The 60,948-nt window shown below is 42.9% G+C and overlaps 1 protein-coding gene across 1 annotated transcript; it reads left to right on the top strand.

Moving 5' to 3' along the window:
* Positions 1-22,723: 22,723 nt before the first annotated feature.
* ADAMTS1 (ADAM metallopeptidase with thrombospondin type 1 motif 1) lies at positions 22,724-38,854 on the top strand. Its single transcript, XM_066620549.1, has 9 exons — positions 22,724-23,542; positions 28,718-29,064; positions 29,835-29,967; positions 31,294-31,461; positions 33,182-33,468; positions 33,680-33,866; positions 33,960-34,135; positions 35,835-36,010; positions 36,542-38,854. Exons 1-9 carry the CDS (start codon positions 22,957-22,959, stop codon positions 37,275-37,277), a joined length of 2,796 nt encoding a protein of 931 aa, XP_066476646.1. The 5' UTR covers positions 22,724-22,956; the 3' UTR covers positions 37,278-38,854.
* The last annotated feature ends 22,094 nt before the right edge of the window (positions 38,855-60,948 follow it).

The raw sequence follows: 60,948 nt of genomic DNA, 5'->3' as shown, positions 1-60,948 counted from the left end.
TTTCTGCTGCCTCTAGTGGCCACTTCCAGTACATAGGTCTTGCTTCAGACATTAATTAGTAATTTTCAAAAGGGAGACGCTAACTTCAGCTGCAGCTCCCTGGCTGCCTTGAAAATGAAGGGGTTTGCTGTTAAGATTGGACTCCTTAATACATGTGAGGTCCAGTCTCACTACATGTGTATCAAGTGGATCAATCTGTATGACATGCAATCATAGGAATCCAACATGTTTCTGCTTCGGTGGTGAAATAATTGTCCTGCTAAAATAATGCCAAAGGTAAGTTTGGCACATTTTTATGTATCTCATTATTGATTTTTTTTCTCAGCTTAGACCAAGCAACCCACACTGAAGCCATCTGCAGTCTCAACCATTTCCCATGGGAACTGCCACTGCCAAAGCTAAACATGGCTACTATGAGCAAGCAGGCAGTCCTATTTTTGTAATACATGGTACCCCAATGTACAGCTGACCAGAGGCCTGTCAGCTTGCATTAAAATGGATAGGCTGTATGTCTACCTCTATCAACTGGATTTTAATAGGACTGCAATCATAGCCCACAAACTTACTCAGGCCACAGAGCAAGCCAATTAATTGCAATGGCCTTTGCATTTTGTATTTGAGAGGAGTATGTCCTAGAATGTAAAAAGGCAGTCTAGTGCACAAAAATGTGATGGGCCACCTGAGGTTCCTGGCAAGCCTGATGGAATCAGGCACGAACTATAGGATTTCTCCCATGCATGCATATCTCCAGTGCTACCACTGTATAGGTGTTTCTATTTCTTTCTCATAAGAGCTGAAGGTGACCTGGAAATAAGCTCCCCCCAGACAAAACAGTATTCGTGCCAGCAGGCCTTAAAGAAAACAAAGGAGGCCCAAGGGTGGAGAAGACTGTTAGGTCAGGGACTCTGAAAGATTACCATTGAACAAAGGTTGCAAAAGCAAGATAACCTCAGGCCAACTGGTCTATGGAGTGAGATTCTCATAACCAAATCAAATTCTATGATCTATGAACTGTACCACATAGTTTAGAGTAATATTGAAATAGCCTTGCTGGCTTAAGGTTAACTTCAAAAGGTGCAAATGGGAACTAAGTAGCACAAACTATATTAGCAATTCTGAAGTATTTTAGTAAAGAACAGAGGGCCAAATCTTATCCAGTTTTCCAGTGCCAGTGCAGCCATGCCTGTGGAACGTGTGCTGCATCCTTTGGTGGGGGCACAGTCACAGAGCCCTCCTCAAGGTAAGGGAACATTTGTTCTCTTACTTCCAAGCTGCATAGCAACTGTACTGGTGCTAGAAAGTTTTCTAGGATTGGGCCCTTAGAAGCCAGTTCTTCATTTAAAGTCTTGTCCTCCTCTATCTCCTTTAGCCAATCTGCAAAACCTCTTTGGAACCAGGTAGATGGAACAACAAAGTATTTGTGGATTTGGACACAACACCTGAAATCATGTAACAAGTTGTTTTGAAATGGCACCAGAGCTGGAAGCTACCACTATTGTACAAATGCAGGAACTGGTTTAGTAGAAGATGTAGTGAAGTAAAGCAACTGGCTTATTGGGAGCACAACCAGGCACTAAAGAAAAATATGAGTGAAGTATAGGAAAAATATAAGTATAAACTAACTCGTATAAGAAAAATTCAGTTACTTTGAAGAATTTCACAAAGATCATTTTGCTTAACAGTACTCCACAAAACCTTTCCAAAGTCTCTTACGTTAGCAATGCCAAGCCAAAAAGAAAAGCCTCCAAGATGACCAAGAGTCAGCCTTCTCAAATGAATAAAAAGCTAGCAGGGCTGATAACGGAAATTAGTATACAAAATATCAATATATAGACATCAAGGCATCAAGAAGCAAAAGTGTTTTTATTAGCTTTTCCTTCCATTAACAATTTTGTTTTGTTTTTTAAGCCTGCAATTCTATATGCACTTACCCAGGAGTAAATCCCAATGACATTTACTTCTGAGCAGACATGTCTACTTTTGCACAATACTGGGCTGTTCAGTTGGACAATACAATTGTTTTGGCATTTGGAAATAACTTTTAATTCTTGCTTTTTACCTGAATATTGTACTTAAAAGATGTATACCTTGTACTTAAAGGATGTATATTAGACAGCTAAAACACATTCAGGGGTAGGTCCTCAAATTCTGTAGATCAACCTTATTCCATAAGTGTAACTCAGAAATAAATTATCTTATATATTTCACTGGATTCACAGCCCAGTTCTAACCAACTTTTCAGCACCAATGCAGCCACAATGCAGCCCTGAGGTAAAGGAACAAACAGCTTACCTTGTGGAGGCCTCCCTGACTGACCCCCCCACAGCCACAGGGTTTAACACATACCCCATTGGCACTGTTGCATTGGCGCTGGAAAGTTAGTTAGGATTGGGCTTCAGTGGAACAATACAGACATTAAAGCAGGTGTGCGGATAACTCAAAGCAGTTTAAGCTGACATGGAAATCCTGGAAAACAACGCCCCTGGAATGCCATATTTTTTGCTAACTAATATTTTTTCAGGAATTGCATAGTTGTATTTTCCTATTTCTTATATTCTAATTCAAAGCTAAGAGGCAACTCATCAAACTCAAATGCAAAGAAGCTACGTATTTATTGTTAAATCTGTTCTTGGAAGTTTACATTATCTGTTGGGACATGGATTTTTATTTTTATTTTTGTCTATGAACTGAAGACATTGATACACAATTGAGGGCCCAATCCTATCCAACTTTCCAATGCTGATGCAGATGCAAGGCAGACCCAAGGTAAAGGAACAAGCATTCCCTTACCTTGAGGATGCTTCCGTGACTGCCCTCCCCACCTCAGGATGCAGCACAGGCCCCACTGGCATGGCTGCATCAGTGCTGGAAAGGGGCTCTGAATAATTAAGTATAATGTAATCTATATAAAAATACAAACTAAGTACTTATATAAATGGATGTGCAGGTGGGTCTTTATGGTTCTTAGATATGAAATGCACATTTCTTATTTCCATTACATCACTGAATTCAGAATAACTGGACATCACTACATACTGTATAAGAACAATTTACAGCATTATAATTTGAGAAATTCATGTCACTCAACAATTCATTTGGTCAGCTTTGATACAAAGTAAACACATAGTAGTGCTTCACAGTGAATCCCATAAATCACACAGTGGCATTGTCTCAAGTATTATGTCAGTGCTTTGGGGGGGAGGGGAGTATAATAATATATAGTTTGTTACAGAGAAATAAACATCAAGAAGCATGAAAACACACATAAGGTAAGGAGGCTGAGATATTCTAGGGCAGGGGTGCTCAATAGGTGGATCGCGATCTACCGGTAGATCGCGAGGCAAAATGAGTAGATCGCGGAGTGCCGACCCCCCCCTTCAGGTGCCTCTGGGAGGAAATGCCGGGAGTAAGGCCCATTGTACTCAATGGGGCTTACTCCCAGGTAAGTGTGGCTAGGATTGCAGCCTCACAGCCTAATCCTAGGCAAGTCTACTCAGGAGTAAGTCCTGTTATACTCAGTGGGGCTCAAGGTACACAACATACATTGTACACATAAATGTTATATGTTATGATGGCGCGAACATTGTAAAAAAAACTCTGGTAGATCTCCGGGCCTTGCTGGGTTTCAAAGTAGCTCTCGAGCCAAAAAAGTGTGAGCAACCCTGTTCTAGGGCTTTCTTAAGAAGTTACAGAAGACTTAGCAAGCAAAGGCATCTGAAAAGCACTGTTGGTTAAGTCCCACTGAACTGCCAGGATTTGATACTCTGAAGTGTGGCATGCACATCAGTGTTTTGAAGTGCTCCTTTTAGAAGCAGGAAGGTCTCTGTGTCTAGTTATGGCACAAAGTCAGGCTTGCACTCCTACTTGTACCCCAGAGTCATACTCTCCTACTTTGGATGTCTTCTGGAACACATGCAGAGAAGGTTAGCCAGCACTGTGCAAAGGTACCACCAGCTCTTTTCGTTCTTTCTTTTTTATAAATCTCTGATGGAAAAGCCTTCACAACTGCTCTGAGCAGTGTTTTCCCTGGCCCACTATTCTGAAGTTAGAAAATGCTTACCTGGTAGCCAATCAAAGCCTACTTCGTTGCATTCATCAATACTAAGTGCTATCCCACCTCTCCCTAATAATTTTCCATATGCTAATCGTGCAAGTTACTTTAACCAGCCAATATATATTCTCCATGCCCTTTGCCCTCTTTTATTTCATTCTGGAGCCTTTTGGTTTTCTCTTTATACTTTGGACAAGGTAGTGACCAAAACTGGACGCTACTCCAGCCCAAAACCAACACTGATAGGCTGATTGGTGCTATAACTTTCCATGCCTTTCAAACAACTCTGCAGATCATGCCATCCAAATGGAATCTTCCATTTCCTGGAAGACTGTATGAAACACTTATATCAAGTAATTGTGTGGCAAATGAATTCTACATTGCCTTGCACTATGTTTTATACATTTATTAGAAATGTAAGTACACCTTAGGAAACGAAAGTGTGCGTCACTAACATTTGTTTTTCTTTAGAAAAATGCCTTACCATAAAGAACTAACACTGAGATCACTGCAGTGTCAGCCACTGTACAAGATTTGTACTGTGCCATGAAACTTATAAAGGCCGATACCTGGATCTGTAAAACCATGAAGATGTATGTTTAAGTGGCCAGTTGTAATCTTAACTGATTTTGTGGATTCGGTTAAAGTAATAAACTGTGTCATAGGCCTGAATAGTTCCTATAAATTGTGTCTGTCACATTTTTTTCAAGTTGTAAATTGATCTGGATTTCTATGTCGTATGCAATGGTCACAGAGCTTCTATTTACAGGTGCACGTCCCCGTGCTGCTCTAGGTTGCAGGGAGCCCTAGACCCCCATGAGAAGTTAGGTCTCTGTGCCTCTCCAGCTGACTGGTAGATGGCACCTCCTCCTACCCTACCTGGGTCGTTCCTCCTACCTGGGAGGGTGGGGGAAGGAGCCAAAAAAATTTTCTTCATTTGCTTATGGGGAGTGTGGGAATAGTCATTGCTCACTATGCACTGGCCAAGAAACTCACAAGCTTTTCTTTCTTCTACTGCCCTTTGCCCCAACGAATCAGAGCATGCCCTAGGGGTTTCCATTGTAGGAGACAGTCCCATTTGTAGATGGGGTTATACTGTTAGACAAAGCAGCCAATTGCACCACTAACAGTACTGGGGGCATTCATTCTGCATGGCTGAGTAAGGTTTCTGCCAAATCCTGATATCCATCCAATGCTCAACTTCTAATGCCATCCAAATACATGTCATACAAATAGTTGTTTCTTACTTACATAAGACCAGGAGGAAAATCTACATAAATTGTACCCTTATAAAAATGGTCATAGGTGTAATTTGTGTAATAGTAGCTCCCCGCTTGTTCTCCAAAATTTCAGAATATTCCAGGGATTTTCACCAAATTTCACACTGAAAGATTTATAAATCTAATGAAAAATAAATCTGGAAGACACCCCAGATTTATGGAGGAAAAGACCATCACAGGTTACAAGTCATGCAGACCATATGCAACCTTTGGGTTTTAGAAGTACCTATCTCTGAATGCCAGGTACATATATCCTGTTGCCATACCCTTGTATTTTGCATGCTTCCACAGATAGCTGGTGGACCACTGTGAGATACAGGAAGCTGGACTAAATAGGCCCTTTTCCTGATTCAGCAGGGCTCTTATGTTCGTATGATCCTGTAGCACAAACTCTATTTTACTGCCCAATCCTATCCATCAGCACCGATGCAACCACACCTTTCTGAGGGCACAATTGAACAGTCTGCAGGACATTGGTAAAAACATTTCATATTTATCTCCTGGTAAGCTGCCTGATCACCAGTTCTTGGACATATAACATCTATTTTGGTGGCTATATTTGAGTGGAAAGGGACAGGGAGGTACCCCATTGCTACTAGATCCAAACACTCCTCCCCCTCTCCACCTAGAAATATCCTTGTACCTCCTACTGTCCCCATCTCTCCATTTCCCACCCCTCACTGCCACTTTATCTGCCCTGGCAGATGGTGGCCTTGCTGCTGTTCTGTGTGCAGGGCCACCAATGATTGTGCAGGCAGCCTCACTGCACTTGGTGGCAAAGCTGATGAGCATAACAACATTGCACAATGTGCACAAGGGTCCTAGCACTTCCACTAGCAGGGCACATGTTCTGCCATAGGATTGGATTGAGCTCTAATCCTATAAACTGTAAGTCATAGAGGCTCGCACCAGAAGAGTTTTAGTAGCATGGTGACACAGGGCCCACCAGACCGTGATCCCCTTTCAACAGAAAGCTTTGGAGGGGCATTGACTCTTTGACTGGCCCAGTGAATGCAGCTATATGTAAACATTTCACTGTACTTTAATATTTTGCCCAGAAATAATAGGGTTACATCCATGCAATGTGGGCCGAGTGGAATTCTTTCCCAATTCCCAGTTCTATTTATGTGGCAAGCTAAGAACTACCACCCATCCAGTTGCTTTCCAGCCAACATTTCATTTGAAGTCTGTGTTATCCTTTTTAGTTACCGCCCTGCTAATGGCACAATTATTATGAGGAAAAAGGAGAGAGGAGCAGCTGCCCAGAGTCCTATTTCAATCACCACATATTATCTATACCTGTGGATGCAGACTCCTTTGGTAGGAATCTAAAGTATGAAAAGATTTTGAGAGAAAATATCAAGAGGACAAACAGTTAAATTCCAATACAGAGAGATATAAACTTGGCCCTCACACTTCAATAGAAGAAGGGGAAATTGTGGGTGTTTTCTTTGCAAGTCTCAGTATCTTGAAATCATCGGTTAGATATTGGTGTGAGGTTTTCTTTCTTTTGAAATCCTAAAGACTTCAGGGATTATTTATGTAAATATTTCCCCAAAATATAATTAAACATTGTACGCAAAACAAAACCCCAAGTGGATTTACTTTAAAAAGGAGAAGAGAGAGAGAAACTGCCCAGGGAGAGGCAAATTTAGAATAAAGAACCAGCAGGGGAGAAACAAGGTCTGTAATCTTCCTCAGCTACCATTTCTGCATGTCAAATCACACACAGAGTCAAGGCACACTTGAGCAGGAGACACACAACCTAATCCTGAGCTGCTCAGAGTGTGGGGCTGCAGCAGCACCGAAAACCACTGCTGCTGCATCCAGCGTGCTCCAGGCAGCCGCCTCCTCCTCCTTGGGAGACGGGGACTTTCGTCCCCTTCCCCTGCGTACACCAAGTAGCCCCGCAGTGGGGATACTCAATTCTAAGATGACCCAAAGGTTGGCATAGAATGAAGAGCCTCCATGTCAGACAGCCTCCATCCTGCCCCACTTCCTCCCTCCAGCAGGCCTTCACCCCACCCTCTCCCTGCCCTCCCTCCACCTGGGTACAGGTCAGCCCTCCAGATGCAGTCGGGGATCCGCGCTGGGTTGAACCTGTGAGTTGAACCAGCTGTGGATAATTAGGGCTGACCTGTACTTGCAATAATGAGCTAAACAAATGAATGGTCTGACTCCATTTACTGCAACTTCCTGTGCTTGTCAAGGCATCAATGTGTTCATAAAAGACTGAGGGCCCAATCCTATCCAACTTTCCAGCACCAGTGCAGCCACAATGCAGCCCTGAGGTAAGGGAACAAATGTTCCCATACCTTGAGGAGGCCTCTGTGACTGCCTCCCCACCACAGGATACAGTGCAAGCCCCACTGGCACAGCTGCACCAGCACTGGAAAACTGGATAGGATTGTACCCTGAACCTTTGCAAGTAGTTAATTCACTCACAGTAGTTTTGTTCAGGCAGTTACACACATCCCGATTCTGCTCACAAACATTCAAGCAGGGATTCCATGTTTTGAGCCCTACTGGCTGATTGCTTGCAGCATCTCTACTCTGTTTGGGAGGACACTTGTGCTTTTTGAATCCTCTGGAGGCAAAAGCAGCTGGGGGGGGGGCCAGGATTTTGAGCTTAGAAGCCACAGGGCCCAATCCTATCCAATTTCCCAGGGCCGGTGCAGCTGTACCAATGGGGTGTGAACTGCATCCTGTGGTGGAGGGACAGTCCCAGAGGCCTCCTCAAGGCATGGGAACATTTGGTCTCTTACCTTGGGGCTGCATTGAGGCTACACTGGCACTGGAAAGTTGAATAGGATTGGGCCCACAGTCAGATAAGTGCTCCCCCCACTTCTTCACATCAAATTTTCTTCTTTGCAGGTAGCTAATTAAGGCAGAGAGAAATCTAAATCAGATTAACAGAAACAGACTTCATACAGGAAAAACAAAGCAAGTTTAAAAGGAACCAGAAGTTAAAAAATGGGAAAGCATGTGGGTCCTAAATGAGATGGAGGTTTGAGTGTGGGGGAGGATAGAGCTCTTTATGTATTATTCCTAAATATAGATACTGGTGTCATGGCGGATCTTAATAGTCTGGTGTACATCCTGTCTGCAGACCCATGCTTATTTTCTGAATCAAGGGTACAGCATTCCGTTTTGCCTTTGCCTTGAGCCATTACAATAATAACTAGTTTCCCTGATCAGCACCTCTAAAATATTCCTCTTCAGAAAGCACAGACTTGTTTTATAGCATCATATTTACAAATGCTAAGTATTTCCCTTACTTAGGGCAATCATGTTTCCTTCCAGTAAGTCCTATCAATACCCTTTCAGAATTCACAACTATAAACAAAACTCAGGCCAACTAGAAAATTGTTAGTAAATCCCAATAAAATGTAGAGATTCCCCTCTTTAACTGTACTTTCTGGCAACATAAGAACATAAGAACAGCCCCACTGGATCAGGCCATAGGCCCATCTAGTCCAGCTTCCTGTATCTCACAGCGGCCCACCAAATGCCCCAGGGAGCACACCAGATAACAAGAGACCTCATCCTGGTGCCCTCCCCTACATCTGGCATTCTGACTTAACCCATTCCTAAAATCAGGAGGTTGCGCATACACATCATGGCTTGTACCCCATAATGGATTTTTCCTCCAGAAACTCGTCCAATCCCCTTTTAAAGGCGTCTAGGCTAGACGCCAGCACCACATCCTGTGGCAAGGAGTTCCACAGACCGACCACGCGCTGAGTAAAGAAATATTTTCTTTTGTCTGTCCTAACCCGCCCAACACTCAATTTTAGTGGATGTCCCCTGGTTCTGGTATTATGTGAGAGTGTAAAGAGCATCTCCCTATCCACTCTGTCCATCCCCTGCATAATTTTGTATGTCTCAATCATGTCCCCCCTCAAGCGTCTCTTTTCTAGGCTGAAGAGGCCCAAACGCCGTAGCCTTTCCTCATAAGGAAGGTGCCCCAGCCCCGTAATCATCTTAGTCGCTCTCTTTTGCACCTTTTCCATTTCCACTATGTCTTTTTTGAGATGCGGCGACCAGAACTGGACACAATACTCCAGGTGTGGCCTTACCATCGATTTGTACAACGGCATTATAATACTAGCCATTTTGTTCTCAATACCCTTCCTAATGATCCCAAGCATAGAATTGGCCTACTATAGGGAGATTAGATACTTAATAAGAAGAATGTCTTCACTTATACTAAGACTTAGCTTTACAAGCTGGTGTCCTTGGTCTTCTTTTATCCTGAATCTGCCTATAAGGGTATAGAAGAAAAACACTGTTACTGGAAAGATTTAAGGACCACTTGAATAAAACTGGGATGACCATGTCTGGTAAATATCAAGAGCTGTATCCAAACCCATGCATGAGGACAAAAGCTACTACAATGGAATTACACTATAGTATCTTGAGAAGTTGCTCCTGGGGATCAGAGGCTCTCCCGAATGGAGCAAGATGTTGTATGAGGGGGAAATTCCTGGATATGAGGCAGTGGAACCTTCCATGAGTGTATTAAGCACATGAACAACAATCCTTTGCCCCAACATATATGTATACAACACAGTGACAAGTGCATCAATTTGCCCAGGTGTCATTTTATTTTAAGTCTTGGAAGCAACTTCCCCCAATCCAAATATCAGATATCCTGAACAGTGGTGGTCCTGGCCACTGTGCTGCTCTGGGGTGAGCCTGGAAGTGCCACCACCCCACCCCCCACCGGTCAAGTGACCTCAGAGATCTTCTGAGGGCCAGAGCCTCCAGAAGGCCTTAAAACATCACTTCTGTTTTTACAGTGAAAACCAGAAGTGACATTTGAAGGCCTTCTGAGGGTTTGAGGAGGCTGCGCATGGCCTCTCCAGCCCTCAGAATACCTCCAGACGGGGAAGCAATGGGCACAGGAGACTCAGGACAGCATGGTGGGGGGGGGACAGCACTGCCCTCTGAGCCATGCTGCCCAGGACCACTTGCACCTGCTGACTCCCCACCCCCCAGTACACCAGTGATCCAGAAGTAAGGTTACCATCTCCCTCACAATAGCAAGGGCAATCTAAAGATCATTTCTGGCAACTGTTACCACAGGGGTCACCACTTACCTGCCTTCATTAGTTTAAAAAACATGCATGCATGCATACATATATAAAAAGTTGAACCTTGTTGCTTGGATTTGTCACTGAGCAAAAACATTTGAAAGATTTGCAATTTCTTTGCCGCTACACCTTCTTTGTGAGCAGGACCTTAATTTAGCAAAAACAATTTTGCAGGCACAGAACTGTGCCACATCCTGTCTTTCTTACTACTTTTATTAGAGCCTTAAAGCTTAGCAGAGCTTTAATGTACACTTGACCCTAACAGTTGCTGCAAACAGCTTTGTGGATCCAAGTCAGCTGCCTGCCACCCATTTCCAGAGCATCTTCAAATCTACCAATAAGGGCAATCTGTCTATTAACAGCTACTATGATACAGATGTGTCTTCTTCCTTAAACCACTTGGATTGTATTCTTAGCCATGCCATTTGTCTGAGGATTAACGTTTCACAATATCACCATTCTCATTCTTTAATGCAGACCTCACTTTCTGCAGGCATACTTAATGCTTTGACTATATATGGGATATGTTCATGTGATTGTATCTAAAGTTGCAATTCTGTTTTAAAGCATTTTTAATTTTGATTGATTGACTTTACCTGTTTTCTGAAAACAGTATTTTCCCCCCAAGAAACTAATACATACATTGCAGAGATCAAGACTGCAATTCTATATGCACTTACCCATATTGTGATAGCATTCAATATGCTTGGAAGAGGGTTTTTGTTTGAGATTAAAACTACAAAAACAAAAAAAAATATGATTAAAAATGGAATCACTTTTAGTTCATATTCAGGGTGACCAGATAAAATGGAGGATAGAGTGCCTATACCTTTATCCATTGTATAGAAGAGGGAATTTTAACAGGTGCAGTTCAACAGGGAAGGGTTTAAAAAGTTGCACCTTCCAAAATTCCCTCTTCTATACAATGGTTAAAGCAGGGGACTCCAAATGTTTTGGCCAGAGGGCCTCACCAAATATCTGGCACAGTGTTGAGGGCCAGAAAAAAAAAATTTAAATACATTAGGTTTTCTCCAAGCACTAATACACACCACAGAAATAAAGCACACACTCAAATGAACCCCCATTCCATCGCCCTGGCCCTCAGAACATACATGACCAGAGCACAGCTCTGGTTATGTACAGTTGAGTGGACCAGAGGCTCTCAGTGGACCAGAGGCTGGCTACGGGCTGGATAGAAGCCCACCATGGGCCACATCTGGCCCCTGGGCCGGGGTTTGATGACCCATGGGTTAAAGGTATAGGCATTCTGTCCTCCATTGTATCTGGTCACCCTGTTCATATTTCCAGTCTGCTGGTGGGAAAGTTACACCACAAACTTTAACCCACATTGTTCTCAACTCATTTAAAGGACGGGGTCTTTCTATTAGTGTTACTTTCTTTGTCCAGTTCTGAACACTTTCCAGCAATATAACTATAAGATACAGTCTGGATGTTTGATGAGATCTGGGCTGAAATTGTAGTTGTATATAATGTCATCAAGTATGTTATTAGCATCATTATTTTTTATTCCCAAATATTTCAATTTAGAATAATGAATTCTACAAAGTTTTGGGATGGATTTATTCTGCATGTCCCCTGAGGAATACTTTCCAAAACTGAGGAAAAATCAGAGGAAAAAGAAACACAATACTGGGATAGACACAGCTGTTTTATGTAATGTCAGTAAAACTCCATCGGCATAAAGTTGTATTTTATACTCTCCTTCTCTAAATCTAATTCCTTGTCATTCTGCTCTCATTTTACAAGTCAGTGGTTTTAACACCAAATTAAATAATAATGGTGAAAAGGGATACACCTGTCACATTCCTTCTGTAAATGAATAGCTTTGGATGGTTTACCATTAACAAGAAGCCTAGACAGTTAGTTTTTTATACAATATGTCAAACTAATGTGTGGAACAGGAAGTATAACTGAAAGAGAAAACGCAATGGGCAGTATTGCCCATTGACAAAGTTCAAGGTCTTGTCTACATTGAGCATACAGGGCATTACTGCTTTTATATGAAAGCAATACAATTATCAACCAATAATCTCACCTGATCTTACTGAACTGATGTGACCACTGTTACACATGCCATAGGCTGCAATCCTATATAACCCTTTCCTTGGAGTAAACCCCAGTAAACACAATGGACCTTACTTTTGAGTAGACATAAACAGTATAGGATTGTGCTGTTAGATACATCCAGATTCAACTACTGTAGCACTCTGTATGGGGCCTGCTTTGAAGAGAAACTTCAACTGAGGCAAAATATTGTAGCTTGAGTTATGCTGGGAGTTATCTTTCCAATCATATAATATCAACATGGTACCAGCTCCATAAGCTCCCAAAGAAAAGCATTGACTTCAGTTTTTAAAGCCCTAAAGCATATTTTAAAGCTCTAAAGCAGGAGTGCCCAAACCCTGGCCCGGGGGCCACTTATAGCCCTCAGGGAATCCCAATCTGGCCCTCAGGGACCCCCCCCCCAGTCTCCAACACAACAGCTCTCAGGGTTTGACCTCTCATGTGAGCTGTGTGATGAGGGCTCCCTCCACTGCTTGCTGTTTCACGTCTGATGCAGCACCGGCAGTGAAGGAAAGGCTTTGTGCAAGGCCTTTTATAGGTCTTATGCTATTGCAAGACCTTCTTTCATTCAATCTCTAATACATATATGTAAATTTGAAATGTAAATTAATTCTTTTTTTTTTTTCTTGTTGCCTGACACAGTGTCAGAGATGACATGGTCCTTCTCCCAAAAAGTTTGGACACCCCTGCTCTAAGGCAAAACACTGCGCACCAGGAAAGGTTTCCCTGGCACAAACAGTGCTTACTATTCCATTTGAAGGGGGCCAGACTGTGAAAAGAGGAGCCCCAAGGATTTATGGGGGGCCTGGTAACTGAAATAAAATATCCAAGCAGCATTTTATGTTTGTGCCACACACTTGAAGCTGCTGAACATTCCATTCCATATGAAATTTCCCTCCCTTCAACCTACCCAAACTAATGCTGCTGCAATCACACCCTTTACAGCTCAAAAAATACAGACAGGTGGGTGTAATGGTTCATATATGTGTGTGGGGTGAATGGAAGGAGTCAGAAAGCTGGTAGTCAAGTACTGTGGGACATAGGGGTGGGTTGCACGCTCACCCTCTCTTTCAGGGGTCTGTCATGTTTTGTCACACTCTGGGACACCATAGTTTCTTTCATACATGATAAAGAGCATGGAGAAAAACTAGTTGATGTTAACGTGGACATATATTATCTTGCAGATATCTTTCAAAAACTTACGGCCCAATCCTATCCAACTTTCCAGCTCTGTTGCAGACATACCAATGGAGCAAATGCTGCATCCTGTGATGGTGAGGCAGTAACAAAGGCCTCTTCAAAATAAAGTAACATGTTCCCTTACCTGTGGGCTGCATTGTGGCTGCATCAGTACTGGAAATTTGGTTAGGATTGGGCTCTTAGGACACAATCCTAACCAGGTCTACTCAGAAGTAAGTCCTATTTTGTTCAGTGGGGCTTACTCTCAGGAAAGTGTGGTTAGGATTGTAGCCTAAATTTGTTAAACAAGTCCTAAAGGGCAAAAACAGTAACCTCGTAGCTAGTAAGGAAGCCACTGTTTCTTTCCTTAAGAAACTCCAAGTCTATTGGCACAATATATGTTGGGAATTTTTACAATTTCCAAACCTAAAGATGATCACAGAGGCAGTGAAGGACCATAACCTCCCCATTTATGTGAAACATCTCAAGTTGATACACAAGGATATGCAAGAAAGATTTAATGACCTGTTAAACCTTGGTATTCTGGATTGGATTTTGAATCCATTTGAAGTACAACCCACCCAAGTTGAGGCTGAAATTCAAGAGAGTTTGATTGATCTTCAGAGCGAATTAACTGCACATTGTCAGTTCAATCAGTTTCAAACAAGATGTTTGGATCAAGAGTAATTGGTCAAATAAATTTCCAACCATGTGGGGGGGAAGCCCAAGTTTTTTTTATTGGCTTTCTCTCAACATATTTGGTTGATTTAGCAAGGTAGTTTCCTTGACAAAGTCCAGAAACAAAACTGATACTGCAGCAGTAGGACCCCTCAGACTGTCATTGTCTAATTTTGAGCCTGATATCATGCAACTTGCAGAAAGCACCAAGCTCAAGGATTGCATTAGGCCTAATTGGATGCTTAATTTCATACTCTTTTTTAAAGTTTTGTCCAGTATGTCAGAATGTTTTAAGTTCTTCTTGGTGTTCAGTAATAATGATTTTATACTTATCTGTTCTTATTGTATCTTTGTTTGATGTGGGGGGGGGGAGCTGGAATGTGGAAAGAGGTCTGGGGGAGGGCGTAGTCTGAAAAAAAAAGGTTGAGAATGGCTGCTCTAAAGGATTCAGAATCTTCTTAACTTGAGAAACACTTCATCTCATCCAGCCAACAAACACATATACGGAGATTTTCAGCTGAGGTACTGTTCTGGGGTACCCCTATCATCCAAGGCACTGCAGGTAAGATATGATACAGTGGTTGAATGGAATTTACTAGCCCCATGAAATGTAGCTGGCTCTTCCCTTTCTTCCCTTCAAGCCCTAATTTGAGGTATTATTTACACATAGTACCTAGATGATTCTTGAAAACTATGTCTCTCAGTACTTTGCTTTAGTAACTATTACTATAACTGTTTAGTAACTATTGATTACATCATCACCAGCTACTTCCGGTGGTATTTCTAAAAGGTGGATTGAGCGAAGTGGCACAGTGCAGTACTATTGTGGAGAAACGCTGCTGTAGATGGTTATGTCTTATTAGTCAATGTTTTTGACTTATGCTTTTAATAGTTACCCATCTTGGGTGCCCCCATTTTGGAAACAGAAAGGTATGATGAACATTTTAATACAAAAACAAATTAATAAGATCTCTTGATAAATCTTATTTGGTCTTGGTGTTCACTCTTAAGCTAGTGAAGAGTAGTTCTACTGTTACTCTTGCAAGTTAATACGAAAGGGGCAGCCCACTCCTATTCTGCTCACCCACCCCGCAGTATAGTGATACTGAAACAGCTGCTGCTGTATCCTGTGGGGCAGGAGAAGCAGCTGGTGGTCTCTTCGGGGTAAGGGAACATCAATTCCCTTACCCTATCTAGCATCTCCAAAGTCCCTATGGGTCTACTCAGATCTGCACCAGCGAAGCCCATGTAAAGCTTTCAGGCACAGGGGGAGTGTAGGGTTTCAGGTAGTGGCCCCATCAGCCCTGGCAACAGCCCCCCTTCTTCTCTTACCCAGATATGTGCACTACCATACTCTTCCTCTTCCTTCTTGTTACAAACAACTTTCAGTGAGAGAGCGAGAGAGAGTGCATAGCCCTGCAGCTGCAAATACTTTTCTCCTATTATGAACATTCTGAAAGCTATGTATTAAATACATGTTATTTTCTATAACTGATCCTCTCCAACTCCCCATAAGAGTAAGATTAAGTGTAGATTAAGTAAGAGTAAAATTAATCTTAATTAAGAGTAAGATTAAGATTAAGGTCCTGGCAGTTGAAAGTTTGGTGACTTCTGGTCTAATGCAACACTTAGTTTGAATGTTGAATGACTTTTATTTCTGAAGCACTAAACCCCATTTATCATTCAACAATTACTGCTCCTACCAACTCACATTTTTAGATCCTTGGTTAGCCCAAAATGTCAACATGATCACATCTGCAACCATGGCAAATCTATTCAACACCGTTTAATATTTCTTCCCCAAGACAAGCACTTTCTTGATATAAGTGAGCCATCTGGTGGTTTATCCTACTAATTTTTATTCTTGGTCGCTTCAGTGTTCTGCCATTAGCTTTTTTCAAAAACAGCAATTGCACTTGGAGCATGTTCAAACACAAGCTTCCAACTGTTTATGTATTTGATGAAGTGAGACCCCTATAATAACTACCACTCTAACCATCACTTTATGTACACTGTGTGCTTCATTGTGTTCTGATCAACAGAGCTAGCTAGCTTTGGGAACAAATTTCTAGAACTAGCATGCACTAAGATTACATGGAAAACATGCAGCACTCTGAACCAGCCTCTTTTATACTCTTTTCACCAGACCATCCTAGGAAGTGGTTTATTGACTATGGCTACACGACTAAGAGCACAATCCTACCCTGCGCTGGAACAGGCAAGCCAAGAGACTTGCGCTGTATCCAGTGTGGGATAGGAGCCCAAAGTGGCTCAGCCAGAGGTAAGGGGAAACCTGAGGTGGCGCAAGTCAGAGGAGAATGGAGTGGCTTGAAGCCACTCCGAACTACCCAGGAGCAGGGGTGGGGATCCAGCATAACTGCCAGCCCTGCCTCCTGCTCCCTGCCTGCCCCCGGGGCCGCCCACCACCCGCCCTCCCCCGCACCAGAATGCTTCCCTCCTACCTCCTCCTTGCCCATCCCAGAGCCTTGCATCGGCCCAGCTGAGCTGACACAAGACTCAGTGTCTCCATCAGCGCAGAGGCTTGTGTCAGCTTCCACAGGCCAGCACACCTCTGCATGCTGGCTTTGCCGGCTCCTGAGAAGACGTAAATGTGCATTACAGCACATTTGCAACCTTCCTGGGCCAGCGCAAGGGACTTGCGCCAACCAAGGGCACTTCTGGATTGCGCCCTAATTTACACAACTATTCCTTAAAAAAACTGCCATACTGTGGCATGGCCTCAATTCCACCCACTAGTATCTTTTTGGTAATATGATTTACACAACTATTCCTTAAAAAAAACTGCCATACTGTGGCATGGCCTCAATTCCACCCACTAGTATCTTTTTGGTAATATGATTAATGTGATGGTAGCTTTTGTCACAAAGAGAGTCTGGTCCAACAAGAAGCTGACGAAACGTACCAAGATCCAGGTCTACAGAGCTTGCGTCCTGAGTACACTTCTGTACTGCAGCGAGTCATGGACTCTTCGCTCACAACAGGAGAGGAAACTGAATGCTTTCCACATGCGCTGCCTCCAACGCATTCTCAGCATCACCTGGCAGGACAAAGTTCCGAACAACAGAGTCCTGGAATGTGCTGGAATCCCTAGCATGTATGCACTAATAAATAATAATAATAATAATAAAACTTTATTTTTATCCCGCCCTTCTCCCTAACGGGACCCAGGGCGGCTAATAACATATTAAAAAACAGATTTTAAAAACATTAATACAAGCAGATAAAAACATTTAAAAACACACTACAGAGGCCATAAAAACAGTAGTCAGATTAAAAGAGTAAAAGAGCAGATCACCGAGGAATCAAGCCTGTAAAACTAAAAGATGTATAAAAAAGTTAAGAAGGCCAGAAATCAGAAGGCTTGTTTAAACAACAGTGTTTTCAGGCCTCGCCGAAAACTCTCAAGAGAGGGAGCCATTCTCAAGTCAAGGGGAAGGGAGTTCCATAATGTTGGTGCCACTACCGAGAAGGCCCTATTTCTTGCAGCCGCCCCCCGGACCTCCTTGGGTGGTGGCACTTGCAAAAAGGCCTTCTCTGATGACCTGAGAGGACGAGCCAGATTGTAAGGGAGTAGGCGGTCTCTAAGATATCCTGGCCCAGAGCAGTATAGGGCTTTAAAGGTCAAAACCAGCACCTTGAATTGGGCCCGGAAACGAATGGGCAGCCAGTGCAGCCCCCGGAGAAGCGGGCTGACAAGAGTCAAACCGTCTGGCTCCGGTGACCACACGGGCCGCCGCATTCTGTACTAATTGTAGTTTCCGAACCGTCTTCAGGGGCAGCCCCACATAGAGCGCGTTACAGTAATCTAGCCTCGATGTCACCGTGGCATGGATCACCGTGGCCAGGTCTGCACGATCCAAGTACGGTCGCAGCTGGCGCACCAGCCGAAGCTGAGCAAAGGCCCCCGTAGCCACAGCCGCCACCTGGGAATCCAGGAGCAGCTGCGAGTCCAGGAGGACCCCCAAGCTGCGAACCTGCTCCTTTAGAGGGAGTGCAACCCCATTCAGAGCAAGTCGATAATCCAGCACCTGCATCGAGGATTTCCGAACCAGGAGAGCCTCTGTCTTATCCGGATTTAATTTCAGCTTGTTAGCCCCCATCCAGATCCTCACTGCTTCCAGACAGCACTCCAGGCCCTCAACCGCCACCCTGGAGTGAACCGCCACTACTGAAACAGAGACGCCTGTGTTGGCTCGGTCATGTTGTGAGAATGGATGATGGCCGGATCCCAAAGGATCTCCTCTATGGAGAACTCGTGCAAGGAAAGCGCCCTACAGGTAGACCACAGCTGCGATACAAGGACATCTGCAAGAGGGATCTGAAGGCCTTAGGAGTGGACCTCAACAAGTGGGAAACCCTGGCCTCTGAGCGGCCCGCTTGGAGGCAAGCTGTGCAGCATGGCCTTTCCCAGTTTGAAGAGACACTTGGCCAACAGTCTGAGACTAAGAGGCAAAGAAGGAAGGCCCATAGCCAGGGAGACAGACCAGGGACAGACTGCACTTGCTCCCAGTGTGGAAGGGATTGTTACTCCCGAATTGGCCTTTTCAGCCACACTAGACGCTGTTCCAGAACCACCTTTCAGAGCGCGATACCATAGTCTTTCGAGACTGAAGGTTGCCAACAAGAAGCTTTTGTTGCTCAAAGATCATATAAGTTTTGAAAAGAAAAAGTTAGCATGCAGGAACTCTTCCACCTTAGTGTGGCTGAGTGAACTCAGCTCTGGGAAACACAGAGGAAAGTTCAGTGGGTTATAATGATATTGAACTCCATACATGTATTTAGCACCTAGGTAGGTGTAAACCTACAGCCTTCTTTTATTATGGCCGCTTACTGTATTCAACAGGCCAAGTACAAGACTTAAAGTTTGTTAGTTTGATGTTTACTTAACTTATCAGAGTGTAAAAAGCTCATTTTGATATACATGTATTCTCTCTAAGCCTTAATTATTTTTGACCAATTCAAAATACCTAAAATTGTACCAAGCAGAAAAGGAATGTCACTGAATTGGGTCTACTTTATGGAAGTGATTCCATATATACTGTACAAACATCATAATGTTAAACAAATTGTTCTAATAAAAATCCAAGTACACTAAATAAAGTGCTTCCAACAAAACTTACTGTAAGTTCTGCATCTATTACAACAACAGAATTTAAAAAGTACAGTAATTGTTATTTTTAATAGCAGGGTGCCACCTGGTGGAGAAACTGTTAAGATTTTTGAGTCAAGCTATTTTTTAAGGTGGTCTGTAACTTTCAGCTACTGTACAGTTCAGCTACTGTAGAAAGAGTACTGAATTCACACAGCATAGTGTGTCAATTCTTAGCATGAGGAAATGACCTAATGAAATACAAAATAAATTACACTTAACCAGAAGAGGGATGAATTTACTTTTTTTGTATTTTGATGAGCTTAGGCATTACTAAAACAACTGAAACATTATTGTGGTCATTGCTCTTATAAAGACAAAATAAATCTACAGTTTTAAAACCATAATGTTGTCTTTAATTAAGAAAAAAATGAGGAAGTACATTAAATACATATGGTGGCTAGATGTTAAACATCTTTCTGGAAAGCATATTTACAACCACCACCCAAGGCTGAAATTCTATGGCTCTCTACTTGAGAGTAAACTCCACTAACTCAATGAGACAGCTGAACAGTCATGCAGAGGACTGCACTGTATGTCAGCCCTCTATGCTCAGTTGGAAGTAAATTTCACTGAATTTAGTAGAACTTACTTCCAAGTAGGTGAGTGTGCTGCACAAATCATTTTAAGTTATGATACAAATGATTAACAGAGAATATATGTGCCAAGTCAGAACCACAGTTTTATTAAGAAGTTTTCTTAACATAGAAACTTCCAGCACTAGCTAGCACTCTTTGAATGAACCTGCCATTTCATTTTTGCCAACTTCCTATACAGTATTGGGGATTTCCAGGGAAGGGGAAAAAACTCATAACTTTCCTTAGAACCACCCTCTGCATTTCCATGACTGGTGCTTTGGGAAGTACTCTACATTTCTACACTGATTAATTTTTAAAAAGTATATGAAACAATTGTACTTCCAGTTTCCAGTAAAACTGCTCTCTTTGGTGCATGGAAAATGAGTGGCCAACTAGACCATGCTGAAAATGGTTACACTGGGCCTTTAAAAGTTACCAAATAGTAAGTATTATTCTGGGCAAACAAAATATAGCAGATGAATACAAGCTTATCAGATATAATTTTTTTGACAGTTAAGATTTCATACTATGAAACATGCATTTGCCTTGAACTTGCACAACTCTACTGGAAACAACACCGTAATACACAGGTCCAAATGCAAAAATAGGTCAAAGTGCAAAACTAAAAGAGCAGGGCATTTTGCAGCAGATTAGCATGGCCTTTGGACATATGGAGCACATCACTGTGCCTATATAGTAACGCTAACATTGTACAAAGGCCACATGAAAAGAGAGGAGTTTAACCTCATGTGTGAGTGATGCAATCGAGAACTTTGGATTCAGAAGCAGCCCACCAGTAACCACAGCAGTTCTGCTTATCCTAGAAATGTATGTTTGTTCTTTGCCTTGGATCTGTAAAAGAGGCCTATCTTAATTGGGTTGGGTATAGGGGGGAGGCAGGAAGCTTGCAGAACATTCAGTCAAAATAGTGAACAATCACAAATATGTTGTATATAAAGAATTAAGTAGATTAGCTGTGCTGAGAAAGTTGGAATGGGATTTAAAGAGTTTATCGGCTGCACCTACACAGAGTGCCTGTTTAAGTTATTTAAAAGGAATATAGCCTCCCAAAACTACAGGTTGCAGTGATCATGCTAACTGTGAAAGAACAGTATGCTATAGATAAGTTCACTGCCAAAAACTGATCACATTCTTTAGGATCTGTTTGGGGACAGGCTGTTCCATTACACTGCAGTGTAATCAGAAACCTTTTCAACATCCTATTGGTTCTCCTATTCCAAAGGCCTCCTGATTTGCCTGCCAGACAAGCAATAAGGAAAAATAAACATCTGGGGTCCAAACAAACCAAGCAGCACTGTCCATTTTAAAGGAAGGGAAAAAAGATGAATAGATTCAGATTCAGTATGGTCTATCATGCCTAGTTCTCCCAGCCCCTTTCCCACACAAGTCAATGGATGGAAAGTGTTAAAATGTGCAATAAAAAGCTAAATGTGTAAAATGTTCATAGCCACTAGACCTTTCTCATCTTCATTTGCAGCACAGATGCTTTTCCCGAAATCAGAAAAGAAATACTGATTTCTCAGTGTTAAAAGAAAGTTCACCTGTTCGAAATCGAAATTAATGCACGTCAGGAACTTTGAAACACTGTTGCTCTGCTCTAGGAGTCAGTCCAGGGTCTTATAGCAGGTGTGGGGGAGAGACCCCCACACCCCCCAGGTGTGTTTCTATTTAGCCTACTAGGAGCCCAATCCTATGCATTTCTACTCAGAAGTAATCCCCATTATAGTCAATGGGGCTTACTCTCCAGTAAGTGTGGATTGGCTTGCAGCCTAAGAGCCCAATCCTATACATGTCTACTCAGAAGTAAGCCCCATTATAGTCAATGCAGCATACTCTCCGGTAAGTGTGGATAGGATTGTAGCCTGCTGTCCGCTGTGTAAAGTGACTTGACACACAGCCCATTCCTATCCACACTTTCCTGGGAGTAAGCCCCATTGACTATAACGGGGCTTACTTCTGAGTAGACATAGCTAGGCTGGGGCTCTGACAGCCCAATGCGCTGCATGTCTACTCAGCAGTAAGTCCCACTGTAGTCAATGGCGCTTACTCCCAGGAAAGTGTGGCTAGGATTGGGCTGACAGTCTCGGCAGCCCAAACTGTTTGGAAGACGGAGAGATGTGGGAAGAGGACCTGGCAGGGCCGGGGAGCATGGAAGGGAGCCAACCCGGAGCGCTGCTGCTGCCCTCCGCGTTCTCCTCCGCCTTGGAACACGGAGCAGCCCGCGGCGGGCGCCTCCTACGTGGAAAACCTGAGCCGCTGGCAGAGGGACGGGGCGGGGGACGCGGCTGGTGTGCTTTTCTTGGCCGGGGCTGGGCGTGCGCGCGCAGAGCAGGTATCCCCCTCTCCCCCGGAGCCGGGCTCCCCTCCCCCCGCCGGAGAGCGTGGCGCCCGGCCAGGCTGGAGGCAGGCATCCAGCAAGCAGCAGCGGAGACGCCACGGGTTACGCACGCAGTGATCTCAAAGCGGCTCCGAGGGGGGCCCGCCTCCCGGGAGAGGGGGTTGGGCGGGCGGGGTGGGGGCTTGCCCCGGTGCATCCCATAAAGGGAAGCGCGGGCCGCCCGGCTCTCGCATTCAGGCGGAGGCAGGCACAGGGGAAGGCGCTCTCCGCTCGCCTCCCAGGACGCAGCAGCGGCTGGAGCTGCAAGTGAACTTTGCGCGCACCAGAGGGAAGGAGCTCGCCCGCCAGCCCGGCCAGTCCCGCCGCCCTCCTGCGAGCCCCAGGCCGAGAGGCGTCGCTGCCGCTGCCCCCCGCCGCTCCCTGGGTGCCCGTGCGCGCGCTCCCTGCAGCCCCTCGCCCGCAACTTCGTGCACCGACGACATGCAGGAGGACTGGGCTGCGGCGCGGCTGGTGCTGCTGCTGTGCCTGGGCTGCTGCTGCTGCGGCGCGTCGCTGCAAGAAGAGGAGGAGCTGGTGGTGCCCGTGAGAGCGGACGCCGCGGCGGACGGGCGGCTCTACAGCCTGGACGCCTTTGGAGAGCGCCTTCGCCTGCAGCTGCACCCCGACAGCAGCTTCTTGGCGCCGGACCTGACGCTGCAGTACGTGGGCAGCCGCCCCCGCGGAAGGGAGGAGGAGGGCGACGGGCAGCCCGCGGGCGCCGACCTGGCCCGCTGCTTCTACTCGGGCACCGTCAACGGGGACCCCGCCTCCGCCGCCGCGCTCAGCCTCTGCGGGGGGCTCCGCGGCGCCTTCTACCTGCGCGGGCTGGAGTACCTCATCCAGCCGGCCAACGCCACCCGCGCGCCCGGAGGAGAGCCCTTGCAACTCCACGTCCTGCGGCGGCGCCTGCGGAGCACCAGCCCCCGCCGGGGCGGCGGCGCCAAGTGCGGGGTGACAGACGGCGCCTTCCCCGCGGCCCCCGAAGGGCAGCAGCAGCCACCGCAGCTGGAGCACGTGCCGCGCGCAGGTATGGAGTCTCCGCTTGCTGCGCTCTCCTCTGCGAAGCTCCTGCAGGAGCTCTGCCCGGGATCGGCGAGGAGGTGCAGCGTGGCACGCATGCGCCCAGCCCCCCTGTATACACTTACTTGCAAGCAGCCGGAGGGGTTTTCACACACGCACACGGAGGCTGCAACCCTGGCCACACTTCCCTGGGAGGAAGCCCCATTGACTCTAATGGGACTTACTGCTGAGTTGACACGCATAGCATTGGGCTCTGAGGCTGCAACCCTAGCCACACTTCTCTGGGAGTAAGCCCCATTGACTCTAATGGGACTTACTTCTGAGTAGACATGCATAGGATTGGGCTCACACACACTTGCAAGCACCTGGAGTGGTCCAAAGCCTGCCTTTAACTTCTTGCAGTGGGTTGATCAGTATGCTGTGATTTCCAAAAAAAAAAAAACACAACTCCAAACCCACAACAAAAATGCTGGCTTGCCTGAAACATGTTTCAGTGGTTTGAGGTTTGTGGCCACAATTCTGTATATTCTTTTTTGGGAGTAAGCCTCACTGAACACAATGTAACTTACTTCTGAGTAGGCATGCACAGGAGTGGGCTGTGCATCCGGTGGCGCTTCTGTAACCCCCCCCCCCAGCAGAAATGAGAAATTTGGCAAGCAACACTTGACCAGATATGCTTTTCTAAAGTGCCTCTATTCAGTTCCAGGCATTCTGGTTGCAAAGCAGTGTCCCTTGCAATCAATGGGACTATTTCCAAGTCCTCTTCTGACTAAGATCCACATGCCTTTTATTCCAGAGGAGTTTGAGTACAGTCCTATGCATTACTCCTCAGAAGTAAGCCACACTGTGTTTAGTACGGCTTACTCCCAGGGAAGTGTGCATAGGATTGCAGCCTCAATGGATTCTTTGGGACTGCTCTGTAGCAACTGGTGTGTAGATTGCAGCCATAGCATCCTTGCAAGCGACAGCATACCTTTCAAGATTCTAGGTGCCATCTACTCTAGATTAACCCCACTGACAGTGTGATTCTAGGCATGGCTACCACTGAGTTCAGTGTGGAACTTGGAGCCCAAATCTATACGTGTTTACTCAGATGTAAGTCCCATTATAGTCAAAGGGGATTACTCCCAGGAAAATGTGGATAAGATTGTAGCCTTACTCCCAGGTAAGTGAATCTATGACCACAGCCTAAATTTAGCTGGAGTAGGCAGACTTGCTTTTGAGTACACATGCATAGGATTATGCAGTATAAATTTGCAGCTTTACAGTTTAATCCTATATCTTTATTTGAAAGTAAGTTTCATTTTGTTCAGCAGAGCTTGCTTTTGGGTAAATGTGTACAGTATAAGATTGCAACCTTAGTGATGGACCCTAAGGAAGTCCCATGATCTATAAGGCTGCCCTGAGTATTGCAGCCAAAGTACTCAGTCTTGTTCTGTCCCCTCCCCATTTAAAGTTATGAGGCTTCAGCATTGTAAACATAGAACAAACTTGTCTACTGCCCCTCCCCTCCTCCAAAATATGATTCTGTCCGTGCTCAAAAGTGAAGGGGGAAGAAATACAGGCAGTGCTAGAAAAGATTTGAATCACAAGCCTCACATCTTATTCTGAAGTAACCCCATAAAAATAAGTGGGAATACTGTGAAATTTATCAGTTTGAAGAGCATATCTAAGTGGCAGCCAATTTATTTAAAATCAGGGGGAGGTGCAACCCAGACATATCTGCTTGGAACCAAGTTCCACTGAGTTTGGGCCTTAAAACTCAGGAAACGTGCATAAGACTGCAGTTTTAATATAGAATGTTCAGGAGGAAGGAAAAAAGTAGTTCTGTGATGTCCTAAATAATAATAATAATAATAATAATAATAATAATAACAACAACAACAGGTATTTATATACCGCCTTTCTTGGTCTTTATTCAAGACTATATTCAAGGCGGTTTACATAGGCAGGCTTTATCTAAATCCCTATTTAAATAGGGATTTTTACAATTTCAAAGAAGGTTCTTTCTTTCAAGAACTACTACAAACAAACAAACATACAACAAACCTTTATTAGGCATATAGTCAAGAACTACTACATTCAAGGTGTTTCATTCTGATCTGGCTTCACATTCTGGCCTCCATCCTCCCACGCTCCGAGCAGATGGAATAGCTCGGCTTCAGCTTGTCAGCTGCTCCAAGGTCACAGGGTGCCGGTGGCCTCGAACTGGTGACTTTGTGGATGTTATCTTCTGGCAGACAGAGGCTCTACCCTCTAGACCAGACCTCCTGTCCTAAATACAGTGTGACTTCCAGTGCAATCCTGGATGTGTGTGTTTAGAAGTAAGTTCCACTGTGTTCAGTTGGGCTTACTTTTGGGTAAGTATGCATAGGATGTAGCCTTGGTTTCCTTTCTACTAAAATAGCCTAGGGCTTTGATCCTAACAATGGAACCTCAGTTGGATCCTGTGCTGGATCCACGCACACTTACTTGATTGGTACTTAGTTTCCAAGTTTTGTGCATGTATTTGGTTGTATCTCGTGAATAAACATGCTTAGATAAAATTCCATGGAACAAACGTTGGATCCCAAGTATTTAAGTCTTCTGTCTAGGAACTATTATGTAGAATATGTTCACTTCAAACTGGAGATCTGTAATCTGATTCTCCTTACCTCTTCTTATAAAGTTTCAGTGAATAAGTGAGTGTATACAAGGATAGCTACAGGGAGTAGACACTAGTCAAGGATCCATCCCCATCAGAGGTCCCACCTGACTGGACTGACCCCCAAACTCCCAATACTGTGCTATCATGGAGCAGGCAGAAGGGCCATCAGAGTTCCAGTCCTGGGCCATGCCAGTAATCTGGAACAAGCACTGTTTTCAGTGGGATTTCCTCCTAAGAAAGTGTGACTTAAGATGCAATCGTGACCCCTTATGTCAGTGTTTTCCAGCACTGACATAAGGGCAATGCAGCTCTGAAGTAAGGGAACAAACATTACCTTACTTTGAGGAGGCCTCCGTGAGTGACACCCAACTGCAGGAAGCAGCACATGTCCCACTGGAACTGCTATGCCAGTGCTGGAAAGCACTGACAATAAGGGGTTAGGATTGCACCCTTAGTAATGTAGCCACTTTTAGTCCCAAGGTTTGTTCAAAACTTAAACCTTGATGGATAAAAACAGAACTCATAGGACTTCTGAATCTAGGAAACACAAATCCAGCAATAAATTCTTATTGAAGCAAGTTCAGTAATACTTTGAAAAGAATAACACCAAACTACTGTTAACTCAAGAAATCCCATATGAGAATCTCCTGTGTATGTAAGTAATTCATAGCTCATGTGGCTGATTTTGAAAACTGGAAAAATAGCTTTCTGGGAAGGTGTATATATTCTTTTCCTGGATCTAAATTGCACATAAGCGTGCATACACCCCAGCTGCTATTAATGCTACAGGGAGACAAGTACAGCATCTATACCAGCATGAATAACTGTAGGCTGCTATAACTAGTACTGATTTGCGTGGCTCTCTGGGTAGGAAATTTCCTCTACAGAAATATTGACTGACCAGAGTCAGTAGTGAATCAGGCTCACTGTATCCTTAAGAATATGCTCTCAAGCTGTGGAGATTGCTGTACAGTATGAACATTCATGGAAAAGACTATTTGCAGCCATAGTGAAGGAGAAGGAAGTTCTAAGTCCAGGAAGGGTTTGTCAGTGAGGTCTGTTTAATGTGACTTGCATGGCCAGTGAGTAGTAGTAGTAACTTTATCGTCATTGTGCTACAGCACAATGAAATTTATGCACCTTTGAGATACAAGCATAAATATATACTGCAGTTCCAACAATCACACTCTGTACACTCACCCACACGTTCTATACAACATGCATCATAATATAAAACAGTATAACAGACCATAATGCCCAGGAGCATGGTAACAACTATATCGCCTTATTCAACGTAATTATGGCTGTGGGATAAAAACTGTTCAGGAATCGAGAAGGTAAAGGAAAAGGCAGGGGAATAAGACAAAGGCACAGTGTCTGGGGCAAAGAAAGTAGTGCAGTGAGGTCACAAGAACTGGGTCACAGAGGCAATTGACTGCTTGGCACAAGCTCTTATTTCTGCACTCTGCCTTCCACGTAGAGCCCAATAATCTCTGTCAGCGCTTTTGATATCCAGTTCCAGCATGACATAATTCATGATGTTTCATTATTGAGGAACACTTCTTTCAAGTATAAGAAGTCTTGTAAATTATGTATATTTAACTCCAGGACAGACTGGTGGAACCTTCACTTCTAGTTCAACACATATCTTTTCTTTTGTTTAAATTATGTAAAATTACATTTTGTAAAAATGTACAGCTGTTAATATGGAAACCAGATTCCAGGATAAAAGGGGGACATAAGCAAAAGTTTGCTTTTGGTAAGGAAACATGGGATCTGGCTCCCACATGGATCCCCATTTGTTTGGATAGGAGATAAGTTTAGTTTCCAGATAGTAGGTGATCTGTTATGATGGGGGTGGGCATAGGAAGATAGGACCCTTGGCTATATGCAGCACACTAACTCCTAGTTATAGACAGGTGGGGTTCCTGATGATAATGGAGAGCAAAGGAGGAGAGACTTGAGCATTTTCCAGAGCACTGGGAAGATTATTCCATACTTTGTAAGAATCCTGGAAGAGGATGTCCTTAAGGTGGAGGTCTGCCCATTTCCTTATAAATATCATCAGGAAACTGGTTTTCCTTTGCCAGAGAAACCACTCCTACTGTCAAGCAAAGCATTTTGTTTCCAAACCAAGAACTTGGCTGCAGTCATCAGGAAGGTGTGTCAGTTCCAGGATAAGTAGGGAAAGCCCCTACAGGATTCGGAGCATAGCCAAGGTTGTCCATGAGGCTTTATAGCAGTAGTGAAGGAGGTTTATGCTGTAAAGGGAATATTTCAGAACAAGCAATCTGAGGATTGTGGCATTTGTAAATGAGGCATGCTTGTGCATTGCTAATTTTGCTTAGGTTAAAGAAGCAAAAAGAAACACACCTCACAAATGCTCTTGAACTCCTATCCTTTTTCTTTTTAATAACAAAGTAGGTTCTTTACTAATTGGTTGTAATGCTTTTGGCAATATTGTTGCAACTTGAAACTGTTAACAGTAAATAATCTCCAAATTGGTTGTTAATGATTATTGTTGTTTTAATACAGGACATGGCAGCACAAGGAAGAAAAGATTTGTGTCAAGTCCTCGTTATGTGGAAACCTTGCTTGTAGCAGACCAGACAATGGCAGAGTTCCATGGCAGTGGACTAAAGCATTATCTCCTTACGCTGCTGTCTGTGGCCACCAAATTGTACAAGCATCCCAGCATCCAGAACTCCATTAGCCTGGTGGTGGTAAAAATAATGGTCATCTATGATGAACAGAAAGGGCCTGATGTCTCCTCAAATGCTGCTCTCACCTTAAGAAACTTCTGCAATTGGCAAAAGCAGCACAATCCCCCGAGTGACCGACATGCTGAACACTATGATACAGCCATTCTTTTCACCAGACAGGTATGGGAACATCATAGGTGGTAAATATCTGTGTTTTCTGATTCTAGCTTAACTGCAACAAAAGTGCTTAAAGTTCTTTTATTTGCCACTTGGGAAAAATTCGTGCTAACGTTCATTCATGGATAGATGGGGTGATATAACTTTTCTCTTAACTTTTTTGTAGTTTTTTGTATAAATAAACCACAAAATATGCCTAAATGCACCTACCACTGTGAGTTGGATTTGTTAGTTTTGTTGGCTTACGTTCTGAAACAGCCTCAGCCTTGCTGAACCATTCACAATACTTTCCAGATGGATTTTCATTGTTGTACAACAGTTTAAAATAAATAAAAAAGAGTATACATTAGTGGAGGAAATCGCCATGTGAATCTAAAGACTGAAACAAGTGGGCTGTTGATAACTATTGACAAAATAGTTTAAAAAGTTTGTTTAAGAACTTTGCTACTAACTTACAATATATATTCTGCAAGTACAATAGCGATAGTTAGACTGCAATCCTGTACATGCTTACCAGGGAGTAAGCTTCACTGAATTCAGTAGGACTTACTACTGGGTAGACAGGCATAAGATTGCACTGTTAGTGCTATTATCCCTTTGTGCAAGCCCTTTTGTATCTGTCAAGAGAGAATTATCTTTATACTTACTGAAATACTGAGCATTTAGTGCTTTTTCCATGAGGAAAGGCACCCTGCCAAAGTAAGAATCTTGATGCTGGAGTTAAGCTCCTGATCGAATTAATAATGAAATTGGCTCTTCTTTTCCTTGCATAGGATCTCTGTGGTGCCAAGACATGTGATACTCTTGGGATGGCTGATGTGGGAACAGTCTGTGATCCAAACCGCAGTTGCTCGGTCATAGAAGATGATGGCTTGCAAGCTGCATTTACAACCACTCATGAATTAGGTAATTTAGATTCAAAGGAGATCTGTGGCAAACATATTCATTTTAAAAAACATGATCTATACTCATTGGTCTATATTTAAGGTATTAAATCTGACCTGGTTCTCACTGAGATGGTAAAGCTGTGTCTGACCAGACATCAAGAAAATACGTTCAGTATTGCAGTATTTAACTGAGAGCCCTATTTGTAGAATTTACTCCCAACTATACACTAGGGCAGTGGTTCTCAAACTGGTGGGTCGTGACCCACCAGTTCATGTGAAACTCATCCCAGGAAGGGGCGAGGGCAGCAATGTGATCCCCAGGATCATGTCTCTAAGGGGGGTTGGGGGGTGCTTTTACTTACTGTGGGCAGAAGCAAGAAGCAGAGGGTGTGTTAAAATGTTGAGAAACAGCATGCGCAAACCACTTCTGGTTTGCAGGGGGTGATTTACGCATAAACACTCTAGCACTCAGGGAGCCCTGAGGAGGGCTGCACATGGCTCTCAGCACCTGCTGCTTGCAGAAGCCCACGGTAAGTACAGGCACCCCCCCACCCCTTAGTGATTGCATCACTGTCCTTGCTTCTCCCCCGCAGGCTTACTTAGGGCGTAATGCTCCCTAAATGTTTGAGAACCACTACATTAGAACTTCAGTCCTATACACACTTCTGAGTAGACACAGATAGAATTGCACTGTTAGAACTGCAACCACACAGCTTCACTCAGAAGTAAGTCTCACTGCCTTAGTTGGATCAGAGCCATAATCAAATTGTGACCAGCTCCTGACAGGCCAGTAAAATGCCTTGCAAACTGTGTTCATCTTAAGTTTGACTTGCATGGCAGTAGTGCTTGGTAAATTAAGCTATGTGTCTTAGAAGAGTACACTGCACTCTGGTTGCAGGGGGAAAAAAATCTCCTTTTAGCATAAAAAGCAAGAGGAATGAATGTTTGGATCTTGTTTACATTTTGATAACTGCTGTCTTTGCAACCCTGATAACAAAGTTTGTTCTATCATTATTTGAATGCTTCGTCTGGCATGTCATATCCTTAGAGGTGTTTGAAAATGGAGTTGTTTGTTTTACTCTGAAGTAAGCCCATTATGTTCAGTAAGACTTGGGATGTAAACCTGTCTTACTCACTGGAAACAAACACACCAGTGCATCATGTATTCTCAAATAAATTGAACATGATTGCTTAGCAGTAATGCACATGTGGTGCACATGAAAACAATCCAGGCAAACATGTAAGATTGGATGCAGTAAGTGATAGATTGGGTGGAGCATGTGATTACAAAGAATTTCTCTTAATGTGTATAGCAGATTTTTAGTGTGTCTTCTCTTCTTTTAAGGCCATGTGTTCAATATGCCCCATGATGATGCAAAGCAGTGTGCCAGTATTAATGGCATAAGCAGAGATTCCCACATGATGGCATCTATGCTTTCCAACCTGGATCGAAGCCAACCGTGGTCTCTGTGCAGTGCTTACATGATTACTACATTTTTGGATAATGGTCATGGTAAGATGTCTTCTCTATTTAAGTTGATATGCTTAGGGCTCATATTCGTCTAACTCTGTACTTTCCAAGTTGCTAGAAATAATTTTATATTTCATGCTGGAGAAATTCTAAAGCTGCTGCTAAGTGCCTTTTAGATGTCCTTTTAGCTGCATGGGACACACTTAGCACAGCTGGGAAAACATTTAAATGTTCCAACTAACTGGCTGGGTGCAGGGAATCCCTATGCATTGTATAGGTCTTTTCCTTAAAAGGATTGCATAGGTCTTTTCCATAAAACTGGCACCATGCCAGAAAGAGGTAGTACTGATTCTATGGGGGGGAAAGAGTGATTCTCAATTCATGTAACTGGTTATTCAAATGTTGTCCCTTTTACAGATAAATTGCTTTTGTGCTGCCAGGAGAACTAAAGAAAGACTCCTTCTTTATTCACCACAATTGTATCAAATGGCTATTTTTGTGTTAATATGGAAGTTCCATTTAGCTAATATGGCAGAGTACATGCCCAGCTTATAAACTGCCAGGAAGCATTGGGCCAGCTATTGTTGGAAGCAAAATGCTGTACTAGGTGGACCTCTGAGCTCTTATTACATTTCAACAGCAGCTCTTTTTTAGTAGTTGAAAATGAATTATCAAATATTGGTTTCATTAGGTTAAAACACATTTATTGTTTTCAGCCAATTGTATAGCACATTTGAACGTGCCCAGTGCTTTTAGGACCATCGGCCCCAGGAGTGGCCCAGCCATGTAGCAGCCTGATGCAGTTTGCATCAGCAGTGGATGGCAAGGGGGAGTGGATTTGGTTGCCCTTCAACCCAAATCATCTGCCGCTGCCACTTCTGCTCAGCCTGCCATGGATGTAGGCTGCACTGAATTGCTTCCTTACTGTGCTCCGTCATGTGGTTTTCCCAAACCAGAAACTGCAGGACTTCTGGGTGGTTGTTCTGAATGGGGAGCACACAAATGAAGGCACTCCTTAGTTCATGTGTTCCCTGTTAATCAAACCGAAAGTCCCAGGCTTCTTGGTTTGTGAAAACTGCAGAATGGAGCTTGGTGAAAGGCTTTGTTTTAGCAGAAGCAGCAGACCCAAAGTGTAGGCATCTCCAGTTGCTCCACCCCAATTAGTCTAGTTTAGGTACAGTGTTAAGCTCTGGTTTCATGCTGTGAGCCTGAAAGAACTTATTTGCTCTTCCCTTTTCAGAGGAGGAGAATGAAGTTCCACTTCCACAAGAATAAGATGCAGCTACCCATTATGTACACACACAGAAAATTGTGTGGCTTGCTAACTATGTGGAATGAACCTAGCTAGATATCAGACTGTGGTTTGGTATTCTGGCTTGTTCTAGCTATTGTTAATAAACTACAGTTCCCTGACTTTTGCATGTCAAAGTGGAGAACTGAGTCTTACTCTTAAAGTGAAAGGAAAAACATGCACTCTCAGGTAGGGAGGGAGGGAAGGATACACATGCCTGCAGCTTGCTGAGACTCATTCAAACTTTTTTCTGAACTGGGCCACTTTTTCAGGCATTCTTACAAACATTTGAGAATGGTCATAGTGGCAGTTGCAAGGACTCGATCACCCAGTGGCTTCATGGGTGAGCAGGCATTTTTAACATAGGTTTTTTCAAATCCAAGTATGACATTCTCTTCGCTAGGCCATATAGTCTTGTGTAAAAGAAACCCAACCATGTTGTTCAACAAAGTGTCCTCTACTGCTTTTCAGGTGAGTGTTTGCTGGACAAGCCTCACAAACCTATACAACTCCCTACTGATCTACCTGGAACAATGTATGATGCCAACAGGCAGTGCCAGTTTACATTTGGCGATGAGTCCAAACACTGCCCTGATGCAGCCAGCACCTGCACAACTTTGTGGTGTACTGGCACCTCTGGTGGATTGCTTGTGTGCCAAACCAAACATTTTCCATGGGCAGATGGCACCAGTTGTGGAGATGGGAAGTGGTGCATGCATGGGAAGTGTGTAAACAAGACAGACAAGAAGCATTATGATGTAAGTATTTTTTTTTTTTAAACTTATAGCATGGCAAGAAATGTTAATGTGTAACTAAGGAAATGTGGAATTTTTGGGGCCATTGTAGTAAATCTACATATTTTTGTAATCTAGCTTAACTACTTTTGCCTAATACTCACAGCAGATTGTTTCCTTGTTGTTTTTCAAACTACTTTTAACATGCAAATTTGTTTCTGTGTTTGTCATGCAGACCCCTGTCCATGGAGGCTGGGGGTCATGGGAACCCTGGGGAGAGTGTTCAAGGACTTGTGGTGGAGGAGTGCAGTTCTCTGTGAGAGGATGTGACAATCCAGTTCCAAAGAATGGAGGAAAGTACTGTGAAGGAAAGCGGGTGCAATACAGATCTTGTAACATTGAAGAGTGTCCAGACAGCAATGGTAGGTTACAGTTTTTAAAATGGAAAATTGCTCATTTTAATTCCTTTTTTCCCTTCTGAAAGATAAAGCCTAATAAATGTCTTCTCTGTACAGGCAAAACTTTCAGGGAGGAACAGTGTGAGTCTCACAATGATGTTTCCAAATCCCCTTTTGGAAGTGGGCCTGCAGTGGAATGGACACCCAAGTATGCTGGAGTCTCTCCCAAAGACAGATGCAAGCTTGTCTGCCTTGCAAAAGGCACTGGCTATTTCTTTGTTCTTCAGCCTAAGGTGTGTGTAAAAAGCTTTATGTAGCAATACATTTGATCACTTTTGGGGTTAATTAGAAAGCTGCTTTCATATGAACGTTAATGCTTAATTCAAATGCATTTCACTCCCCTAGCTTTTCTTGTGATCTCATCTTACCAGTGCAAAATATATTTTACATCAGTAGTTATTCAGTTTCTATATCTGATTTTTGCCCTTCCTGCTTTGAAAAATATATTATGAAATGTTTGCATAGCTATATTTTCTAAGATCAAGTGATTCCTTCAGTCTAAATCTCTGTGTCCTGGGAATGCTCACAACACAGCCCTATGCAGGTCTTCTCAGAAGGTTCCATTCAGTTCAATAGGGCTTGCTCCCATGTAAGGGCATTTAGGATGTTGCCCTTAATTACTAAACATCTTATTTCATTTAGTTTCAATTTGAAGGCTAGTAGTCAGAAGTTGTAATAAGTCTTCACAAAACAATTAAGTGCATTATATATAAAGTAAGAAATAGGCTTAACCCCCTGAAGATGCTTTTCACAGTGAAAGTGAAACATTTGAACTAGATCCTACAATTTTATTTTAATCTGTGGCTTAAAGACTCGAGCAACATTTCAAATTTATGTTTTAAACTCATCCAGCTACGAAAACCTTAGTATGCTTGTAAGAAGTAGTCTTGGCTTTCCTTGGCTTTTTCTGCTGATTTCCTAACTCTTGAAGCAGTTGGGCTGCACATGACACTAGTGATAGTAGATGAGAATCTGGTAGTTGCTATTGTAGAATACAAACCCTGAACTAGTGTGACAGACATCCAGCAATATAAACTGCCTTTTGTGCTTCTGCATATGTGCTTTCTTCTGGCTGTTAAGCAGATGGCTTTTGTTTTCAGTGCTGGAGCCCTTTGTGAGAGTAATGGGGGAGCCTAAATTCTAACAAGGGAAATAAGGTGATGTTAGATTTAATTCCACTCTTGCCTTTAAAAAAAAACAACCCAGATTCAAAGCTTACTGGGCTGGACTTTTATTTGGTGTTGCACACACAGTTCTTGGTATCAGTGTCAGGAACTGCAACTCCAGCCCCAAGAACTAGACATAAAGATCTAGGTACCAGGGACCAATCATGCAGCATACACATGGTCTCCAATCCGGTCTGGCATGTGTTCAAGGAAGCTTGTGCTTCTGTGCATTGCTGCATTAAGTGGATTAGGACAGCAAAGCATTATTCTAGGGTTTCAGTTATGGTGTACTCGTATAATGAAAGGGCTGTTCCTGAACTTAATACTTTGAACTTTTTCCACTTGGGCATCATAACGAGCAAGATAAGAATCAACATAAGCTTGTGTTCCAATAACATTTTAATTGGGATGGATTTTGCTCAGATATGGGGGTTTGATTTTGATTTACAAGAATCTTTGGGCTTCTGGTCATTTCCTTCATCTTTGCTTGCAAGCTGCAATGGTTTTGTCAATGAGCACATTGTTTAAGAACTCTTTTTTTAAAAAAGGACACTTGAGGCATATACTTTAAAAAGCTTGGCTTCGATGAGACAGTTAAGAACATACTAAAATGTTTGTCACTGAAATAGTTGTGAGTTAAAAGTGCTGAACTTTGGTTAGATTATGCCCAGTGCTTTAAATATTACTGTGCTATGTTAGTGCGATACTACTGTGAAACAAGCTTTATGGTCACCTTCTGATTATGACTTTCTTGCTTTCTTTAAAGGTGGTGGATGGAACTTTGTGTAGTCCAGATTCCACTTCAGTCTGTGTCCAGGGGCAATGTGTAAAAGCAGGATGTGATCACATCATAGGCTCCAGTAAAAAGTTGGATAAATGTGGTGTCTGTGGAGGCAACGGATCTAGCTGCAAGAAGGTGTCCGGAATGATTTCTAGTGCCAGGTATGTATTACTATTTTTATTAGAGTTATAGCTTGCTTTTCCTGTTCAAAAGCAACCCAAAGTGGTTTTCCAATACAGTATGTTTGCTTTGGTTCACCATTTTAATAACATGCAGATATATTTTTCACTAGAATTGCAGAGCAATTGCAGGGTAGATTCAGTTTAGAAACTGAGTTTTCCTTCTTACAAATAAATATTCAGTTATTAGTGAAAGTTTAGTATGGGGAAGAACCATAGGTTAGTGGCAGAGCACATAACTTGCATGCAGTCTCGGGTTCAATCCCTGGCAACTCCAGGTAGGGTTGGAAAAGACCCTGCCGAAAGAGCAGCTGCCAGTCATTTGTAGGCAATACTGAGTTAGTCAGCCAATGGTCTTACTCTGTGTAAGGCTGCTTTCTGTATTCCTGTAAACCTTTGGGTTGGATCTTTTGTTTTCATTGCTAAAACGTGTACATTTATGTAACTAGTGTGATTTTGACTAAATCAGGGAATACTAGAGACTCACCTGCTACTTTTTTTTCCTCCTTGTAGACCTGGTTATCATGATGTTGTTGTTATTCCTGCTGGTGCAACAAATATAGAAGTTAAGCAAAGAAATCATAAGAGTACAAGACAAAATGGCAGCTACCTTGCTATCAGAGCTGCTGATGGCACCTATATTCTCAATGGTGACTATACACTATCAACATTGGAACAAGACATTACCTACCAAGGCAGTGTTTTGAGGTACAGCGGTTCATCCGCCTCTCTAGAAAGAATTCGCAGCTTCAGTCCACTGAAGGAACCTTTAACCATTCAAGTTCTTACTGTAGGAGATTCTTTACGACCTAAAATCAAATACACCTATTTTGTGAAGAAATCAGCACAGTCTGAGAGGCCTCCCAGCAAAAAGACAGAATCTTTCAATGCAATCAAAGAGACAATTTTATCTGAATGGGTTATAGAAGAATGGGGAGAATGCTCAAAGTCATGTGGATCTGGTTGGCAGAGGCGATCTGTAGAATGTAGAGACCTTCATGGACAACCTGCTGGGGACTGTGCGCAAGAGCTAAAGCCAAGTGAAGCTCGGCCATGCGCAGAAACGCCATGTCCACACTGGCAGCTGGGAGACTGGTCATCATGTTCCAAGTCTTGTGGGAAAGGTTTCAAGAAGAGATCACTAAAATGCATTTCTTTTGAAGGCAGCACATTGTCACACGAAAGCTGTGATCTTTCAAAGAAACCTAAACATTTAATAGACTTTTGTAATGTTACAAACTGCAGCTAAACCAGAACAGATTGGGAAAGCTTTTTTTTCCCAGACCAAAGCACTGAAAATGAGGGTGAAAGGCGGAAATCGTGATTTGCATGGAAAAGTCACAGTGGGGGATTCACTGAGATGGGACAGTGCACACCATGTTAGTGTTGCATCATGGGGAGAAATCTGATAAAACAACAAACCAGTGTCACTAGCTATTTCATCTTCAGCACATATTGCCCTAAAGCATTACAATTTCCTCTTTTTAAGTCTGTTACAAGTTAAACAAAACATAGGCAGTGGCCAAAGCAAGTTTAAACAAACATTTCAGTGTTTTAGTGAGTTTCTCTTTTTCCTTCTGGAGCTGTGTTGCGGTACTGATAAAAAATCCCTGCCTTGATCAAAAGCTGAGGAGGGGAAGAGTGTTTTTCTCTGTTTAATTTTGGTCAGGTTCTTGCCTACCTCACAAAGAGCAAAACGCAGTATTTAAAAAGAACCCTCAACTATATTGTCCATGGCTGCTATCATCTAGAGAATAGTTTTTGTATAAAAGTAAAGCCATATTCTCCACCAGTAAACATGCAAGTACAGTTGACAACTGCTGGTTAAATCTTCTGATGAATAGAATGTAGAGCTCTTAAAATGTCTTTGGATTTACTGATATGCCAGGCACACTCGGCCTGCAGAGTCAGAATGGTAGCACTTCCAGAACTATACAGATCATCCTCCGTTCATGTCTGTAGTTCACACCTCATTTCCTCTGGAGTAGCCCAACTAACAATGCAATTCTATGTGTGTCTGTTCAGAAGTAAGCCCCAGTGAGTTTTGTAGGACAAGTAAGCCTAAAACTGCAATCTTACGCATACTTACTTGGAGTAAGCCCTGTTTGAACTTGGTCAAAGTGACTTGCAAGTAAACATGCTTAGGCTTGCCCTGCAAGGCAGCAATACTATGCATGCTTTGTATGAAGTCAAGTAGTAATTAATTCAGAGCAAACATTCTTAGGACTGCACTGTACATTTAGTTGCAGCACATCCATGTTGCCTGAGTAATCTGTTTTGGTTTTTTTTTGTGAAAATGTACTTGTACTTCTAACATCTGCTATTTGAACTATGGTAATGGTCTGTCATTTTGTCTACCATAACTGTGCAGGCCAATAGTAACACATTCAAATGGGATCAGCTACAAACCCATTCTGAACAGGTATTCCCTTGATGCATGACACTCAACATTTTTAATCTACTTAAATGTCTTGGGAAGCAGGGAAGATTAAGCTGAGGGATAGCAGGTCCATCCACAGCACTAAGCGAATACTCATATTTAAGTTTGTGCCTGTCCATAGACTACGAGAGAATATGGTTCTTTGGATATAGTAAAATATATTACTATAGATGATACATACTTTATAAGTATTTATATTCTTTCCCTTCTGAGAAGGGCTATATTTGGCAATAAATGCATATAATGAACCTATTTATTTTTATATTTCTTGTCTAATGTGATCTTTTTAAGTTATCACTTTTTTAAAAAAAGACATATTACAAGGATAGAGTATTTATGCAATATAATATGATACTAGAGATAATAAATACTACAAATCTTGGAAAGTGTGCGTGTGTGTGTGCTTTTATTTCACGGATGGAAACATTTTTTTAAACATTCTGAAAGAGGCCTACAAACAACTTTCTATCCCAATCTGTTTTCACCTTCATGTATTTTGGGAGCAGAGTACCAGGCAATTACACAGCTTAATCTTATCCACCACAGCAGCGCTAAATGGCTACTGCTGGATCTTAGCAGCTGGAGGTCTTTCTTCTTAGGAGAAGGGGGCAGATGCCCCAGCCTGCTCAGTGGGGCTTCTCAAGTCTGCAGCAGCTGTTTCACTGGCACAGACTCAAGAAGCCCTCTGTCAGGTTTGGAAGGCCAGGGGAGATAGGATTCAGTGGAGGAGGCCTCTGCCAGTCCTACCCCCTTCCAGGCCTGTTACTCTCCCTGGTTAGCCTTTCCTCCACCCAGGAACATCTTTCCCATGCCCTCCCCCTACCCATTCAGTGCTTACCTCTTCCAGCACTCCAGCAATTGCATTAATAGGGCATTACAGGGCTCCCCACCAGTACCACTTACTCTTTGGGTAGCACAAATGTGCCTTGTGCAGCTGCAGCACTTACCTAGGGACAGCACAGGATCAAGCTGCCCAGCTCCTTCTGATTGTGGGAATAACTCTTATATACAACCAGTATTTTAGTGACCAACCACTTGATATGCAAGCTATTCAGGTGAGGCAGCTTGGCACATGCACATGTGTTTTTCCACACTGCTGCAGCCTGATAAAAGCAAAGTAATGGAATAGTGAAATTACTGCATGAAGTAGCCTTCCCATGACTACACTGCCCTCTACCTTTACAGTTTGCAAAATGTCACCAGCAAACAGACTGTTGAGAGGTGTGTCGCTTCACACACTAAAAGCATTTATCCTTTTTAAAATTAAGATCCCAACCCTATGGGGGCCTTCCACTGACATAGAGTTCTGGTGGTGTGAGCATTTATGACCTTTGCAAAAGATGATCTGTCCCAAATGCCTGTACACCAGCAGCCTATTCAACAAACCCTGGCTTAGATGTCAATATCTAGGGGAGGAGGCAGGAAGATGGGGGTGGGCAGAATGGGGCAAAGGAGGGCACATCAAGGCCAAGAAGGGGCAGGTATTGTGGCAGTGGATAGCCCATCCCCCTTTCTGGCCACAAGCCACCTTTCCAGGTCCACTCAGACTTGTGCAAGCTAAATCTCTGGTGCAGATCCAAGTATAGCCATCAGGGCGGCATGGGCTTGCCTCTGGGCAAGAACACAAATATGTCCTCCATTATTGGAGACCAAAGGAGACCTCTGGTATTGTCCGCTCTGCAGGATGCAGCACGCACACAGCAACTGCATCAGCAGGAGGTGGGTGGGTTGGTGGGATTGGGGTGTAAGATAGCTGCGCAAGGGTGATCAGAACCATGGCATGAGAGGTGAGAGTTTTAAACATTTTTTAAAGGTATTCGCATTATAAACCTGATCACTGTCCCACCAAATCTGCTTTTGGTCCTAGGAGGGAAGGTTCCACTGGTGTCAGAGGGAGTTTCCTTTTCAGAGCAAATACATTCTTATGTGGTAATTTTCACAGGGACTGCAGTGCAGGGGGAAAGAGTTAAATACTTCCTCACTGTACACTGCGGTCTAGATCCTGATTCCCACTCCTGTGCCTGCTATTTTTCAAAATTGAAAACTGAAACACAAAAGATGCTTTTAGCATCATGTGTGGTTTTGACCTTTTCAGGTGGTTCTGAAGATCAGAAAAATGTCTAGCCATGAATGTGGCAGAAACCAAATGTGCCTCACTTTAAAAAAGAAAAAAAAAGAAAATTTAGCTTTAGAATTATTTTTAAGGGTATGTTGTTGTTTTTTCCTTCACATTTATATTGTGTTATAAAGCACAACCTTTGTAGTCAAATTATAGCACTTGTTTGACATGCTAGTGTTTAAATTATTGTACAGTATGTGCTTTTAGTTTGAGAATTCAGTGTACAGCATTGTAGACTCAGGCAAATACAAGGATTTAAGAGCTGAATTTGATCCAATGCTCTGGCCAGTAAACAATCACTCTCAAGTTGGTGATTCCATCAGCCAAGAAAATGTGTACAACACAAGTTTAATTAAAGGGAGGAGTGGCAAATTCCAAAACAAGACATGCCATAGGCTGTAGCAACAAAAGGAAATATACCGTGAATATAAACTTAGGATAATGGGAACCCTACAGAGCCCCCGGAGGCTGGCACCCTCCCAGGCAGTAGCATAATCCTGGGGATCGATTTGCTGCCTTCCCCCTCTTCTCCCCTTAAAGGGGCAGTGACAAGTACTTCCCTGGCTGGTGGGTCGCAACCCACCATTCCAGGAACCACTGTGTTTCCCAGTATCATTATCTCTATTCCTCTCCCTGCCATCTCTCCGAGAATCTATTTTTAGAGAAGGAAATTGTTCTACAAATGCTACTTGTACACCTACTAAGATTTGTAAAACAATCAACATACTTGATGCCTACTGATTGTAAATGTGCTTATTTAGAAGCAGGTCAATGCAAATACTTTCTAAATAAGTCATTATGGCCAAAAAAAAGTATGCATACAATCCATAGAAATATATTTGCACTTGGATTGGCCTGACTGAAACCAACTGGAAGTGATTTCTATAAAATCAGTGGAATTTATTTCCAAGTGAGTTCAGGCCTAATCAAATATGGTGGCATCAAGAATTGATGTTTAAATTATTCTGCTTGTTTCTGATTTTATGATTTTTAATACCAAAGGATTTTATGATGGTATGATTTTAATACCAAGGGAAGCAACTGAGGAGCACCCTGTCTATCTCCTTATAGACCCACTCCCTGAATATTTTTGGTCCAGTTGAAGACACTTTGGGTATTAAACCTGGCTGAGACACAGATCAAACTTGCAAAATCAGCATTTCCCACAGCTATCACACATGTTTGGATATAAAATCCACATGGGTTTCAGTATCCATGAGTTTTCCCCACATAATAAGCAAAGTACCTTTTTCTACTTCTTAGGGCACAATCCTAACCAGGTCTACTTAGATGTAAGTCCTACTGTGTTCAATGGGACTTACTCCCAGGAAAGTGAGGTTAGGATTGCAACCTTAGTGTGTGATTTGGAGTTGACCCCATGGGTTTTGAATGTATGGTTGGAAACTGACATGGTTGTCACATATCCCTTGGGTTTTGAATCTTCTGAGGAAGGGAGAAGTGTGATTGACAGTGCTAAAGGAAGCACTAGCACAGCCTTTTCCATAAGTAAACCCCCCCCCCCATTGAAGTGAATATGTTGTTACAAACTCCATGTGGGTTGACATTCAGAGTTGTGACTCACAGCTGTGATTTTCCACAGGTGTACTGTATGCTTGGTCTGGGTCTAAGAAGACTGCCTATAGGGATTCCATCCCCTGACTTTAACCTATTAAGTTCCCTCTTCTCTGTTTTCCCCACCACCATTATTGGGGTTTTTTGTCCCATTTTATGATAAGTGAATGTTAATAAAGAGATGATCTGGTATCATAGACTTTAGGATAAAGACATCTGGAAATGTTAAAATTGAGATTCATTTTGAAAATATGGAGGCTTTCAAAATTATGTTTAGTTGAACATGTTTGTGTTAGTTTATAGACCTCTATAATCAGCCTGAATATGGAAAAGTTGGCTTTGGAGTGAACGGATCCAACACTAGCTTTTGGAGACTTATAAAACTGTGGAGTTGGAGACAGCGAAGAGAAAGCAGTTTTTCTGGCTCTTTCACAATTCTAGAACCAGGGCTCATCCAAAGAAACCCTGGGGGCAATTAGGGGGCAATTTCAGATGGGTTGAAGGAGGCAGTGCTTCAGATAGCACGAATTCTAGATTGTGGAATTGTTGCCACAAGATGTCATCATGGTTGTTCCAGCTAGAGTGCTTTCTGAGCATGCAAGGTGCTTTACATAAATTAACACAATCCATACAACCACCTTGTAAGATACATACGTAATACTATCACCATATTGTAGCAGGGTAGATGTGACTGAGAGGGAGCAGCTTGCCTAAGTCTACCTAGGGACTCCATGGTAGAGACAAGATTCATATTAGGCAATCCTAATTTTCAACTCTGTAGCTCATTTACTCTCTTCTACTAAATCCACTGTGGATTGTGTTGGTTGCAGCAAAAAGTCTAGCTGTATGAAAGGTCAGGACCCAGTATGCAAATTAGCAAGGAACATGACAACAGGATTGATAGCTAGTGTTCCAACATTCTCAGGGCCCTGGCAAAGGTCCAACCTTCCTCACTCCTGAAGCTGGCCATGTGAAGGAACATTGTCTTCTTCCTTTGGGGAGCATCCCACACTCTTGCATGTGAACACTAAAAGGATGAAGCAGCCCATTATGTTTTGCCAAGAAATGCTCTCCACACATGTTTCCTCTTGGCCTTTTAATGTACAGTTATTTATTTGCAATACTAAACAGCATAATAATTTCTGTCAGGAAGGCGAGCCCCTGTGGCGTAATTTGGCCATAACTCTATCTGGAGCATATCCAAGAAGGCACACAACCACAGCTTGACAACCAAGAAAGCAGGCACCAAAGAGTATGAATGCAAAAATCCTGCGTAAAATCACATGTAATTGGGTATAAGCCTGCCATGGTCATGAACTTTCATTTTTTTCTCAAGCTTCCATTTTTTTTTAATGAGGAAGTTCACAAGCAGGTCACAATGGCAATACTTAATTCCATGGGAATTGTTCGTTCCCAGCATCTGGAAGTCAGAAGTATATTGTCTTCAAATAGGGCCAGCTTCAGGGTTGGATTCATCAAGCACCAGCCAAGACTCACACTTCAACAGGTGGCCCGCAGTTGATCCCCAGCATCCCCTGGATTTGCTGCTTTTCTGTGCTGCTACCTACCTACTCATCACCCTCTCTGAGTGAGTGGCAATGGGAGTAAGGAAACATCAGGTACATGGGCAGCTGCCAAACATTCATTCAGACCATTGGCTCACCTAGTTCAGTATTATCAACACTGTCTGGCAGTAGCTTGATTCACGCAAGAGTCTGAACAGTGATGGACTCTTGGACTTTCTGCGTGTAGTGCCCTCTACCCAGGCTCAGTGCCAGCAGTGAGTGGCCCTTGGGCACAAGCCTTTCCTTTACACGTGCATGCATGTCCATGCCTGCCAGCTCCCCCCTTTCCACCTGCCCAGGAAGTTCCTTCTGCTCGTGCTGGAGTAAAGCACGCTCTCCTTCACACTGCCACTAATGTGCCACTTTGTGCCAGGTGCACAAAGGAGAACTCCACCCATAGATTAAAATATGGGAAATAAGGAACCCACTGAGGGTACGTATCTGCAGGCCTTTTCCCAAACCTGAAATGGTACTATCTATGAACATGAATGAATGTACCTCTGATGATTATGTTAATTAGTAGACATAGGACCCAATCCCATCCAGTTTCCCAGTGCTGGTGCAGTTGTGCCAGTGGGGTGTGCACTGCATCCTGTGGTGGAGGGGCAGTCACTAGGGGCTTCTTAAGGTATGGGAACATTTGTTCCCTTACCATGGGGCTGCATTGTGGCTACACTGGAGCTGGAAAGTTGGATAGGACTGGGCCCATCGTTACTAACAGAACAATCTATCTGGAAATTTTATTAGAGCTCTTTGAATAACTGGACTCAATCTGAGTTATCTGCAAACACGGCTACCTTACCATTTACCTCTGGCTCAGTTTTTTGGTTGTGTGCGTGTGTGTTTAGGCTGAACAGTCCTCATCCAGCTACAGTTCTCCTCAGTTTCCACAGCATTATGAGCAAGTTTAAATGCTCCAGCCATTTGTAAATCCTTTTAGCACTCCAATCTTGGATTTTTTTTTCCATTATGAAGACTGCCAATTTGTTCTACTGTTTATTTATCAACCTTTAATCAGTTCCAGTTCATAAGAGGGCCCGTCCTCTAATTCCACAGCTGCTAAGTTTCTTAAGTATTTGGAAGCATCCCTCACTGCTTGATCTCACCATCTTTACTAGGAAATAAGACAACATATCTGAATAGATATTTTTTATTATATTATGTCCTTACATGGTCCCTTATTTACATTGTGCACAGACACACTACATAGATTGTAGTATGTGGAAGACTAAATATGCTCCAGATTAAAACTCCACTCCTAAATTGGTGTTACTGAGTGTGTTCTGAGATGTGCACATGGGGGATTTGAACATGTGAGCAAGGTCCTAATGCAATGGCTCTTGACACATTTCAATCATAGTGGTACCATAACCACATAGAAATGGAATAGTACGTAAGAGATGGTGGAGCAATTCCTTTTCCCTAATACAACATTCTAAAATTTAGGTGCTCCAGAGTATTGAGAATGACTTTTCTGATCTTGCCATTCAGTGCCCGAATCACATATGTGCAGATTTTGCTGAACTATTTTTCCCTCGCCTATATTATCATATATCATTATCAGCAGGAGTTGAGAGTTGATGCAGCAATTGTATTATTGTGATTAATCCTGGGGTCTTTTCTGTCTAAGACAAGAGGGTCTTTCTGAGACTCTCACCAATGGTTTAGTGATGATCCCTCCATCTTGAATGTTCTTTGCCCCCACTTTTTCTTTTTTTATAATTAAATAAGAATAATAGTGGGGGTTGGAGTGCTGTTTTTATTGCCCTCTGTTGTGTCCTGACTGTTCTCCTTTCTGCTGCACTCACTGAATTTAAAAAGGAAGAGGCAAATGTCTCCCATAAGACAATCTAGAAAACAGTGGTTCCCAAAGTCCTCCTTAGAGAAGGGAACCACCCAAGTGCTCGGGGGGGGGGGGGTGAGGACTGCAACAGCACGATCCCCAGGATCGAGCTGCTACTGGGGAAAAAGCATGGAAATTAAATTACCATCAGAAGTCACATCTGGTTTCTGATCATGAAATCAGAAGTGACTTCCTATCGCAATTTTCTTTATTTTCTAGGCTTGGGGAGCCCTGCAGAAGTGACCACAGGGCTCCCTGCACCCCCCAGAACACATCGCTGACTTCAGGTAAACCAGAAACTCCCCTCTTTCCCCAGCAGCAGCGCAATACTGGGGGTCGCACTGTTGCAGACCCCCTGTCTCTCCTCTTAAAGGACTAGACATAAGTGCTTCCCTGCTGGTGGGTTGTGAGTCACCAGTTCGAGAACCACTGCTCTAGATCACTGCTCTCCTTTCCTCCAGTTTCTCTTTCATTCTATTCCCCTTTGTCTTTTTAAATTCGGTGAGTGTGGAAGTCAAATGTAGTGGCCGTCTTCATTCAGGACCTTTGAGCTACAGAGAAGGAGGAGGATGACAACAGCAACAACCATCAGGTGTAGGTGAGAAAGAGCTGGTAGTAGTTAGGGGGGCAATATCTAACACCCTGTCTCAGGAACCTAAAGGTCTTGGCTCACCTTTGATTAATAGCAGCTAAAGTGTCAGAACAGGAACAGCAACAGGAGTCCCCAGTCCCTGGCCCAGGGGCCAGATGCAACCCGCAACAAGCCTCTATCCGGCCCGTGGCAAGCCTCTGGCCCGCTCAACCGAACGTGACCAGAGCTATGCTCCAGTTGCATCTGGAGGGTGTTCTGAGGGCTGGGGAGGCCATGCGCCTCCCCTCAGAATGCCTTCTAAAGGCCTAAAAACATCACTTCCAGGTTTTCCTGAAAAACCAGAAGTGACGTTTTGGGGCCATCAGAAGGCCTTAGGCTTTCTGAGGCTTTGTATTTATTTAAATTTCATATTTAAAATTTATTTATTTTTCCTTGACACCATGCCAGATATTTGATTTGCTCCTCTGGCCTAAAGGTTTAGAGACCCCTGACTTACAGGGAAAGGAACACCAAAAAGTGGGGGCGGGACATCATCATTTGTGAAAATAAACCTGAAGTAAGGTGGAGCACCCATTGTGGCTATATATCTGTTAGAAAGGAAAATAGATGTTTCAAATTATACTTTTCCTATGCTGAATTATTGCTCCTTTCTCACAAAGAATTGCATATTTACATGAAATAAAAGCATATTGATTCCATCTTCTCCAGACAGTTTCTTTTCAAAGTCTCCACTCAGTTTCCTGTTTTCCTCTCTAATGCTCCGATGTTTGCATATAAAGAGCACAGCTATGTTGGCTTTCTGTCTTCTAAATCATTTCAAGTTGTCTGGGAAAGTAAAGTGCTCTGCTGTGAAGGAAGACAGATTAGGCAACAAGTATATCCAAAGGCTGCTTCATACATTACATTTTTCCAACACAGAGAAAGTGCACATGTGTGAATTGTCAAGTCATACATTATAGACTTACTATTTTTCATGCACATCACATTATGGTCCATCTAGGACCCTAAAGGAGGCTTACAAAATGAATTCTGTTTAAAACAGCCACTTGAATATCTCAAATGCAACTATAGTGCAGTCCCAGAGCACAATGTTAAATAAGATATTAACAAAAGCAGACCCATTCTTTCCAAAGCCTTTGAAATAAATAAATAAATAAATAAATGGCCATTGTGATCTTCCTAAAAGCTATTTGCAAGTGGGCCTTCCTTGGCTAGAAAGCTCCATGAATCATCTCATCTGATGGGTATTATCTCATCTGATGGACAGGAAGATGTTCCCTACATAGATTTTATTACATAAAGATTCTCTCTGCATAGGAAAAATGATATACTGTAGATCAGCCATTTTCAACCACTGTGCTGTGGCATACTAGTGTGCCACGAGTGGTCCACAGATGTGCCACTCGTGCCTGTGCCAGGAATTTGGGGGAAGATCATTTATTAGTAGGGCCAATGGGGATTTGAGCCCCCACTGGCAGCATGGTGTGCCTTGTCAATTGTCAAAAACCTGCTGGTGTGCCTTGACAATTTTAGTGCCTTGTCAGTGTGCCACGAGAGGAAAAAGGTTGAAAATTGCTGCTGTAGATGATCTAAACTGATCAAGCATTTATGTCACACATTCATTCTTGCAGCCACTAGGGTCAAAGCTAGGGTCAATACTGATCTTGGCATCTGCTGAGATCCTCCTTCAACATTCCATTGAGAGTGAGAAATTAATTCAACAAACCAAATTATGTCTCCTGCGCATTGCCACAGCTGCCCAGAATGTGAGTGGGAGGGGCCGTTGACATGTCACCTGCAGTTCTTACTGTTTGCCCTCCTCTAGCTATGCTACTGTTTATATCATTCACATTTTTCACTCTCTTTTAATCAGCTGAAGCCCCATTTGTCATACATTCTTTCCCCAAAGTCAATGAACCTTAAGCAACTGTTTCATTCTTCTTTAGACAACGCGAACCCTTTCATTCTGTTTAGCAATCACATAAAGAGGTACACACAAGAGTCAGTATACGGTAGTGGCTTAGTGAGATGAAATATGACATTATAGTAGCAACACGGGCACATGCAGATACACTAATGCAGTGCTTCCTAAACTATGGCAGGGACCTATCAGTGGGTGGAAAGCTGATTTTTGGTGGGTCACAAAAGTTTCTGAAACATTAAAAAAAAGTTTTGCAAGCATTCTTGCTCCATTTGCAGAAGAAAATTGTTTCTGGTTAGCTGGAATGCTAACCTGTGGTATGTGGTATGAGGTAATCGTCATACCCCCAAATAAAAATGTCAAAGTTTCTAGTTTTCTCTAGTAATTGGCATGCCATAGATCACATGTGAACCCAGTGTCAGCCTTTTGTCAGGTCTGGAAGTCCCTAACTGCATATCTTACTCTCCAGTTCAGTCTTTTGGATACCCTGCAACAGGGCCTATGAGAGGAATTTTATCAGGGGGTACAAAGTTTCTTCTGGGCCCCGTTCCTAAGGGGAAGGGGGGCAGTGGGGGCAGCAAAACGGGGGGGGTGGAAAATAGGGCAGAGGGAGGGTGCTGACAACCAAAATAGTCTTTGGAACCCAGGTCTACTAGGCTTCTTGATGCAGAGCCCACACCTACCTGATCGTGCGGCATTGGCAGCTAGGTAAAGTAATATGGAAAACCAAACACACTTCCCTAAGTCTCTCTAAAATCTTTGAAATATAGAAAATCCATAGCAGAAAAACAGCATCATCATATTTAGGCTCACACTAGAATGGACCAAAAGGAACTTCTGCAGCAGCTGTAGCCCCACGGCTGGGTCCCTGAGCTTCTATACACTCCATGGTTAGCGGATCCACAAGCCAAAGAGCTACTGTGGCAGGCCTGTTTCCTCCCAGATTTGACACTGTGTTAAGGAAGGTCATGGATGCATTCCTGGGCCTGGTGTGCATGGCTTGCAGCAGCAGTTAACACTGCATGCACGTGGTTGTGACGTAGGCACATGTGTAGGTCATGTGTAGGCAGTGAGTATAGGAAACTGTCAGATCCCAGAAACTTTCTGAGCCCCCTCCTTTGGCTTCTGGGCCCCCTTTCTGACCCTGGGCCCGGGTACAAATTACCCCTTTACCCCCCTCTCCTAGGCCATGCCCTGCAATGACTGTAAGGGTTTGGGGGAATAGCTCTTGAACTTAATTTCTAGGGAAAGTATAGCAAATGGCCACACACACATAAAATAGGTCAGCTCCCCAGCAGCCTCGGGAGCACAGGACCCTGATTATTATAAATTTATTATTATTAATGAATAACATTTCTGGATTTTTTTTTTATCTAGTGGGTTGCGAAAGATTGACATTTTTAAAAGTGGGTCCCAGTGCTACAAAATTTGAGAACTTAAGCACTGTGCTAGTGCACATGCGAAGGGCTGAAATATTGTTGAAGTAGGGGAGTGCAGTGGGTGGGGAGGCAGAGTCTCCCCACAGAGTCCTTCGAAAACGAAAAAGAAAGCGGTGGCACTTTCCAAAGGAATCCAGTGGGGAGGCTCTGCCTCACCTGCCTCCCCAACGACTGAATGTCCCTGCGTTTGAAGCAAGAATGGATAAAACAATTTACAATTTTCAGGCAGCATTTCTTGTGATCTGGTTTTTGTTGACTCCATTAGTAATTGCATTATTATCTTCTCTTCCTAACCATAGTACTGTGGCTGTTGCATATTGTCCTAGCCTTCTCATATGACATTCCCAACACAATCTCACCTAGCCTTGGATCAAAACAAGAAGTGGGGATACCAACTTCCTCTCTACCCTGCTGATTTCACTGACGCTTTGCCAGAAGTGTCTTATGTAGTGCTTCCCCCTTTGACCTCTTCTCAGAATACGTTGCTTGCATATCTTCCCTCCCTCCACTACATTGTCCAATATGGTTTGATCATTTGACAGAGCCAGAATGATATCAAGGCATGAACCTGGAAAAGCCTAGTAGACGCCAGTCCTAGTTGCGTTTACGTCAGAGCCATCAGTGTGCACTTAGGCGCCCTCTACATTTGGACTTGCCTCAACTCTCAGACTAATTGTTTCCACCTGCTGGAAAGTCCTTGCACCACATATATATTTGCGTATGATCAGTTGAGCCTTGGACCACTGCATTAATCTATTTGCCTGATCTCACCTATTTCCTTTTTCATAGCTATAAATCTAGTCGAAGAGTGTGAAATCTGTACCACTGATGATGCAAATGAAGGCAGATGTGCAGAAAACAAAAGCTCTTTAATGGATCTTACAAAACCCTTTGATAGCTGCTGCGGCTTCTTTTTTCCCTTAGACGGTATCAGAATTTCCAATCACACTCAAGGCAGTTACATAATTCTCCCCTTGCCAGTGTCTGTAAGAAATTTTAGTCATTTTCATCACATTTGGCATTCCCTAGATTGCCAGTCCATTCAGTTTCAATTAAGTTTTGTTCCTTTGCAGTGTATTAAACTGATTCTTAGAATCGGAAGAATGGAAAAAGGAATGTCCAGGGTCACCACATTTGTTTATAAAACACAAGAAAAGCCTTGCTGGATCAGGCCAAAAGCCCATCAAGTCCAGCATCCTGTTTCCCTCAGTGGCCCACCAACAGCCTCTTGGAAGCCCACAAGCAGAAGAGAAAAACATATTTCAGTCCTGCCATTGCCACCCCTGCAACCAGTGTTCAGAGAGGTACACTGCCGCTGAACATGGAGAATAGCTCATAGTCATCACAACTGGTAGTCATGGATAGACTTGTCCTCCACTAATTAGTAATTTGTCCAATCTTTTTAAACTATCCAAGCTAGCAGCCACCACCGCTTCTTGTGCCAGTAATTCCACAGATTAATTATGTGTTATGTGAAGAATTGGATCAGGCCCGGGTAGGGGGTGGGTTCAGTGACAGGGGAATCCTGCTGAATCTTGAACCCCTTCCCAGGGGTCCAGGAGGAGGTGGGTTTGATGGTACCAGTACACTCCAAATACCGAGGCCTTTCCCAGACCTGACCCACATACACAGATCAATGCAGACTTGTGCCAGCAATATCGCTGGCACAGGTCCAAGTTGACCCAAGTGGACAGGTCAACTAGCTTACAAATGTCTCCTTACCCTGAGGAGACCTCCAGCAGCCAAAATTCCCCCACAGGATGCCAGCTATTCCATGTCAACACTGCTGCATCACTGCACAGAGAATTAGGTTGGATTGGACAGCCCATCCACCTTTTTACCTATGTGCCACCTTCTTGGACCAAAAGGACCTCTCCATACCCTTAGCCCTCCAGTGGACAATGATTTACTGGCACTGGACTGTATAGTGGTGGAACTGGAGTCAGATCCCAATGCCAATGCAAGGGCAAGTGATTCATGAGTCCAACCCATTATGCTCATCATCAACCCATTATTGCTCATCAAGAAGCAAGTAGAAGAAGATCAACAAGGATTTTGAGAGTGAACATTGATAAATGCTATGCAAGAAGTTTCCAACCACAAGAATAACAAATAACAACTACTACAATTACTACACGCCAACTTCAGAAAGCAGCCTTCCTTGGGACAGCAGATATTATGAAAATATCTCTCAATATCCGAGACCCTTGGGAAGGACCTGACATTCAACAGGCCAAATCAAACACCAACATCTGGCAGGCTATGCATATTTTCCATCATCATTGTCATAATCACCATAGCTTAAGAATCCCCTTACGCATTGCTGAACATCAAAACTCAAAATTTTTAAAAAATTAAGGAAGATCTGGGTTAATGATTCTTCATAGTGGTGGCATGGCTTGGATTAATCAATGTCTACAAACCTATTGCTGTTCCTTAAAGCCCTGACTGCATGAGCATGATGTTATTGCAACAAAGAAAATGACATCAGATAAAATGTATGGTTTCATTTACTATGAGCCTGTTGGTAAACTAGCTAGTTAAAGAACATTCAGCTTAGCAATATTATCTTCTGTGAAAATACAGTACTTACAGGGAAAGCAATTGTCACAAAGAAATCTTTCACAAATATACGAATCATATCATGCACTCTTCACGCTGAAATACTGAAATATTTGGGGAAAAGAGAAGAATACAGTAGGAGAATATCTGTATATTTCTGTATTTCAAAGGAAACTTTTGGGGTGATATTATGGAGATATTATGGTATACATTACATAAGAGGTTCACTATACATAAGAGATTAGGTTCACAATGACCTTTTATCGCTTTGAATATCAGTTAACTTCAGGCATTTCTCTATACCCAATATACCCAATGTATTTTGAAATTGCTTGGCTATACCAGGGTCTGCCAAGACAGTTTATTTTGATCACAGCAACTTGGTATACTGTCCATGATCAAACTGCCACTTCTTCAGAAACAGTGCAGTGAAGTATCAATCACAAAAACATACCTCTAAGGTATATTTGAAAAAATGGCCTCCTTATTTTGATTGGAACTTTTAAAAAGGTATTTTTAAAACCACCTTTCAATGCTAAAATCCAAAGGCTTAAGATTTTGGCAAGCTCTTCTGGAGTGAATTTCTAAGTAAATATGTTTAGGGATGTAAGTTTGCTGCTTAACCAGCTATTTGTTCAAATACTGTCTTGTTCCAGATTTACTGTGTCAAGACTCTACAACAGCAATTTTCAGCCAGTGTGCCGTGGCACATTGTGTGCCATTAATGGTCTGTGGATGTGCTGCAGGAGGGTAATTTATTAGTAAGGCCACTGGGTGATGTGAGTTTCCTACTGGCAGTGTAGTGTGCCTTGTCAATGGTAAAAAAAACTGACGGTATGCTCTGAAAACTTTAGTGCCTTGTCAGTGTGCCATGAGATTAAAAGGGTTGAAAATTGCTGCTCATGTTGCACAAATTGTTACTTATGTGTTGCGCCAATTCAAGAATGATTATGTTAAAAGACTGTAACTCTACTTGAGTCTAGTTTGGTGGTGCAAGAGAAATGTACTGGAGGTTTCGTCTTGTCAATTGCCCTCCTGACACTAGAGGTGGCACACCAAATGCTGCCCCACTTACCCACTGGTGTTCCAGCCTCTGCTTCTTCCACTTTCACGCTCCACCTCTGCACATCTCCTCTTCTTCTTTGTCCCCCTCTTTCTTTTCCAATCCAGAGAGAGGAAGGAGTGGGAGGAGCAATGGAGGCAAATAGCGGACATAGATGGGTGTCCCCCACCACCTCAGGCAATCTGTTGCCTGAGGGCCCAATCCTATCCAATTTTCCAGTGCCAGTGCTGCTGTACCTATGGGGTATGCACTGCTTCCTGTGTTGGGGGTGCAGTCACAGAGGCCTCCTTAAGATTTGGGAACATTTGTTCCCTTACATTGCGGTTGCATTGCGGTTGCTGCATTGCGGTTGCACTGGGGCTGGAAATTTGGATAGGATTGGGCTGTGAGTTGGCCTCAACTGGCCTCATGGATGGGCAAACCCTGCCCATTGGCTTATACCATAAGAACTTTACATTACATAAAACACATACGGTACATACACGGGGGAAGAATAAAAACCTAGTATAACAAAGGGGAGAGTACCCATGAAGTGTGTACAGTAACAAATTAACTTTAAAAAATACTGAATATTGGTTCGTTTAGGACTTCAAACTTCAAAAGATTCCCTCCCCCGTATAAGCATTGCTCTGAGGACATTTGCAAGTCTGAGGACTTTGCAAGTCCTCACTTAGTTTCACTTAAAGTCACTTTTTTATAAAGTTGATGAGAAAAAAAAATTGATTCCTGGCAGAGGCCACTGTCTGTTTGGCATTTCCACGCTCTTCCCATGTCTGCATGGGTTTTCTGGAAGGCTGGAAAGTTCACATTAATTTCATTTTAGTTCACATTTAATATTAGAAGTGTTTGGGGTCTTTATTTTGAAGTTTGATGTTGTTTTTATGACCATAAATATGCTGTACAATAATACTCTTGTTTACATATATAATTAGCCTACTGTAAAATTGGTTTCATTATAAGTCATTTCACTTAAAGTTGCCGCTTCCAAGAACCTATTGACAAATTTATGTAACCAATGCACTTTTATTTCAGGACTAGTTATGCATTGTTATTTTATATATAATCATTAGATATTTATTAGGTTTGGAGTGAAATTTGCTTATTTTCTGTATGGCTTTTAAGATCTGGGTTGCATGTTTGGCATTTATTGATTGGCTTACAAATAAAGCTGAACTAAGTCACTGGAGACAGTGACTGTAAGATGAGGCTTAGACTGCTCCTTGCTTGAATGTTAAGGATCCCTGGATGAATAGAGAAGGAAACATAATAAATTTGTAAGCATAAATTTGAGGCCTTTCCTCCCCCTGGTCTTCAACCAGTACAGAGAGGGCTCCACCACATCCCAGCTGAACTGGGTTCTGAGAAAGAGAACCACAGGCACAATCCCTGAAGGAGATGGCTCTCAAGTCTTACCAGTCACTACCAAACTCATCACAATTGACTTCCCCGCAGAAACCCTAGCAGCTGGATCCCAACAAGAGGTGATAGCAGTGTCCAAAAAGAAGCCAACTTTGAAGAGTACCAATTGCAGTTCATGCACTACCTCTTTAAGAATAATTAAGATTTGCTGTTTCCTGCCTTACAGCAAGCGGATGACATTCAGCTGTCACTGGCAGTAGTAACTAGGTTGCTTGAGCTGTGGAAGACACAAGTAATTATTTCAAAAAGAGAACCTATTACAAAATCTCTTGTTGATTGAGAGGCTACTGTCAGCTTTGCAGCCAAATATTGTACCTCTGTTGCAAGGTCAAGAGCAAAGTTCAAAAGTAAACTCAGTAGGCAAGAGTGGTGATCATCTGCAAGCTTTATTTCGTTGCCAGCAACAGGCTTCTCAGGGACTCCTGTCCAAAATGATGAGAGCCATGTGGGAGCTCTCAGAGAAAAGCAATTTTCCAGCGTGTGCCTCTCCCTTATATTGGATTCTGGCTCCTTTGTTTGAGGAGTCTTACATTTCATTGGCTGATGTGTGACATCAGAAATGGAGGCTCTCTCAGGATTGGTTAGTTTCAAGTTACAGACTAAATATGGTAAAAATGTACATTTGAGACATTGTTTCCAATCAACCACTAGATGGCACTCTTTACTCATTTATTACTGGCCTTTTGTATGTCTTTGTTTATTACTGCTAACCTCTGTTTAAACTAAACTTTTTGGTCTTTTCTTGTAATTCCCTTTATGTGATCTGTATAGAGGTCTAATTTTATTTAATACAGGACAAACTAACTTCTTATTGTAAATAAGGATTTTAAGAGACTTTTCCCTTTATTTTATTTGAATCTTGCCCATCCTGTCAGCTTTCAGCTCAGACAGAGGTTCTCAGGAATGTTTGCTAATTAGGGGCTTTCTCATATTATCTTGTTCCTGTCCAGCTGTTTCTGCTTATGTCTGTATCTTGGAAAACTCTATTTTAATTAGCAACAGATTTACTGTCTCTGCCAAGGCCTTCTTCCCCATTAAAATGCCTCTAACCTATGTATAACCTCTAGTTTTCTTGCTTCTTGCAATAATTTATTATTGCAAGTGCCAAGAGACATCGGCTTCTTGATTAATTGGTGCAGGTGCATCCTGCTTCCTGCCTCCCCCTAATTCTCTGTATGTTGTATCTAATCTCACTTTAAGTTGTATATTTCTCTAGTTCCAATTAGAGTGACAGGTGGGGCCTTGAGTCTATAGAGTTGGAATGCTTTTCTTAAGATAAGAGTTCTAGTGTCTCCTTGTTAATTAACTTCTGCCAGACTTCTGCCTTCTCAAAGTTAGATTTGAATTACATTTTCCAAACTTGTGGCTTTAAGTAAAACTTAATAACTTTCCTCTTTCTGTGTATTTCATGCTTTGATTAAACTATTCTAACAGCTAAAACTCATTACTGTGCCTTTATATATGTTGATTACATTTTAAAAAATTAATCTCTAGAATTATTGAGGCATTAAAAATCTACTGGCATGCAGGCATGTTTATTTGGCACTTCTGTGATGCTATGGTGTTTATAACTCTTCCCAGTCTTTATTTAAGACTGCATTTTGGTTTAAAACGGAACAAAAGGTTTAAATCTGGAAAAAGCCTTTTCCTATGTGTTTTCATCTGTTCAGTTTAGTGTTCATTTATCATACTACCAATTAGCCTGACAGATGGAAAATCCAGCTTCTTTTCACAAACAGTGCTTTGAAGCCTGAACCATTATCTTGTCCTTGGCATTCCTTGAGACTGATTTACTGCCTGCTTGCAATTTTGCTGACAAAGACCAGAAAAATGTTTTTTCCCAAACATATAAGCATTGCTATACATATAAACACTTTTCTTATTTCTTAATATTTGTTTGTGAAATGTGCTAAGCACATAGGTTTTTAAACATTTGATTTGTTCTAAGCATACATTTTTCCTTATTAAGCTGCTAAACTAATAATATATTTTAATTGCATAGCATAATCCCTTGCTAAGTTTAATTTTAAACATATACTGTACATAAATGGCTGGCTTTTATGGCCTTGCCTCACCTCCAACACTTTAAACATGACAGGAGTCTCTCCCCCACTAGCCGGTTTTCTAGGCTTGTCTCTCTGCTGCTATATATGACTAACAGCGCAATCCTAACCTGTGCCAGTACAGCCAGTGTCACATGGCCTGCACTGTATCCAACTCAGATTAGGAGCCAGCTGGAGGTCATATCAGGGTAGAGGGATATTTCCCCCTTACCCCAGAAATGCCCCTGTCTGCCCTATGGGGTTACTCAGATCTGTGTTAGCTATTTAGCTGGCGCAGATCTGAGAAGCCCATGTAGGGCTGCTTCTACCAGGAGTGGGGATTAAGATACAGCATGCACTGCTGCCACCACCTCCACTCCCAGGCCTGATTCTCCCTGTTCCATTCCCCCACCCAGAAACACCCCCTCCACCCCCCTCCTGCCACCCTCTCTGCCCACCCCTGTGCCGCCTGGCAAGCTTACCTGTGCTAGCACTGGATCTGGTGCATGTCTTTGTGGCCTGTGCTGGGAGGCCTGCACCGGTTCAAGCCAGGTTTGGACTGGGCTGTGAAACATTAACTGCTGTTTAGTTCATTTATCAATCGCATTCACCTGCCAGTCTCAGCAGGGCCCTTGCACAGTAACTGGTTGGGTTTGTGGCCTATAGCCACAGTCCATTTGCTGCAGCGCACTACTGCTGATAGCAGCCGGGTAAATGGCTTCTGGCTTTTGGCAGCCCACCATATTGGGGATGGCAAACCTCAGCAATAACAAATAATAGTCATACAGTGTAACTTGATTTGAAGTTGAAAAGTGCTGTGGCTGTGGCGACTGAGCACGCATAGACACAAAAAACCGTTCCAATTATACTTGCATTTTCTTTCTGTTTCCAGATCTGTCACACACCGTCTTTAGCTTTCGATAAATTGCATGTAAATAAACCACACCAAGGGAAGGGAGTTAATTAATTTAAATCAATGATGGACTTCCTAGACTCAGAATGCATCCCAGATGATCTTGTAATAAAAGCTATAGAAAATGCAATGAACCAAATGTCTATTAGCCTGACTACAAATTGCAGAGATACGCACAAAGTCAGAGACACAGCTTTCATCATCTTCTAGATGTAATTCCTAAGCAAGTATATAAAGACAATAATTAGTCTAACCCCCCCACAACTGATTATAAAGTTAATGCTGTTGCTATGAAAAGAAAAGTCAATTTTTGATCTAAAATACTGCTTGTATATTATGCTAAGAGAAACAGGAAATGCGTTCCAACAATGCGCTTATTATGGCTATGTGTGTGTGTGAGAATGAAGAGAGAGACAGAGAGAGAAATTTTGGCGATTGTTACTAAAATCAAGAAGAGATCGAGTTTATTATTGCCTTGTTTATGAGCATTATTCATGGAACGAAATATTGAACTACCCTAATGCTGTAGAAAGGGGATCTAACTTTTAAAAAAAGGGACTGTAGGGATAAGAAATGTGGAACTCTTCCCCTTCCTGTGGCTTATTTCTCCAGAGTATCTCTCCAAGCTCTGATACCAGAAGTGTGTGCAACTGGGGGGGGGAAAAAAGGAGATTGGGAAGAGGAACTGCAGGGAGGTGAGTTGCAGGGCACCAGAATGAGGTCTCTTGTTATCTGGTGTGCTCCCTGGGGCATCTGGTGGGCCACTGTGAGATACAGGAAGCTGGACTAGATGGGCCTGTGGCCTGATCCAGCAGGACTCTTCTTATGTTCAGGTAGGGGAGAGTTTGGCACTTTCCATCCATACACTCCTTTTTAAAACTGGACCCCACTCCCCTCTTTCTCAACAATTGGGGTTGTAGCCTGGTTCAGCTATGGTGTGTTGGACATTTTGTCAAAGACCTATCAAAAGGTTGCCAGTGCATTGACTACCTTCGCTCACAATAGCTCTGAGCGATAGTGACAGTACATTATACTTAAAATGAGCTCTTTGATTTAGTGGAATGATTTTGTTTAAAGTTCTGTTTCAGAAGGTTAGTAGATATCTATGATACTCTCTGCAAATGCCTGTTTGCAGACTGAGCTTTGATATTTGGCCTGCCAAAAATCTGGTTGAAGTTAGCACATGAAGGTCTGCACGTGTTGTCCATTGCTTCTTAGGAGATTGTGTGTCAAGCATGAGCTCGGCACACACTGTTATAAACCGGTGTTATATATATAGACTATTAAAATTGTAGAATTTCCTATGGCTCATAGTAGGTCATGGAAACAAGATTCAGTTACTAAAGAGGACTTGATGTTTCTGGATGCAGGAGATACTAGTGCTTCCTGCTAAAGTGCTCTATTGAACTGTGATGTATAAATGTTGTTGTTCCAGTTTTTAAAAGCTTGGAAGCCCAAGCAGTTTCCCAGATTACAAACAGAGCTGAGGTGGTAGTATCAGTCTCTTGCACAGTATTTCCTAGACATAGCCAAGCCAGAAATATTGCAAAACTATTCCCTTCCCCCCCGCCCACCTTTCACTCATATTTTGATACATCTGTTTCTGATCTTAAGTAAAACCAGGAAATGAAGACGCACAGGAACATTAAATTAGAGAGAGCAAAAGCTGAACTGTATATGGCTTGGCCGATAGGTCCTGGTTCTGCAAGACCCTGGTTGCTGAACATATTTTCTTGAGTTTTAAGTGCTAGTCTAAGCATCACCTCCATGTGGAGCCTGCCCAGAACAGCCCCTGTGTGACTTTCAGTGTCCCAGCTGAAGATTTGGAATGGATCTTTCCTGTTGTGCACAGACGGATAGTGAAAAGTACAGTACAGAAGTCAGAATAAAGGTGTCCATCTAACTATAATTATTCTAAAATACAGCCCAGTCTTAACCAACTTTTCAGCCCCAATGCCAACAGGGCATGAGCTGCATTCTGTGGTGTGGGGCAATCGTGGAGGCTTCCCCTGCAGTGCAGTGACATCAGCACTGCATTGGTTAGAATTGGACTGTCAGTGTTCCAAAACACGTTGGCCAAGACTGTTTAGAATTGCAGACCCTGTGCTGACCTTACGTTGTATCAAGAGACTAGCAACCAGAATCTCTCATCTACCTTGGCTGAACTTGGTTCCAAATTCATTATTTGCAGCTTCTACTTTCCTATTTGATTTAAAAGTGCAGGCAAAACCTGAAGGGATGCTATGTTCCCATTTTGAAACATGTATGGCCTGACTTGCTTACAGACAGCTGCCTAATCTTAAAAAGCTACTCACCAGCAACAGCAGACTATAGCAATACCTCTAATGGCGCAGGGGATACTTTTCCCAAAAATTAAGAGCTGTGTGAAACAGCACTATAGGAGAATTCATTTTTATGTGGTGGGAAATGGGTGCTGATTGGCCCTATGTTACCCTTAATGCACTGCCCTGATTGGCTACAGCAGCTTTCAATCACACCCAGGTTGAAGCGCACTGTAGCAAAGCGGCACTAAAGGAAATTGTGTTTGGGGAGGTATTACTGTATGTAGCAGGGACCAGGGCCTGCCTGAACCCCAGCTCAATCTTCACATCCAGTCAGACGACTTCATTACAGAATCCAATAATGTTGGCTATCCCAGCAGGGGCTGGACCACATGCTCATCCTTCGTGATGATATCTGTTATTATCTGTCAACAGCAACTTCAGAGGACAAACAGGTCAGTCACTATGCAAGAGGATAAATGGACACAAAACTGACATTCAGAAACCAGTGGAAAAACATTTTCATCTTCCAGGACACTCTGTTGCAGACTTCACAGTGACTGTTTCGACAGAAAAAGTCAATGGGAGTCTAGAGCACAATCGACTACGTGAGAACTTACAATAAGGCTTGATACCATCATGCCATGGTCCTGGAAATGGAACCCTGCGCTCTATACCTATGCATACACATCTGCAAATTTTTTCACGTTTTTGTAACACCCTTCCTCCTGTGAGACAGGTTAGGCTGAGAGATAGTGACAGGCCACCCAGGAAGCTTTGTGACTGAATGGGGATTTGAACCTGGATTTTCCAGGTCTAAATCCAAAAGCAGAACTGTTACACCATCCTGGCTCTCTGACGAAGAGGGCTGATGATGTGGCCAGTAGTTCACCAAAACCTCTGCTACAACAAATGTGTTAGCCTTTAAGGTACCACAAAATTCCTTCATTGTGTTTACTGCTATACACTCACATGACTCTGGAAATTATTCTCAGCTTGGTATCCAAACACAGAGATGATATGCAGGACTTATTTCCTGGCTCAGAAAATACGGACTGACCTCAGTGGAGGAGAAGGCCATTCCTGTGATTATGAGACTAATGAAATTATAGTGCTACGTAGAAAATGATATCCAAGAAAAACACCAT

The sequence above is a fragment of the Tiliqua scincoides genome, chromosome 3, assembly GCF_035046505.1.
Source record: "Tiliqua scincoides isolate rTilSci1 chromosome 3, rTilSci1.hap2, whole genome shotgun sequence".
NCBI classification, from domain to species: Eukaryota; Metazoa; Chordata; class Lepidosauria; order Squamata; family Scincidae; genus Tiliqua; species Tiliqua scincoides.
Note: the sequence above shows the minus strand (reverse complement) of the source record. Positions and strands in the feature narration are given on the sequence as shown.

Bases quoted from the DNA above. Each gene is read 5' to 3' on its own strand.
- ADAMTS1 (XM_066620549.1), top strand. From the start codon at position 22,957: ATGCAGGAGGACTGGGCTGCGGCGCGGCTGGTGCTGCTGCTGTGCCTG. The intron at 29,065-29,834 runs GTATGGGAACAT...TTCCTTGCATAG, and splicing joins CCATTCTTTTCACCAGACAG to GATCTCTGTGGTGCCAAGAC. The intron at 36,011-36,541 runs GTATGTATTACT...TCCTCCTTGTAG, and splicing joins GGAATGATTTCTAGTGCCAG to ACCTGGTTATCATGATGTTG.